This window comes from Xyrauchen texanus, chromosome 29 (genome assembly GCF_025860055.1).
Source record: "Xyrauchen texanus isolate HMW12.3.18 chromosome 29, RBS_HiC_50CHRs, whole genome shotgun sequence".
NCBI classification, from domain to species: Eukaryota; Metazoa; Chordata; class Actinopteri; order Cypriniformes; family Catostomidae; genus Xyrauchen; species Xyrauchen texanus.
The window spans coordinates 37,711,831-37,773,577 of record NC_068304.1 but is presented as its reverse complement, the minus strand read 5'-3'; the positions used below and the strand labels follow the sequence as shown (position 1 = coordinate 37,773,577).

Here is a 61,747-nt window from a genome sequence, read left to right as displayed (position 1 = left end):
GATTTAATATTGGAAAACTGTAGTTTTGGCAAGTGGTTTAGGACATCTACTTTGTGCATGACACGAGTCATTTTCCAACAATTGTTTACAGGCAGATTGCTTCACTTTTAATTGACTATGTCACAATTCCAGAGGGTCAGACGTTTACATATACTATGTTATCTGTGCCTTTAAGCAGTTTGTAAAATTTCACAAAATGATGTCAAGCCTTTAGACAATTAGACAATTAGCTTCTGATAGGAGGTGTACTGAACTGGAGGTGTACCTGTGGATGTATTTTAAGGCTAAATTCAAACCTGGTGCCTCTTTGCTTGACATCATGGGAAAATAAAAAGAAATCAGCCAAGACTTCAGAAAATAATTGTGGACCTCCACAATTCTGGTTCATCCTTCGGAGCAATTTCCAAAAGCCTGAAGGTACCACATTCATCTGTACACAAGTATAAACACTATGGGACCACACAGCCATCATACAGCTCAGGAAGGAGACACATTCTGTCTCCTAGAGATGAACGTAGTTTGGTGCAAATAGTGCAAATCAATCCCAGAACAACAGCAAAGGACCTTGTGAAGATGCTGGAGGAAACAGGTAGACAAGTATCTATATCCACAGTAAAACGAGTCCTATATCGACATAACCTGAAAGGCTGCTCAGCAAGAAAGAAGCCACTGCTCTAAAACTGCCATGAAAAAGCCAGACTACAAGGGATCATGTGGACAAAGATTTTACTTTTTGGAACAATTTCCTCTGGTCTGATGAAACAAATATTGAACTTTTTGTTCATAATGACCATTGTTGTGTTTGGAAGAAAAAGGGTGATTCTTGCAAGCCTAAGAACACCATCCCAACTCTGAAGCATGGGGTGGCTTATGTGCTAAATTAAGTATTAAATTAAGTATTGCTTATGTGCTAAATTAAGTATTAAATTAAGTATTGCTTATGTGCTAAATTAAGTATTAAATTAAGTATTGCTTATGTGCTAAATATCAAGTAGAAGTGTTTATTTTCTCTCTCAGAAGTTTAGAAAGATAGTTCTCTCAGCATTTACTCACCCTCATGACATCCCGGATGTGTATGACTTTCTTCACAAATTAAGATTTTACAAGAATATCTCAGCTCTGTAGGTCCATACAATGCAAGTAAACGGTGGCCAAAACTTTGAAAGTCCCAAAAAAAAAAAAAAAAACAGAATAAAAGTAATTCATAAGCAAAATGATAGGTGTGGGTGAGAAACAGATCAACAGTTATGTACTTTTTTTTACCCTAAATCTCCACTTTCACTTTCACATTTTTCTTTTTTATTGCAATTTATATTCTGTGTGTAAATCACCACCTACTGGGTAAGCATAGGTAAAGAGTTATAGTAAAAAGGACTTCAATATAAACTATCTGTTTCTCACCCACACACCTATCATATTGCATATGAATGTAATCACTGGAGTCATATAAATTACTTTTATGCTGCCTTCATGTTCTTTTTTGAGCTTCAAAGTTCTGACTTCCATTTACGTACATTGTATGGAACAACAGAGCGGAAATATTCTTCTACAAAAAATGTGTTTGTATTTAGTAGAAGAAAGAAAGTCATACACATCTGGGATGGCATGATGGTCAGTAAATGATGACAGATTTGTAATTTTTGGCAAAAACTATACATTTAATATTGCATAGGTTAAGATATATGCAGTGTGTTTCAGAGCTCCTGCTTCAATAAAGCAGGTCATGGCAGTGGTTATAAATCACACAGAAAGTAGATGGTGTGCTGGGACTGCTCAAATAATGATGGTCTTCATCAAGGCTTATCTTCCATTTCAGCTCTTTTAGATTTATTTAGTTTAACTTTAAACCATCGTTGCTTATAATTTCTTGTTTACAGGGTAACCTGTACTTTTTTTCTTCTTCTCTAAAACGTGATTGTTTTTTTGCAGGTGACAGACAGCCTATCAATAATCACTCTTGTAGGTTCACGTGTCGTGAGGTTCAATGATTCAAATGTAACCAAGCTTAAGATTTAAATAAGTTAATATCTTGTAACTTTTATATATTTGGTTTATTTTTTGTTACCTTGCTTAGTTACTATAGTTATGTGTAGCTGCATGATTAAATTAAAAGATTGTGATCTCGATTCAAACACCCACACAATCTCTTTCCTAAATGATACCGATTTTCCTGTCTATTAAACCTTTGACAAAAATCATCCTGGAGCTTTCAAATCTGTGTTGGTGCTGCCGCTGAGCCAGAGAGAGCAGTTATCATGTATCGGTATGAAACAGCTTCATTACAGTCACAGTGCATGGTCATGTCTGTATTTACAGCAATTTCACCGTCCGCTTGATTCAAATGTGGACGAATGTATACACATAGATGTGTGCACACCGCCAGAGCTGTGTGAGAACACTACCATGCTGCTTTTGTAGGGTAGGGTAGGAGTGTTAAATAAAAAAATGAAGATGATTATGGTTGTCTTTTTTGTCAATTCAGTTGTTTCATATCTAAAGGATTTGTAACATTCTAAAAGCTCTTTATTCCACAGATACAACAAGCTAGTCAGTGTATTCAGTAGGTTGCTTCAGAGGCATCAGGTATTGTATGTACGTATTACATACAATAATGCAACAATAATAAAACAATGCATTATATATAAAAGGAAATGCACTTTTTATACTGAAGTACCTTTAAAACCAAGTACTTCTGTACTTTTACTTAAATAAAAATCTGTCTTTACAACTTTCACTTGTAACGTAGTACTTTTTGACCAGTAGTATCGTACTTTCACTAAAGTAATGGAGTTGTAATACAACTATTTACTGTCTTTGAGGGTTTATTGTTAGAGTATTCAATAAAGCTCTGATGGAATCCAGTTTAAGGTAGCAGCTGTGTTTTGGAACATTAACAATTTTAGCTGATCCAAGCATGTTTAGGTGACATCTGCCATCCGTTGTGCTGGTAGACACACACACACACACACACACACACACACACACACACACACACACACACACACACACATGTTTGTTTTCTTATCCTTATGAGGACTTTCCATAGACATAATGATTTTTATACCGTGCAAACTATAGATTCTATCCCCTAAACCTAACCCTACCCCTAAACCTAATCATCACAGGAAACTTTCTGCATTTTTACATTTTCAATAAAACATTGTTTAGTATGATTTTTAAGCGATTTGAAATATGGGGACACTAGTCTATGTCCTCATAAAGCACATTTATAGCATAATAACCTTGTGATTACCAGTTTATAACTTACAAAATTGTCCTGGTATATCACAAAAACGCGCACACAAACACAAACACACACACAAACATATACACACACACATACACACAAAAACACACACACAAACACACACATACACACAAACACACACAAACATACACACACAAACACACACAAAAATACACACATACACACACACACACAAACACACACACAAACATACACACACACACACAAACACAACAGGTCATGTCAGCTTAATTTGGTCAAGCTTTTGGAACATGGTAGCTGGATTGTTGCTTGCGATGTTCCCATTCCCAAAACACATCTACCGCTTTAAAATGGTTTTAGATGGATTGTCCAGTAGGAAGGTTATTTGGTAGATACTTTGAAGGATTTGGTAAAAGTGTGCACAGACAGTGCATGTACAGTATTCTGTTTTTATTTGTGTCTAGGACTGTATCTTGTAATTTCAACATTTCGGTCAATGAAATAGCAAAAAACGAAAGGTTGAAGACATTCATCTTTATTTCTGAAATAGAGAATACAGCTGGTATTTTTTATCACTATACCAAATGCACTCTCTCCCAGTCTGCCTGAGTCTCCATGGCAACAGCGCTGCACTACCTGTACATTCACAACCTTTCATTAAATAAAAAACTCATATTTATATAATAAGGCATATTAGTATGTCAGCAGTACTTCAGCCATGTACTAAACCAAAAGTCATTCAGGGGGAAAAGGAATGAAATGATCATAAATGAGTCTACATTTAAAGAACTGCACACATTCTTGCAATAAATATCAACGTTTTTCTACGGAAAACACAATAGCAAATACACAAGAATACAGGAGCCAATGATGCTTGTGCCGAATAAGAGGTGTGATAACACGTGTACATGGGGTGGAGTGAGAATACGTTTAAATGGCAGCAAAATACCTCAAATATTTACAGCTCTGTATTTCCTGGTGTGGTTAAAGCTTACAAGTATCAAAACACAATCACTTTTATAATATAAATATTCTGTTAATATAATATTTTCTCATGTGTTTAGAAAACCATGGCAACAACATGAGTTACAACTGAGTTAACAAAAGTGACTTGTGGTTCGTTGAAGATAAGAATTAACTTGGTTAAGTGTCACATTGCGATTGGTGGGATTTCACATGTCAAAGTTGTTGTCAAAGGGCTCGATGACTTCCGGGGTCATGACTCGGCCCATGAAAAGGATGGATCCTATGAGAAAACAAAGAAAATAATATAAAAAAATACTCATACATTTAAAATTTGTGAACGATCATATTTGACATAGCGGCTCAGCTTATAGTATATACATATATACTGTGTGTGTGTGTGTGTGCACACACACACACACACACACACACACAAAAATAAACACACACACAAACATACACAAACATACACACATACACACACAAATATACACACACACAAACATATACACACAAAAACACACACACACACACACACAAACACAAACACACAAACATACACACACACACATAAACATACACAAACACACACACACAAACATACACACAAACACACAGACACACACACACACACACACACACACAAACATACACACACACACATACACACACATAAACACACACACAAATATACACAAACACACACACACAAACATACACACACACAAACATATACACACAAACGTATACACACAAAAACACACACACACACACAAACACAAACACACACACACAAACATACACACACATAAACATACACAAACACACACACACAAACATACACACACAAACATACACACATACACACAAACATACACATACACACACACACACACACACACACACACACACACACACACACACACTTTAAAATGAATGTCACTTGGTTTCATATTACATTGTCTTATGCAATGACACTTTAGACACTTAAGCATTACAATATTTTTTGGGGTCACTGCGTTTCCTATCCTACATATTTCCATCGTAGGCTTTTGAAGTTGGCATGTACCTGTTTTTCTGTTTCTAATGATGAAGAAGAAGGGATGGTCTGCCATCACCTGAGGGTACAACACCAGCGTCCTCGTCAATGCGATCATACCTGCAGCAAAGAAAAAAACTAATTAGAATAAAGAAATGACACTAAAAGGTTTTAACTAACACCATATGATGACTCAGTCAACCTTATATGCTGTCAAACACCCTGATAAAAAACAGATATTGAACGGAAGGGGGTGCTTTTAGCATTTGCCAATGTACACGATTCTCCAAACTATCTGCTGCAGATAAATACATAAAAAGTGTTTAGAAATCAGACAAGAAAGAGCAAGACAGTACAGGCAAAGCAAAAGTTAAAAATGAGAAACCTTGATAAAGAGGCTTGAAAAGGAGAAAAATGAATCAGAAATGGCAAGAGATGAATGAAGCATGAAGGAAAAGAGAGAGAGTGAAAATATTCAAATGGATCATGTAAATAGAGTAGAACATCACCTGATCCGGCTGCCCCTTCGGACCCTTCCTCTGTTACTTCCAAGTAAGCTTTCTGCACTGCCTTACCGATAAACAGATCCTGTCCTTCTGCAGATAAACAGAGAAGACTAAACATTTGAAAAATATGAATATTCTAAGTATCTCCACACACTTTGAATTATTCATTTATTTATTGTCTGGTGTCATTTGGGATGCAGAGCAGAGTGGCTTTGCGTATAATGAACATACAGTACAGTTCATTTACAGACATAAAAGATTCAAGGGATGTACATGTAATACTAAATGAAAAATTGGAATAATAATAAGTTTTTGAGCGTAAGCAGCACAGACCAAAAATATGCATATATACCAACCCTTTACAATAATAAAATTATACAAAATGTATACAATTCATATTCATATCATTGTACATTTTCTCTGTTTATTTTTTTATTTTTGCTACACCAATGTATAATTGTAACTCTAAATTCTAATTGGATGAGCTGCATTCAAAGCCGGTGTAAAAAGCTGATCAACACATTCTATGCCCATTCTATATTCATGTGCTAATTAATAATTAATTCTTTCTATATTGCTCGGCAACCCTAAACAGTTTATAGTTACTTTAATTACTTTGCAGAGTAATCGTTTATTTGCATTATTATTCTCACTATTAATAAATTGAACTACAGTGTTTATTGAACATTGGGGCCTAAGAACACCTCTTAAAAGCACTGCAAGTATTTTTGCTTTAATGACAACATCCTGTCCTTTAGCTGTCAATCATGTTTTGGAGGGCATCTTTATACGTGTGTAGAATTCCGGAATGTTCTGATAGGTCAGTAGCTCTGAGGGGGGCGTGCTTTATCGAGTACCTGCCATCTCAGCTGTCATGGCCGACAGATCGGCGTCTTTGCTGAAGATGTTCTTGATGCCGAGCTGCTGCAGAGTGTCTCTCAGATCGATTTTCTGCTCCACCTTAAACCTACAAGTGAGAATACACATGAACAGGCCTAATGAGGATCAGCAAAGCTAACGCAGCAATTGCCAGACTAGACAGACTGTGGAGAAACAACTCCATCGGCGTTGCGACAACTTATTAGTACAAGCTATTCAAGTAATTTGTTGTTTCCATTCTCCTTTACGGGTGCGAAGCATGGACCCTCCTGGCAGACACTGAGAAGAGAATCCAGGCTCACGAGACCAAGTGCCTGAGGAAGCCGCTCCTCATCTCTTATTTAGAACACAAGACAAATTAATTTGTGTCAAGCAGAATGAACACCCTGGATGGCCCTCAACTGTGGATCCAATTCAGCTGTGCAGCCCTAAACTTCAGGCAACTGTGGAAAGACACAAGCTGGCCTGGTTTGGGCATGTCACCCACTACAGCAGCCTTTCAAAGACAATCCTCCAAGGAAAAGTGGAAGGTGGGCGAAAGCGTAGACAACAAAGTGTCTTGATTCGATAACATCAAGGACTGGACATCCCTCTCCATGTAAGAGCTTCTGTCAACCGCCTCTGTCAACAGACACGACTGGAGGGCAATCTCAACTGCATCGTCCCTCATGTCTCCCTGATGGCCTGACGGGCCGAGGGACTGACATGACATGATATGTATCAACATTATGCTACAAATGCTGTCGATTGAGCTTATCTTGTTTAAGCCACACTTAAAATGAATGAATGTAAATTCATTAGATAACAAAATATCAACATTTTTAAATGACACATTTCAAATCTAACCTGGGCAGGTAGACCTCCACCTTCTGTCTCTTGACATTGTTGGCCCATTCTTCCAGCAGCTGAGCTTTGATGATGGGCTCCAGAGAGGCCAGAGGAACCTCTTGACGGGGCAACACAATCATCATGCTCATGTCTTCACCTTCATAGAGCATCTCCAGAACCTGATACACTCCGCCAGCCTCTGTGGTGCCATCACTGAACTCTCCTGAGGATGAAGAATGTGGTGAGGTTAGTATATTAAATGATAATGAAATCTACTGTATATCTGAGGTGATGCAAGGACTTTAATATGACTTAGATGGACAACTGAATACTGAATGCTATGTGAAGAGACTATGACTTCAGCTCTACTCAGTTGAAATTTAGTCATTCATAATGTCCGTTCGTCCGTCCAACATTCAAACTTCAAGCTTTTAAAACTGTTTTAAGTTGTTTACAAGCAAACCTTGTTTTCTTAAACCTGAAGTGCCTTCACACATGCTCTTACCATAGTAAAAGTCTCCCTGTTGGTACATCATTAGGGTCTGAACTTCACTGCCATCATCCTTGGTGAAGGAGAAAGTTCTTGTGTTTTCTGGTCTAAACAGGTTCTTCCAGCTGCCTCTGAAGTAAACAGCATTCACCAGCATGATCGTTGTAACACTGCTGAAGTCGTCTGCCGACACCAGGTTGTGGATCTTGCCTGGAATCCAAAAACAAACCCAAATACTGAAATAAACGTTGCACGCCTCCATTACTTCTCAGATCAGCAAAGATGGTATGATCTCTTCAGTATCATAAAATTATCCCATATCAAAGCTCTGGGATTAGTGCTACTCTCTGGGCTAAACACCCCTGGAGAATATAAAACCAAAAGTGCACTCGTCAGGCCAATTCATGGGGTCATTTAGAGGTATCAACAGTTGTTAGTAACAGTCACATAACAAGGACAATATTTCAACAATTCTGCTTAAAGCTACAGCACAACAGGGCCATCTAGATCTAGTCTTCATTCAGCAGTGTAAACAGACTTACTCTCAGTGCGGTTTTGGACCCAAGAGTTGATGTGTTCGGCCACGGCTGCTGACTCACTGAAGTCCACCGTCTCCACCTCGGCTTTAAAGTACTTATTCATGAGATGAAGGAAGTCTTCGCTGAAGTGAACCCCCGTTTGTAGAAAGAGGGAATTGGCAAGCCGTACCACATACTGCTCTTCGTCTGTGGACAGGGCCTGAGTTACGTTGCTCAACAGAGAGAATTCCTCATCTGGAACAGTGGGAGAGAATAAATCCCAATGGTAAATATGTAAGAAAATGCTTTTGTAGATTAGACCGCAAAAGTAGGATTCTAAAATCTCCATAGGAAAGTGTATTTTAAAATTATTAAAGTGTATCACATATAATATTTGGGACAAATTCACAAAACCTGTCAAGAACATGTCCGGGTCTTATTTCACTCCAAATCAAAAGAAAGAATTAAGAAATTTCTCATTACTGTAATGCCAAATATATATTATAAAAGAAGTATTCATATATGATGGTATACTTTGTGTTGCCTTTAATCATGATGATTTAAATTCACTTAATGAGCACTTATCAGGAACACTGAGGTCCTAATAATGTTGTAGCCCATCTGCCTCGAGGTTCAACATATTGTGCCTTCTGAGATGTTATTCTGCTCACTACAATTGTACAGAGTGGTAAATTGAGTTTTTGTTTTTGCCACCATTCTGAGAAAACTCTAGTGACTGTTGTGCATGAAAATCCCAGAAGATCAGCAGTTACAGAAATACTCAAACTAGCCTGTCTGGCACCACAATCAAAATCACTGAGATCACATTTTTCCCCATTCTGATGGTGGATGTGAACATTAACTGAAGCTCCTGACCCGTATCTGCATGATTTAATGCATTGCACTGCTGCCACACAATTGGCTGATTAGATAATCACATGAATATGTAGGTGTACAGGTGTTCCTAATAAAGTGGTCACTGAGTGTAAATAAGAATTAGCTGCAAGCGGCAATCATTGGGTCTGAGCAGTTTGGACCAAAATTGGCAAATTTGAAAGAACAGATACTGTTGTTGGTAAATGAGCACACGATTCCAAAGCTTAGAGCCACCTAGCATTGGATATTAACAAAATGTGGCATGTTTCTTCAGAGTGTCCTACTGTCTATGTGTATGAAGCAACTGAGAACGCAAAATTTATATTTGCTGCGTTCTTCCATTCACACTATAGAAGTTAAATTCCACGTTCCAAACCCGTAAATGTGAAAACGGTCAGTTGGACTCAAAAGTAAAGGGTTAAAACATCTCAGGTGACCCTCATGTACAGTACAATGCATGTAGATGCTCGTACCTTCTCTGAAATGGCTATAGCCCACAGCCTGTCTGATCTCCTCTAAAGAAGAGCCCCGAGCGCCCAGCTCCACCATGCCTAGAGCCAGAGCCACACTCAGCGGGGAGAAAATTATGTTCTCCTCCCCTCCTGTGATTTGAAGCTGGTGGTACAGTCTAACCGAGAACTCCGCTGTCACGTCCTCAGGAACATCTGCCGCTTGACAACCACTTCCCCGTAGCAACATCAGCAGCAAAAGTCTGAGCAGCAGCATGGTAAACGAGGGACAAGCTAATGAGAGAACGGAGAGAAGGATACAGTCAGATTGAGAGGACACTAGTAAATGCAACTCTATGCGAATGGTAGGCATCACACTCTCCTGAGCATTAAATAGCATAACAATGGAAAAAAGCGTACGCCACTGTTCTTTTTAAATGAAAGTGTTAAATATAGACAAATTCTGATTCAAAATGCAAAACTCCCTCCGCCGCCCACCCAGACCATTTATGGAAACTAAGCTGTAAAAAATGTATGATTAAGAGTAGGCCTATACATATTTCACTTGTTAAGAGGTTACAATTATATGTACAGTTGACAGGAAATCAAAATAGAACCTATATAGTTAAAGTTTGTCAAGACAAGCTTTGATGTTGGCTTGATAAAGCCTTGTTGGAAAGTTTAAACTGGTTTTAAAAATGAGAAGATTGATTGTTATGCTGACTTTACAGTAAGACAAACCACTAGATAGTCATGGATAGTCAGATAAACTGTCAGATAGATAGATAGAGGAAGGGACATAAAGAGAGAGAGAGAGAGAGAGAGAGAGAGAGAGAGAGAGAGAGTATAGAGAGAGAGAGAGCGCAATTTAAAGCAGATCAAAGGCCTTCTGTGGGTTTGTTTACATTTGAATTTTTTGACAAGTCAGGTCACTCAGCGGCCATCTTTGGAATGCTCCTGGGCAGCTACTGTTTATGTAAACAAGTGGCATAACAGTGCATCTCCTATCTACTTGAATGGTGGAAGACTGAAATCTTCAAAATGGCTGGTCAAGATAATGATCACAGAACATATTTCCTCAGATCACACTCAAAAACGCAATTTCCCTGGATTGTCTAGCTAATGCGCATGTGTGTTCTTGAGTTTCTTGACAGACAATGTTTGTATCTAAGAAGTGATTGGCTCTTTTGTATGGCAGGACTTCCCTTTCTACATCCAATAACCGTTGGGAGTTTCAATTTATCCTATTCATTTTAGAAGTGGCCCATCTCTACGAAATAGTCTCTGGTTGGAGTTTGAATTAACAAGCATTAATAACAAATGAGCACGTTGGCCCATTTGAACATTCCGCTAATGTAAATAAATTTTTTAATAGTCTGTTGTGCTACAACCGTGAGTCTGATACAGTAAGTTGGAAAAGATATAGCAAACTATTCCAGAACCTTCTGAAATGTTTCCCAAATGACGCATTACACTATGCATTAACAATTTACACTATACGCAGACATGTAGAGCATGAATTTTCAAAGTGTAGTACTGTTCAAAATGGAACACTTAACTGGAACACAACAAGGACACCTTTGGCGTTCAACAGCTGACGGAAGTTACGGTCTGCTAGCTTTAGCACATTAGCCATCCTCAGTTCAACACTTGTATCTCAAATAACATCCATTTTCAAACAGTGTGGGGTGATTGTAAATCATTAAAATTACATTTGTAAGGTGCTGTATTCAAAGATGTTTTACTAGTTGCCCCATTCTCTATTATTTACCATTGATTTGTATGAACAGCATAGCAGGAAGGTAAATCCGCCCTTTCTGCTACATACGGCAAAACGCGTTTCCAACATTCCACGCTCTGTTTTGACAGTTAAAAACGTTAATCATCTGTGTATTCAAAGTACACTTCTTTTTGTTGCATTTTCAGTGTTAATATACTACTAGTCGCACTACTTACACTACAACATGACTTAGAATAACGCAAAAGTGTGTGGTTTGGGACACACCTAAGGTCTGTACAAGATTTGGTGGATTTGTCAAGCCAACATAACTAGATAGGTAAAGTTTGTCTTGACAAAATTTGATGTTAGCTTAAGCCACATCCACACAAATCCATTTTCGTTTGAAAACTCTGTTTTCAGTTTCCGAACTTCATTGTTTTACATATGCGTTATGGAGAAATGTCTTAAAATCCTCCGTTTTTGGCAGAGAAACATCAATCTAGGATGGCAAACCTAGCAAAATGAATGCGTTTTCAAATAAAAACGTATTTGTCTGGACGTAGCCATAAAGGAATATTCTGGGGTTAATACAAGTTGATGTGGCTATCCTTATGAGGACTCTCCTTAGACATAATGCTTTGTATACTGTACAAACTATAGATTCTATCCCCTAACCCTACCCCTAAACTTACCCTCACAAAAAACTTTATGCATTTTTAAATGAAAAAAAAAAACAAAAAAAACATAGTTTAGTATGATTACCCTTGACCAACATATGTGTGTGTGTGTGTGTGTGTGTGTGTGTGTGTGTGTGTGTGTGTGTGTGTGTGTGTGTGTGTGTGTGTTTTAGAACAGCATTCTTCCACCTAAGAAATAATGCTAAATTACAACACATGCTCTCTGATGCTGATGCCGAAAAACTAATTCATGCATTCATGACCTTAAGACTAGATTATTGTAATGCATTACTGGGAGGATGTCCAGCAAGATCAATAAATAAACTTCAATTGATTCAAAATTCAGCAGTCAGAGTGCTGACTAGAACAGAGAAATATGATCATATTAGCAACATTTTATCATCATTACATTGGCTACCTGTTAAATTTTGTATTCATTTTAAAATTGTTTTAACTACATACAAAGCTTTGAATGGTCTATCAGAGGATGAACTGATGCCAACTCCAACTCTAAGACATGGGATACTTCATATGCCACTGCCTGAATCTTGGATTTAGGATGGACCCCACCAAACCTGACCAAAATGACCTGCAGGTTGACCTGCGAATCACCTCATTAATCTCTGCCTGCATCACCTATGTCTATTGATGGACTACACTCTTGAAATGGTACATAGACTATCATTTAATTGCCAACAAAAGCCTTCATCAGCCAACTAACAAGGACAATTGCAGTTAATCCAGGATGGACTTCAAAGACATTAGTCATTAATCTTACATTTCATACAAAATCTTTTTATTTTTACATCATTAACGCATACTTATTTCACAAATTTAAAACCATGACTTGCACAGCACAGAAATAACGAATTATTGACATTATATGTTGTTTAGCCAGGGGAAACTGATTTCTTCATTAATCAACATCTTATGGAGTTTTGTGTTCCTTGCCACAGTCGCCTTCAGCTTGCTCACTGGGGGTCTAAATACAATTATTACTTAATTATTTAATTTCGATACACATTTTACAGGCCCTGCGATGGATTGGCGACCTGTCCAGGGTGTCCCCCGCCTTTCGCCCAATGTTAGTTGGGATAGGCTCCAGCCCCCCGCGACCCTGTACACAGGATAAGCGGTTGACGATGGATGGATGGATGGATGGACACATTTTACAATCATATTGAATCAAACTACACAATGATCACTGTGAGACATTATATATATTACGGTTTGATTTTTTTGTTTTTGTTAATGCATGATTTCCTGTAAAGCTGCTTTGAAACGATGTGTGTTGTGAAAAGCGCTATACAAATAAAAATGACTTGACTTTATACCTCTGTTTCTCCCACACATACTATACACACACATTTCCCCTTACATAGTGTTAAAGTACCTTCATCCTAGCATGGCACAGTCTCCCTGCTTTTCCCGTTGCCTGGCAACGGTGTTTTCCATTCAAACAAAGAATACAGGGAGCATGTGGCCTTGTGACATCGTGTGATGGAGAGATAGAGAGGTGGCACAGGTTGTGATGTAGGCTGAAGTGTGTATATGTGTGTGTGGGGGGCGTGGGGTGGGGAACAAACATGTTTTGCATGAGAGCTATTGTATGTTAAAGAATGTGATGTGTGCTCTATCCTTTGTGGTCTGTTTTTGTTCTAGAATGGTTTTCAGCAGATACAGTAACTATGGCTCACAACAATGACAGCGGTGACACTGCGCCTGAGATTTAAAGAACTCAAAACAGTTTTACACAAGAAAAATAATTTTTGGGAATTATCTGTATTTCTACATAGACGGCTCCTAAACTGTTATCTAATCTTTATCATCACCATATTCTAGTTTGAGCAATAAAATAGATTTGAAAAATATATTTTTATATCCAGACGGATATACCATTTACACATTTTTTACTTTAGCCCCTAGAAAAAATATCAAAATGACTTTGAACTTAGAAATTGAAAATATTTTCATCATAGCAGAGGGTTATTCGAGTAATTGTTTTTGTGAACCATCTAGCAACCAACCACAACAAAAGTAATGTCCTTGTGACAACCTACAAAACCCAAGCATCATGGAGTGACTTTTGCACAGGTAAGCACCACTCACTCACATTTTCTTCATAAAATGTAAAAATCTACTTTTGTTACTCTATTGTTACATTATCTAGTGTTATGAAACACTAATTTCGGCACATATCTACTAATAAATACAAAGATGGATAAAAAAAATGGGAACTATTTTGGAGTCAATCTTCTAATGTCCTTCCTTACACAAAGGCAAAGACAAATTCTATTGTTTCAGCAGCCTCTACAACGTCACCAGCGAATTAACCGGACACAAGAGCCAGAAACAGAGCTGAATTGGGGTTTATTGTTGCCGATTTCTTTCTGGTTGGGGCCATTCGACTGGTCTCGTTGCGCTCTCCCAGGTGGCCTTCAGACCATTGTGTAGAATCCAGCCTGGGTGAGTGAAAGGTCAGGCATGTCTGTTGGTTTTCAGGTGTACCCTCTCTTATTCCTCCACTCTCCTTTCTCTCTTATTCACAACCGGCCATCTGGGTCAGGTCCAGTTACACAAACAGGGCGTGTCTGTGCACGTGAGTCTGAACGAAAGAGCCACTGAGATGAGGAGCTCAAGTCAGGAATGATCAGATCTGTAGAAGAACAGAACTTGTATGGATTGCAGGTCAGTAATGTCCCATAAAATCCATCATGATTAGTGGATTAGTTCCATAATAATACATTTTTGTTATTTTAATGAAATATTGGCATACTACCAAACTACCGAACTATGTCCGCTGCATACTGGCCACTTTATTAGGTACACCTGTACATCTACTTTTTTATGTGATTATCTAATCATCCAATCGTGTGGCAGCAGTGTAATGTGCAAAATCATCCATATACGGGTCAGGAGCTTCAGATCTTAGTGTTTTGACCGTGGCATGATTGTTGGTGCCAGGCGGGCTGATTTGAGAATTTCTATGACTGATGATCTTCTGTGGTATTCACACACAACAGCCTCTAGAGCAGGGGTCGGCAACCTTTTTTGTGTGGGCGCAGAGGGGTAATCAATAGCACGCAAGCAACAGCGAGAGAGGAGCAGGCTATTTTACATGAAGTTTTTCGCACCTGCATTCCAATCTACATCTTGAAGTAATCCTTCTGCATGATCACGCAGCATGTTTACATCAACATGTGGATTAGAATGCAGGTGCGGAATTTATATAAATAAAATACTCGACTTCATTCTCACCATTGCTGGCCATAGGTTGCCGACCCCTGCTGTTGAGTGTAAAGAGAATGGTACGAAAAACAAAAAATATCCAGTGAGCGGCAGTTCTGTGCACAAAATGTCTTGTTAATGACAGAGGTCAGAGGAAAATGATTACACTAGTTCGAGCTGACAGGAAGGCTACAGTAACTCAGATAACCCCTCTGTACGATTTTAGTGTGCAGAATAGCGTCTCAAAATGCACAACATGTCGAACCTTTAGGCAATTGGGCTACAACAGCAGAAGACCACGTTGGTTTCCACTTCTGTCAGCCAAGAACACAAAACTGAGGCTGCAGTGGGCCAACCATCTGTGTACCTCAGCAGAAGTCCAAATTTGTCAGACCAGGCGATGTTTTTCCAATCGTCTACTGTCCAGTTTTGGTGAGCCTGTGCCCAATGCAACCTCGGTTTCCTGTTCTAAGCTGACAGTAGTGGTACCCGGAGTGGTCTTCTGCTGCTGTAGCTCATCCGCCTCACCGTTCGATGTGTTGTATTTTCAGAAATGCCTTTCTGCATAGCACTGTTGAAACGAGTGTTTATTTGGGCTACTGTCACCTTCCTGTCAGCTTTGACCAGTCTTGCCACTCTCCTCTGACCACTCTCATTAACAAGCCATTTTCACCAACAGATCTGGTGCTTGCTGAATGTTTTTTGTTTTTCGCACCATTCTGAGTAAATTCTAGAGATGAAAATCCCAGGAGATCAGCAGTTACAGAAATATTCAAACCAGCCCGCCTGACACCAACAATCATGCCAAGGTCTAAAACAGTGAGATCACATTTTTTCCCCATTCTGATGGTTGATGTGAAAAGTAACTGAAGCTCCTGATCCATATCTGCATGATCTGCTGTCACACAATTGGCTGATTAAATAATCGCATGAAAAAGTAGAAGTACAGGTGTACCTAATAAAGTGGCCAGTGAGTGTATATGCTGCCTTTATGGCACCAGGAGGATGCCAGGTTAATTCTTGCATGTTTCTTGGGGAACTCTTATTTTGAAACCGTATTTAGTCAGCTTCCAGACAATAATGCCATTTTCTCTGTGTTAAAATATAAAATGTGCATCAAATAGTTACTGATATATGTAAATGTTTCTGATCAAAAACAGCAAGTGATAAGGTAGCTGCATTTAGAAATATGAATAAAACTTTCCACCACAGAAACCGTACTGTCCTCTACCATTTTTGAAAATTTAATTTGCAAACTCCGGTATCAAATTATCTCTAAATTTCCCAGTTGTAATTTCAACTTGAGGGGGCATTCATGTGCAATTTCCAATTAGGAAACTCATATTTAAGATAAGTCAGATATAAATTTGTAGTAAAACCATAGTAATAATACAGAAAACCCAAAACTATGGTAAAACATTCATAATCATTTTGCCAAAAAACATGGTTAGTTTTATTATTAACAACATGTTTAATCTGTGGTACATGATTTTTAAAGCATTGGTTCTTACAACAAAAATGGTTACAACAGTCATGCTACTGCATTTTACTATAGTTAAACCATGGTTTTTGTAAGGTCATGTTTTTTGGGGTGAAAACCATGGTTTTAAAAAACATAGTATATTAACCATGGTATTACTATAGTAAAACTGTAGTAACAATGTTTTTTTTGGTAGAATTTTTATAAATTTTATTGCCATAGTTTTGGTATTCCTGTATTATTACTATGGTTTTACTACAAAGATCATGGTTAAAATATAGTTACAGTAATAAAACTCTGGAAAATTGTGTGGTTATGGTTTTAAAACAAATACAAATACTCTACATAGTTACTGTAGAGTAGCCAAGGTAAACCTTGTATTTACCATTGTTTTACTACAATTTGATTACTTTTTTTATAAAGGATCGATAAAACTATTATGAGAAAACTCAAAATAATTCTGAGGCAACACAAAACGTAATGCAAGGGAATACAAAACATTTTGTGAGACTATTGTGAGAGAAAGCAAAAATATTGCGACGGAACACAAAAACTATTGCGAAGAAATGCAAATATTTCTGAGGGAACACAAAACTTTTTGCATGGGAATGCAAACCTTATTGTAAAGAAACAAACTTTTGTGAGAGAGCCCAAAACTATTGTGAGGAAATTGTAAACTTATTGAGAGGGAATGCTAAACGTATTGCTTGGGAACCCAAACAATTGCGAAGGAACGCAAAAATTATTGTGAGGAATCAAACTTTTGCGAGAGCGCAAAATTATTTTGAGGGAACTCAAAACTATTGTGAGGAAACACAAAACATTTTTCAAGGGAACGCAAAGCTACTGCGAGGGAACAAATCATATTGCGAGAGAGTCCAAAACTATTGGAAGATAGCAAAACCTATTGCGAAGGAGCGCTAACCTTATTGTGAGGGAACACAAAACTGTAGTTAGGGCATGCTCTTTTTTTTGTTTTTGTTACAAAACAAAATTATATCACACAAAAAATTCCCTCCCAGTCATCTAAGGGGATGCATAGTTATGCACCGAAACCACATGTGGAAAAGTTAATATTTTTAGTAGGGATGCTCCAATACCACTTTTTCTCTTCCGAACTGATCCAGATCCAATACCAGATATCAGTTGAGAATATCTTTATATTATTGTGTGGAACTTATTGGGAGTACTCTTTAATATGTAAAGAAACACAAACCTCCAACTACACATTATTTCAATATAAATGTATAGCTTATTGAGAAAAACTTTTTTGTTAACTAGTATACTGGATAATGCAGCAAATTAACAGTAATTCCAGTATAAGTCATCAGTAGAAAAGAAGAAAAGGAGCAACATTTTTCAACTTGTATCGGGACTTTAAAGGATTTAGATCTCTTTTTTGTTCAATTTAGATTGAATTTAGATTGAATTTAGATAGAATTAGATTGAATTTAGCTCACTTTTCATTCACACAGTTATTTTTTGTAATCCATTCAACTTAAATATTACTGTCATTTGTAAACAAATAATAATATATTATAATAGTAATACATAGTAATAAATCTCATTCGTGCAGCTTTAACTTTTAAACCCCTCACGCTTTTATTTTGACATTCTGAACTCTCCAGGCAGTCCTGTATGTTTATATTTGTAGGCTAGTTCACAGTAGTTTAATTAACTTCTTATTCCAATTCTGGTAAAAATGCACCTCCGGTGCCGTTCTAAATGCATATTATAAGTGAACCGAGCTATTGAGCATCTACATCTGAGATGTTGTTCGTGAGTAGCGCTGAAATATTGCGCACCGCGTGAAGACTAAAAATAGTGTGTGTGTAAACAGATCAGCGCCATTCACTGACGCGCTGGAGCTACTCATGCATTAAAATATATTTACTTATTAAACACAGCCTTTTGTGATTCACAGAGCTTTCGCACATCTTCAAGTAACTTTGAATAAAATGCACAAGTCATATGAACAACTTTAATTGTGTTTTTATGGTTCTTTTATGTAATTTTTTGAGCTTGACAGTAACGAACATGACTAACACACAGTATCGGATTTGGATCGGGCTCGTCGATCCATCTAAAAGCTTCAGTATCGGAGGGGTACCGATCCATGTATCAGATTGGTGCATCCCTAATTTTTAGCCTAAATAAAAAACCTAGTCATGTTTTAATCTAAAGGTTTTATATTTTTTAAAGGCTAAACTCGACCCAAAATGTTTGTGCTGTTTTAATAATACGTCGTTCATTGAGGCTTTATTTATATTTCTAATGTGAATATGATGATTATTAAATCAAATTTAAGAACTGCCTACATAAAAATCCCCTAAACCTAAAGCATGAGCAATAGTATTAGTGATTCTTGCAATAGCAGTCACAACTAATGAGACCTTGAGAAACTGCCAGTGTTTTTAATCACCTCAAAGCACAATCCAGAGGTTAACTCGGTCCAATGTCAAGCTGCGTGCAAACATCTGATTCCAGACTTTCCTGAGTAAGTCTGATATATGGCATGCAAACCACAAAGCCAAGACAAAACTGCAAGTTTTTCCTCAAGCTAAATTTAGCTTTTAAGTAAATGCCTGTGTTTCACACAACTCTCACATACACAAAAAGAGCAACTGCTCTAAATATGTCCTACCCTCCCAATTGCTCAATCTGTACTCAACTAACAGGCACTGCTTATTTTATCTGTTTGATAAACTCTTCCCAAGCATATTGAGCAGGAGCGAGTATCTTTAACAAGGAAGGCATACCAAAGTAAACAGCTTGACATTTCCCAAATACGATCGCTCATTCACGCAGACTTCTGAATTAGAAACACAGCTGGTGGCACCCAAACTCTCCCTCCACATCCATCAGCCCCCATTTTCCTGTCAGTATGGCCCAGATAAAGTAGAGCATACTGGGTATGCCTCCATCTCTCTCCTTTTGCCTCCAGAAGTCTACAGAGCGATAGACCCAGTGGTGTAGTGCTGTCAAGAAGGGACACGGAGGACGACACTGGGAACAGGAGCACAATTTGACAGCAGGAGAAATGTCAAGCGAGTTGCGGATAAGCCAGAATAAGATAAAATAAGATAAAAGTCAGAATAAGATAAAGCATTCAGAGGTATAGTCCTCTAGAAGGCAGTCATGAGCAAACCCCACTGGAGACCAGAGAAGACAGAGCGAGACCAGGGTCCGCTTAAATGAACTCTAATAAAGAGACTGTCACCTGTAGGAACCAGTTGATCACTGCCGAATAGGGCCGTCGTGTCCACTGCTAGCTCTTATCTTTAACATCAGACATAAAAAACATAGAAAAAAAGCTAATCAGACGTATGAGGACTCATAATGTTTATGCCGTTTTAGGGGCCAATCACACTAAATGCTTTTTACAATTGGTTTTCTATGTAAACATGCATTAAATGGACATCATTGACCATTGTGATGCATCTAGATGTTTTTTAGCATCTCATGCAGGAGTGGTGCATTTAATAGACACTGTCACACCTGGTCTGCTGTCACCGGATACGTCCACTGACACGATGCACTGCAACGGCTTGAGGTTGTCTCCATGAAGCTTTGAAGTGAACTTTCTAAATGATGTGCCAATAATAGGGACCAATCAGCTGTTGGCTCGAATAGACCTGAGCAATGGTTAAATGGGTGAATAACCTGTATCATCATACTTTAGTTCAACGCAAATCCACTGGTATAAATATTTCTATCAGGAGGACCCGCAGACTGAGTGAAATAAGATGAAATTTATTTGATGAACATAAAACAGAAATGTAATGTCTCTCTTTGGCGTAAGCTCCGTCTGGCGGTCCGAAGTTGTAGTACTTGGAACCATCATATCCTGCCAGAGATATGAGGCAGGGGTGATGAGCCTACCCCCGTGCAGGACGGGACTCAACTGGTGGTGGTGGGGTGGAGGAGGTTGCCGTGTTAGCGCACTGGAACAGCAATGTGATAGATTGTAAGCAGACTTATAAAGCAATGGCTTACATGTGATTGGCTAGGGGTGTAATGACCTACACCTACCAGTTTTCCCACTAGAAATACGCTGTGCTTACATTGACTATAATTCTTATATAATTATCATTGAGTCTCAAACCGCTCACTTCTGCAATATTTTACGTCTTTTTCCCTTACAAAAACTCTGAAGTTCTGACAAACTTGCAGCAAATGGCACTCATTATTTTTACATGCAAATGAGCTTGAGATTCACCGCAAAAGTTGGCCAGAAGTTTGCTCTTCACTGGTCATGGTGAACCTGCAGCAAACCTTTGGCGACAAAAGGTAGAGTTTGCGGCAAAGCTCATTTACATGTGAAAAAAACGGGTGGCAAATTTGCAGCAAGTTTGCTGCAAGTATGCAGAACGTTTACCAAAAATGCAAAAAAAAGAAGTGTACTATGAGTATATGTGCACTTCTTCAACCGTCAAAATGGAGTGTGTTATGTATGACACTTCATGCACGCGCGGCTTGGTGTACATAGCGGAAGGGGCGGAGTTACCTAGCTGTATTGCTAGTCTGACAAAACAATGGTAAATAATGGAGAATGTAGCAACTAGGGAAACCTCAGTGAAGACAGCACCTTAAAAATCTGAGTTGAATGCTTTACCATCACCCCACTCTGTCCAAATATATACATTGTTTGAGATATAAATGTTGAAATTATGTTGGCTAATGCGATAAAGCTAGTGGCAACACATTACGTTTGAAACTTCCCTTACAAAAAATCGAAACTTGCCGCAAATTTAGTTTCACATGCAAATGAGCTTGTGATTCGCCACAAATGTTTGCCATAAGTTTGCAGCTCTTCACCAGTAGTGGTGAACCTCTGGCAAACAATTTGCAGCAAGTTTGCCACAAAGCTCATTTGCATGTAACACAGATTATAGCTCTTTTAGTTTAAGGAGGTGAAAGTCAAAATACATTTTTGTGGTAATAAATATTATACCACAAATGCTACTGATTGGGCTTAGCATTGTTTTGAACTCAAATATTCCTTTAAATTGTATTGAACTCGGAACATTCCTTTAAAAAGTGATAGTGAAGTGAAAGGAGATGTTAGGCAGAATATTAGCTTAAATTACCATTCACTGCCATTTTCTGGAAAAAACATGCAATGCAAGTGAATGGTGACTGACACTTTCACCATGTCACCTTTGTGTTTCACTGAAGAAAGAAAGTAAAATGGGTTGGAACATGAAGGTGAGTGAATTACAACAGAATTTTCATTTTTTTTAGTGAACTATCCCTTTAACGTCAAATAAAAAAAAAGATGGAGGTTTTACATGTCAATTAGACATCTCTTCCTGTCTAAGTGGGTGGTTCTTGGCCAGAATAAGCTGCAGTATATGGACCAGACTTTATACTAATAGTAAAAGTCTGACAACACGAGACTAATCCTGCATCTGAAATCTCACATGTACTGTATGCAGGGGGGGCTGTGGCTCAGGTGGTGGAGCGGGTAGGCCACTAATCGCAGGGTTGGTGGTTCAATTCCCGGCCCACATGACTCCACATGTCGAAGTGTCCTTGAGCAAGACACTGAACCCCAAGTTGCTCCCAATGGCAGGCTAGCGCCTTGCATGGCAGCTCTGCCATCATTGGTGTGTGAATGTGTGTATGAATGGGTGAATGTGTCACAGTGTAAAGCGCTTTGAATGCCGTTAAGCCTAAAAAAGTGCTATATAAGTGCAGACCATTTACCATTTACTGTATTCGATTAAGGATGCACTCCTCGGCCGGAAAATTGACATTATTTAGGTATGTATGCGAGTAGTATGAATAGATTCTGGACTTCATCCGGGGACATGGGTATTGACCTTTGACATGAATATATGATGTAAGAACAACAACCGTGAAAATAATCTACTCTGGCATTGTTAAGCAAGCACCATTTAAGCACAAGGAACAACTTTCTTGGTATATACAGTATATCACTTTCAGTTGAAAAGAGTCCGACTTTAAAACAATGCAATGTATGAATGTAATGTCTCCTCAGCTCCTGAGGGATTATGGGACAGTAAAGTGTCCAGTTGATCCGCATTTTTGAATGCTGAGGATTTAGACATACTACTCCATTGGCATACTGTTTTTGACATACTGAATAGAAGGGACGAATGGATATTCGGATGCATCATAAGGTTTTCATTGTTCTAGAGGTAGCAATACTGAGGTTCACTTTAAGAAATGTAACCTAGAAAAAAATTCACACACTTAAACCAAAGAAATACAGAAGGGTGTACAGTACCCAGGCTCCAATCCACCCAGCAGTGCCTGTACCACCCAGGTCAAAACATTGCATCATCCAACTATCATTAGAGGGTTAGCATCTGGCTCTTACTGAGAGTGCCAATGCAGAGATTCAGAGTAAAGAGGCTTTAACTACAGTGTGTGTTTGTGTGTGTGTGTCTCCATCTGCACTGGAGCAACTGTCCAACAGTATTGCCTGCCGCTGGAAAATAAACACAAAACAGTGCCATAAATCGCTGCCACCATAGAGACCACCAGGCTAATGCATGTGGCTATATTATAAATGATATGAGGCAGCTTATCTTCTGCAATCATGGGATAAGTCTGTGTTTCCATTGAAAGTCACTTGAAAGTCGTTCCTCTGCCAACTCAATCAGATCTTCCTCATTCATTTCCTTGGGTCACCTTAACACAGACAATCATCCGACTTTGCCTCTCTCACAGCATGCCATGCTGATGGAGCTGAAATCCTTCTTAGGTGCTTTTATCCTTGCTAAGTTCGAAGGCACTTCCTCCCTCCATGTGCTGACGAAAGCAGACGTGGCTCAAGATTGCAGGCATCCTTCAAAAACAACCCCCCAATCGCTCGTGGGCTGCCAATGCACACATGCTTCAAATCACCTCATTTATTCACCTGTCCTACAACACGTCAATTCAGCGATTTTAGCAAGGTTTATCAAAGGCAGAGAAAGTATCTGCAATGTAAGATCAACAATGTTTCTATTTTGACTAATAAAAACAATCTGTAATTGGCCAATTAATTCTGAATGCTTGAACTTTTTGTAAAATGAGTAAAATTAAGCAAAAATAGTGTTGATAGTAATGCACTTATAAAAGACACTGCGCCACCATAAACTTTAAAATAGACACTATTTAGAAGATTTAGCTACAATACTTTCCCACGTTATATGTGTTAACTAGTGTGATGGAATTGCTTACTAACCTTGTCTGCGCAAAGTGATACCCAATGTTAACTGTAATGACCATTTAAAGCCAATAAAAACTGGCAAGGATAGCAGAAACTCACTGTTTACATAGAGAAACATTTACTCACTGGAATTACGCCTGTAATGATTACCAGAACTTCATCACCTTAGAAAAGTAACCCACAGCTAGGGTGTCTAGGATGAAGTGGCCAAGTATACAGCTGAAATAATGCACAATTTTGTACTGAAGAATTAATAATATGTGTTTAAAAAAATATGAGCTGTGCATTTCTGCTTTTATATCCTCTGGTAAACTTGCCCCAAAGGCATCCATTGTGAAGGCATTAAACCGAGGGACAATTTTCATAGCCAATATTTTCTATGGTAATCGACAGCACGCACAGATGTTATCCATAGAACTTATAACTTCTTTTAAACCTGGAAAGTTTAACATTTATCCCAGAGTTATATCTTGCCCCATAGACTTCCATTGTAATTGAGAGTGGTGGTGGCGTAGTGGACTAAAGCACATAACTGGTAATCAGAAGGTTGCTGGTTCGATCCCCACAACCACCACCATTGTGTCCTTGAGCAAGACACTTAATCCAAGTTGATCCGGGGGGATTGTCCCTGTAATAAGTGCACTGTAAGTCGCTTTGGATAAAAGTGTCTGCCAAATGTAAATGTAATTGCATTACAGTAAATATGATTTTTTTATTTCTTATTTTTTAATGGGAGACAATTCAAAATGATTTTCTTTGGTAATCGACAGTATGCAGAACTTGTGTTGATGGAACTTTAGAACATTCCTTATGTGTCAATTCATGCACATTACTTATACTGGTAACACTTTACAACACTTTCCATACCTTAATATTAGCTAATGCATTTGGCTATCATGAAGAAACAATTAATTAATGTATTAATCTTTGTTAATGTTAGCTAATAAAAATACAATTGTTCATTATTAGTTCATTGATAGTTCATAGTGCATTAACTAATGTTAACAAGTAAAAAGTTTTTTCAAACTTTGAATTTAAAACATGTATTTGTATTAAAATTAACATGAACTAAGATTATTGAATGCTGTCAAAGTATTTGTAAAAGCAGTTCAATTGAAAGGAGGAGGCGAGAACCGGCTTGACATCATAAATCATATTTTAATGAAAAACGTAAACAAAAGACACAAACATCAGCACACGACGGTCAGCTGCCCGTAAACAATCTCTCTCTCTATCGTGTGTAAAATCACGACCCGGCCTCGCCCTCCGCCCAGTCACATTCTTCCCTCGTTCTCTCAGGCTGGGGACCCCGGCATGACGTACACCCCCTTTCCCTGGGGGAGGGCGTGCCCGAAGCCTCATCTGCCGGTAGATCATCCCCGCCTTCCTTAATTTGGGAGGGGACAGGGGGAGGGAAACAAAAATAATGAAAATATGGGGGCTTCCTGTAACAGTGTAGTACCCCCTCCCCCCAAAAAAAAAAACACTGTAAAATTTAAAAGAGAGGGAATAGGCCAACACGGAGTGGTAGTGGGAGATAGAGAGGAAAGAGAGAGGAAAAAAAAAACGTACTCGCTGGTTCTCCGATACACCGTAGCTCGGTCCTCGGCCACTCCTCCACCCTCTAGTGGACAACAGCCGCGCATCCCCAGGCGGATCGGAGGCAGTCCTCCAGCCCCTGGTGGACGGAATGCCCCTCCGCGTTCTCGGGGAACAGAATTTGCTTCCCCTGCCCCTGGCAGCGGTTCTCACGCTCCAGGCGGTCGGCAGTGAGCCCCTCCTTGCTCGCGGTTGGTGGTCTCAGACCCTGCCGCATTTCAGCGGCTGGTAGGGGTCTCCTCCGCCCCTGGCAGTGGCCCTAACCACTCCAAGCAGTCAGCTAGAAGCCCCTTCTCCCTTCGCGGTCGGCGACCAATTCCTCCGCTTCCAGGCGGCTGAGCTCCTCCGTCCCCCGGAAGGCGGCCACGGCTGCTCCGTTGGGGTGGATGGTAGTGGCGAGAACTCCACTACGGCATATCCCTCCTCCTTCCCGGGTCTTCGGCACCAGTGTAAAGGGGTTCAATGGAAAGGAGGAGGCGAGAACCGGCTTGACAATCCTTTATCCCTCTCAGAGGCTTAATTAGCCTGATAAGGGACCAGGTGGGTAAAATCACGACCCGGCCCCGCCCTCCGCCCTGTCACAGTATTGTTCATTCTTTGCTCATGTTAACTAATGTTGCCAATTAATGTTAACAAGTGGAACCTTATTGTGAAGTGTTACTCTTATACTCATAGAGCAAGTATGTGTGAATTTCTCTGCTACAAGTCATCCACACAGAATATCCACTGCGATTAAGCTTCACCATCTTGCTGTGAATCTCCTCATTATTGCTCAAACTGAATGACTTTTACTGATAGAATTGGATCACACAAACCCATCCGAGAGAAGACCCGCACAGAATGTACTCAATGCAGAGCACAAGAAAAATTAGAAAGATATAGACTAAATTAACTTGCTTTCCAGTAGAGAAAATCAGGCCTAAATAACTAGGAGAAAAAAAGATTGTTGTTGCTCCTCTATGTTGTCCAGAACGTCAACATGTTCTCAGAAGCAGATTAATAATTGCTCTGGACAGTTAGGGCACAATGAACAGTTCTGCCTATGTCATAATGTTGAAGCCCATTGATGTGACATAATAATAAATTAAAAAATCAATCAATAACAAGCAGCTTTGCATTTGCTTAGAAAGACCATCACAAGGCGCAATGAATGTGTATTCAAAGGGCAGAGAAGTTCAATCTATTATGCACATTTAGAGACATTGCCTTTGAGAGAGCACAGATGTTGTCTGGATACTTTTTCAGCCATCTGTGCTTTCCTAAGGGCAAGCAATGAGTGACAGTACTGGCACAGTCCCCAAAAACCAGATATGCCATCATCTAAAAATCAATATTTCAAGCCGTGGCTCAAAATCAGGTTTTACATGGATGTGACTGATTCTGTAAGCTATCTCATTTAACGGAACATTGAAGGTTGTCCTCTGTAAACTGAAAGACGCAAGCATATACTGTATGTGTGTTTTGAGCACAAAAAAGCAAAGGGTAAATTGTAAATCTGTAAAATTAAACAGTAAATAAATCAGCCCAACCTCAAGAAAATTATGTGACTCTGGCCACATTTTTGCAAAATTATATTACGTGGTTCATTGCAGGTATTGAGGAAATTCCGAGGTCAAATGTCCACTGAGTGGCAGTAAAAGCAAGTTGCATGTTCTCCCAAACAGATGAGTAACAGATCATTTACATAACAATGTTCCAGTGTGCTCCAAAAAGGAAAATAAAGTAAACTATCTAGGCTTCAACTGAAATTTTCTGGACACAAAAACGACCTAGCCTCACTCCAACCATCATTAGTGTATGCGCAACTACTTAAAGGGTAATTCCGCCATTTAATTAACTTCAAACACACGCCCTCCAGAGATATACCAGCAAACCCGATGTCAGCAAACTCATCAGTTCATAGGCAGAGCATTAGCATCTGATTAGCTTGATTTTAAAAGACAGAGCTCTTTTTCGTTCACAGAGTCTAATAGAAATCTAAAATTTAAATGCAAGTCTCTGATATTCTGCTCTCTAGATATAGCAATGTAATTGCAAGTCTGAGGGATATTTTTTATGTTTTATCATCCACCAAGCAGAAATGTGTTATTTATTTATATACAGCAGTTAGGTCTGGTACTCAAATCTGATTGGACGAGAGATGTTCCATGAGCACTGTTGGTCTGACACTATCAGCACTCGGACACTTCACTGTGTGTGAATCACTCGCTTGTGTTTGTCATCCTATACTAAAGAGTAAGAGCAGTGCATATGTGTTAAAAGCTCATGTAGGCTATGTGTCTCTTTTTACATCAATTGTTTTTACATTAAATATGTTAGCCAGCAGGTGGTGGCAAAAGATTTTTGTGTGTAATATGAGCAGTTGGTGACGCGAAGAAAATACGTTAGTCATTGTTTATATAGAACAGTACTCCGTGATTGCTTGTATTACTACTACATTACTAAAGCTAGGAAATAGCTTTAAATGGCTTTAAATGAACAACTTCAGCATTAAGGCTAATCACAGCTGAGAAACACAACAGACTGATTTATTACAGAACTTGAGGCACTTAGTGGAGTTTCCACATTGGATACACACTGTTTAAAATGGCGGAGGACATCGCTGTTTCTATAGTGATTGACTCTTGCGCACCAGCTACGGCAAAATAGGAAGATATACCCCCGCTTGGACGATATTTTTCCACTGAGAAAACTGACCTTCAGAATTCTGACAGCATCTCTGATTGGGTGTGGCAACAGGTGATCACACACACTCTCTCTCTCTCTCTCTCTCACACACACACACACACACACACACACACACACACACACACATCCATCCATCCTTGTTTAACCAATAACTTGTTTGAAACAGCACAAGCTTTGATACTATTTCTGAAGTGACATTTTTTAATTACTAATGAAAGTTTGGACGCATAATTTGGTTTGAAGCAGCAACAGCAGATTCTGATCTGTCGCGTAATAAAGTAGTTTCATGCACAAATGCGTTTTTATGACCGTACTCAGTTTTTCCTAATTTTTTAAAATGTACTTGTTCATTGAACTGTTGTATATAAGCAATATCACACTCGCAATCGTGCAATATGACCCTATATCAGCACTGCTGTGATTACCTACGGCACTCGAATCACAGCAGTGCTGATGTAGGGCCATATCGCACGATTGTGAGTGTGATATTGCTTAAATGTATAGTTTATTTATATCGAGAATTGAGTGAGAATGTTTTATGGTCATGTTTTGGATTATTTCTGCAGAATGTAACACATATACAGTAAATACATGTACACCTGCAAACACACATATCATTTCAAAACACAGATTCATAGTTTTAAAAACATGTTCTATTTCAAATGTAAAATTATACTATATTATATTTATTTTTCATAAATATATATATATATATGCACACATGAAAGGCAAATAAAATGGAATATGCTTAGACAGATGTGTAAGTGTAAATCTGGGATTGTTTTAACCTGTTTTATCATCCACTAACAGAAATGTGTCAGTCTGATAGCATAGAAAAATACTAACACACCTCTCCTTAACCAGCCACATGATTTGAAGCATCATTCATGTCTTTAGCACAATAGTGCTAAATTAGTTTCAAGCTAAAATTCAATCACAAGTGTTAGGGATTAGACACAACTAATTACAGGGGTGTAAATATATAATTACTAATTACTGCTTTTGGAACAAATACGTGAAGCAAATTTTTATTTTTTTGTCTGGATCTATTAAGCTTTTAAAAAATAAATTAAAGATACAATTCATACAAACCAATTACTTCAATACACCTCTACTATGATGAACATGTTTTTAATTTCTGCGTTCAATGTCATTTTGAAGGTTTTATTCTGGGGCTAAAAGTAAAAAATATCTGAGTAGTGTAAACCGTCCAGAGACAGTAAATAATAATAAAAATACAATAATAATAATACTAATCAATGTCTCATTAATAGCTGAACTTCTTTAAAAAATTTATGTTGGCATAAGTACTTTGGAATAATTGTTTATTATTATAATAATATATATATATTTTTAAATAAGTAGTTAAACAAAAGTTTACAAGTTTTACCTTTTCCACCAAATCAAAGTGAAGTGTCACCAACATGCAGCATGACAAGAACATCAAAGAGGACCCCTTTAGACCCTCATGACTGTGAAGTTTTTAAAACATATATCAGATATTTCAATATTTATATGAAAAGACCATTTTTGACCTATGTGCTGATTGTGTAAATACATTAGAAAAAGCACTTGAGCAGCCACTGTTACTTATGCTTTTAAATAAGACGCTCATCCACACCTGCAAAACAGCAATCGATCGATTAATCAATATCAACTGATTGGAGGTGTCCACCAGTGAGCCCACATATACATATATACAGTATGTGTGTGATTGAGACCACAGCAGAGGGCTTGGAACGATGGGCTGCAATTTATTACAACTCCTTTGCACCTTCATGCAGCTTGTCATCCATTCTGTTCTATTTTTCTCTCTTCCCTCATCCCTCTCCTATCGATCTGTCACTTTCATTGCCTCCCATTTTGTACCAATTGCACTTTAACACCTAATTTACCCTCCCTCTCTTTTAGTGGATATACAAGCACACCTTATCTCCACGTGAGAGCATCCCACCAGCTTTACACACAACAAACCAGCTATTTTACAGCAGCCCAGCAAGGAGAGCTTGGAAGGGAGGCACAATCTCCCTCTCCCTACGCGTCTCATTTACAGAAACATGAAATAGGATTTTCTTGCAGGAGAAGATTTACGCATACCCAGACATGCTCCCCCCCCACGCCCAAATGTGAGAGGATGCAGTGCTGCCTTCATTATGCACATATCCTCCGCTGCCCTTTTCTGATTCAACAAAAACTATTTAATTATTGAATCTAGACCACAAGGAGTGTTTAAAAATAGAAAGTGTATAAAAAGCCAAGAATATCACTGAAAAAAATAAAAATAAATCTCAAATGCAGGGGAATGAGATTTGAGTGAGAATAAATGGTTATATGATCATAAATAAAAAGTAAAAATGTTCTATTTCACATGTAAAATTATATATATATATATATATATATCTCAGAATGAGCTTTAATGCCAAGTGTGCTCACATACAAGGAATCTGTTTTGGTGATACGAGAAACAAGCAAGTGCACACAGAACCTTACAGTGAGACACAGACTATAAAACAAGTTAAGAGTATAAATAGACATACAAACAAATAGGATATATAACATATAATGGTGTATGTACATGTACAAGTTGTGATATATGTGCTGGGTAGGGGTATGTACTGTTATTGAATTAAATATGAGTGAATTTACATATGTACATGACATATTTATACATTATTGCACTATGTGAGTCCTGAAGGCTGTTTAATTGTTCATGTGGTAAATGGCCTGAGGGTATACAAAATAATAATAATACATTATATATATATATATATATATATATATATAATATATATATATATATATATATATATATATAATACAAATGGAAGGCAGATAAAATGGAACATGCTTTGACAGATGCGAAAAAAAACATTCAGTTGTTGTTTTAGGAAATCACATCTGCACACCCCCTCTTGTAGAAAATAAAACCAACATATCGTAAATAGCTTAATGAAAATGAATTATAAAACTTGCAGAATACATTTTTGTGTGTTAGCCTGAGAAGAAAGTGCGTGGAAATGTCTTACCGTGAGATGTCAGAGAAATGCTGATGCTATGTGATGCTGATGTTGAATTCTGCTTTCCTCCGCACACTCACACTTTTATTATGAAAGGCGGTCCCGCCCTTTCTCTCTCTCTCGCTCTCTCTCTCTCTCTCTCTCTCTCTCTCGCTCTCCTGATTGGTCATATTTAACATTTGCTTTAAATTGCCCTTATTGATCTTGTTTTCCCTATTTTACGTTTTCATGCTAAATGAATGTTATTGCATTAAATGTTAAATTAAAAATAAATAAATATGAACTAGTCAGAGTTAAATTAAAAAATAAATAAATACGTGACTCGTTCTAAGAAAACAGTGAATGGACGAAACGGACGACAATCTTTTGACTGTGCGTCGTAGGGTTTAACAAAGTGTATTAAGGGCGTTGTAGTTTTTTATCCAGCCGCTTCGCACAGGACCGCAGTTTTGAAAGTCTCTCAGAGGACTACAAAACGTCACACCTCACATCGCCCTATTCCAACACTATCCTCTGATTGGTGCTTACCGCCACAATGCCCCGCCCCTCATTCTTAATATTGGTCATGCAGAAACTTCCGTCTTTCGCAAGCGATTCCAGACAGACAGAAAGGAAAATATTCAAAAGAGTAAACGAGTCTAATCAGCAGTCGGATTGAGACTCACAGAGGTAGGAACGGCTAAAATACGGTTTATAACTTTAATATATCACAAACGGTGTTTATTTATCTTTGTCTTTATTTAAAAGAAACATACAGTTGTTTTGGGACCAGCAATTACTAGCTAAGAGTCTTTAGCAAACCAGCTAACCACAAAAAATCAGATACTTGGAAACATTCAAATAATGATGTTTGAATATGATTGAAGTTATGTTTTCTACAAACGCATGAAGTCCGACTCGAATCAATATTTATCAGTAATCGGGTTCTATTGAAGCTTTTCTGTTTAATCAGTTTTTAAGATAGCAAAATCAGGCCTGCTAGAGACTAATAGAGAACATTTCACAGGACGTTTAGAAAATCACGTTTTTAAAACGGCACAGTTTGATACCATTTTTTATACAAATCTAATTTAGGAGATTATTGATTGATGTAAATAAGCCATTAATATCAGCCTGATGTTACTAGGTTTCAGTGTGTTGGTTTTGATGAATGACGTTATATTTTTGCGTAAACGTGACGTAACTGATCTTTTAGGAATCTGTCAATAGAATCTGACGTGACAATGTTGCAACGTTCGATTTGATGCATGACAGGCGAATATTAATAGTAGTTTTCTTATTAACCTATGGTACCTACCATAATTGTGGAAGAAATTTATATAAATCATCTTGCAATAAAATAGTACATGTATTTGTTATTGTCTTATCTGAAAAACTGGGCTGGACTAAATTATTAATGTTGACTGGTTATTGATTTATAAATGTACAAATATAAAAATTACATATTCAGGGCTGAAATGAGCCAGATGTTTATGTGCTGACAACCTCTTCTTGCATTTTTATGGAAGATAATCCAGGAATAATTGGATAATTTATTTAAAAGTAATACAATAAATTTAATCTTTTATTACCATTTAATGCTGTATTATAAACCGGGTGCAGCCGATGTGTGTTTTTAATGGCTGATACAATAAAGTAGGCTCATATACAGTATATATATAAAATATAATGATAACAAATAAGTTAATTTTGACTCATTTAAAAGAGCACTTAATCTATACCAATTAAAATAAAAAATAAAAAATAGTGAGTATGGATTATCCATTGACAAGTCTGTATGTACATTTTTAAACTGACACTGGGCACAGGTATCGGCCAATGCCGATAATATCAAAATCTGGTTAATTAAGATGATTAATCGCCTGTTTGATATCATTCTGTCACTGGTAATAAACAACTGAATTATGGCAATGTAATGCAGACTCTTGGGGTGAAACTAAATGCCTAGGAAAATTGAATGTCCTATTGACATATGAATCCACTGCGTCAGTTCATAAAGTGATGTGAATAATTTGTAGAATCAGTTTTTCCAGTAATGTTGTTAATTGGATGGCTCACTCAAAAATGAAAATCCTGTAATTTACTTATCCAATGTTTTTTTTTCTCCCCAATCTGGAATGCCCAATTCCCAATGTCCTCTAAATCCTCATGGTGGTGTAGTGACTCGCCTCAATCCAGGTAGCGTAGGACGAATCTCAGTTGCGTCTGAGATGTCAATCCACACATATTATCACGTGGCTGGTTGAGTGCTTTACCGTGGAGACCTAGCATTATTCTCTACGGCTCCACGCACAACTTGCCACACTCCACCGAGAGCGAGAACCATATTATAGCAACCACAAGGAGGTTGCCCCATGTTGCTTAACCCTACCTGGCAACTGAGCCAATTTGGTTGCTTAGGAGATCTGGCTGGAGTCACTCAGCACACCCTGGATTCGAACTCGCGACCCCAGGTGTGGTAGTCAGCATCTTTACTCTCTGAGCTACACAGGCCCCCTACTTATCTAATGTTGATCTGAACCCGTATGACTTCTTTACAGTTAGACAGACTGGCTTTCTTCCCTCTGTGGAACTCAAAAGGAGAAGTTAGGCAGAAAGTTAACCTCTGTCACCATTCTTTTTCTTTGTATTGCTAGAAGGTGCTGTGAAAGTGAATGGTGACTGAGGCTAACATTCTGCGTAAAGGCCTCTGCCCACTTCCTATGAACAAATTCCTACAAACGTATGTCATTTAGAACAAAATCTGGCCCAAAAGGAGGTGTTTGAGTTAGTTTCGGTGATTCATAACTGCTTGCCAGTTGAACTTTCAGGAAAATTGAGTGTGCTAGGCCTTAGCTTAGGAGGCTAAATGATGACAGAACTTTAATGTCTGGGTGAACTGTACCTTTAAACTAAATTGAGTTAAAAATATAATATCTGATACAGGATTCACCTCTGTTAGGGTGTTACCCATTTGAGACTCTGACTAGAGATGGTACAGGAATCAGGAGTTGGTTTGCCTTTGTCAAGAGTAAAAAGGTGAGTTATTATAATGCATATGTAACCTGGCAACCATGCTTTATAAGGGGAGTGCTGGTATTTACAGACATTGACTGAAGCAATGGCCTGCTCTGTTACGTCACATTGCTCTATGTGAATGTCACCCAGATAAGGCCGCCTCCCACAGCGAGGCCAAAGGCCTTCCGATCAGGTGGGAATAAAAAAGTGTGACTCACTGTCTCCTGTCCATTAGCCTGAATCGGTGGCATTGAGATAAGCGTGCCACTTTCAATGGTTTGTAAGGTTCCTTGTAGTTTGAGAGGAGCCGTGACCTTCTGCAGATAACAACAAGCGCTATTGTTTAACACCTGCCGGATGAAGAAAAAAATACTGTGGCATGTTCTTGTGGATTTTGAACAGGGAAAGTGTTCAAAAAGGAAAAAGTCTGGGATTATGCAGTTATTTTTTCTGTGAAACTTGGAAGTACAAATGGCTAGTTCTTAATAGCCACGTTTCCTCTATCGGGCTGAAAGAGTGTGTGCTAGTGCATGCCAGGGCTAGTTGCGTTCCCACTGTCACTTCTGGGGCTTCATCTTGCCTCCTCGGCGCTTCCTTGGGGCCAATGGCCTTTGGCCCGCCAAACAAGGCCAACTGGGGATTGAGGCACAGTCAATGTAAAAGGCAGAATTTCGCTGACTTAGGTCAGTGGTTTCCGCACCAAGATTGCCAAAGTTGCTGATTGTGAATACAGCAAGCAATTGTTCATGCTCGGGGAATAATAAAAAAAATTGCTGGCACAGTACAAATCCGTTAATACGCACAATGGACAAAGCCGTGCCCAAAGGAAGAACTTTCCACGGTTCAAGATCACGAACGGTGTGCTGAGACATCGTCCGCTGTTAGTGGAGAGACCACTCAGGACTAGGGCTGCACGATTTGGGGAAAATGTCATATTGCGATTTATTGAGTTTAATATTGCGATTGCGATATAATAAATAAATGTTAACATGAGTCAACTTGCTTGGTTATCAAGAAAAATGCACAAATAGATTACTGATAATGCTGAAATGTGTATTTTTCAACTCAAACATACTAACTAGCAACAACAACAATTGTAAATGCACAGTGTTTTCAAATTAAAATATTTAAAAAAATTTAATAATATCTTTGCATTACTGCAAACTTGTTATTTTCTCAATATTACACCTAAATAAAATAGAACAATAAATAAGAACATACATATTTTCACGAAAATAAGATTGTCCAAACAAATAGGGACATTTAAGCAGGATGTAACATTTCTTTGAATAAACTCTTTTGAAAAGGAAACTGGATATAAAATTGTGGTTCACTCAGTCAAACCACTAAAACTGTTGTTGTTGTTGTGTGTATATATTTCTGTGTTATTTTTTCTGACCACCAGTTCAGTGCCACGCTGAACACCGGAAACTCGTATGACCACACGTGCCACTCCCTAAACTAAGACTGACTGGTCATCTTTTTATTAGCGGTGTAGAAAATGGGCAAACAGCTCTCAGAGAGAATGGGCTGTCACGTCTACACATGCACTTATTATTTAATAAAATCGCAGCATTTGCCGTCATATAATCGCACAGGCTGACGTCGCGATTGCGATATGATTAATCGTGCAGCACTACTCGGGACTCTATGGCAGTTACAGTCGGTGAGTTGTCAGCGCTAACTTATCTTGCTAGCTAGCTAATTATTGCATACAATATAAACTCTATATTCTAGATTACGTGATATCATGATACCTCAGCCTGAGCTTCCCTTTTGCTGTGAAATGGGCGGGGAGTGTGACATTGGCACAAGATCGACGTCTTAAGAGTGGGTTTTAGGTCAACGCTGCAGGGCTTTTGGCCCGATGGTGGGAATACAGATTGATTTTGGGCTCGCGGCTCGTGGTCCGTGGATATTGGTCTCGGCTGGCAAATTGAGCCCTAGCTCGCACTAGCCCGATAGTGGAAAAGCGGCTTTTGACATTGTCTGTGAATCTCCATAAACGATGGGGAAAAAAAAACACTATATGACAACATTATAACATTATAGCACACAAGTCTTATGGGCTACTTTTTATGATACTTTGGTGGTCATGTTATGGAAAGAGATGCATATAGATACTATCAAAACTCTTTTTTTGAAACATTTTATTAAAAGAGCTATAAATAAATATTCATGAATTCAATTACAGCTGCCACAATTAACTAATTGCGAAGTGTCAATTACTGCATTCCATTTAGATCTACACCCATTTTTATCAAAAATAACCATTTATTAATTATTTTAATGTTATTATTTGAATATCATTTTAGTGTTTCACGCTGCTTGTTAATTTAGACACTGTCTTGACTTATTAATATGTAAACCAGTAATAAAGTAAATTAGAAACAGTTCTCTGCTTGATTTGGATGTATCCTACACAAAGCTAGTACACGTAGTTTAACTATAGTGCAGAATAATGTAATTATTCTGCACTATAGTTAATAATTCCGATTAATGTAATTCCATTAATCGGAATTAACTGCAGTTATGATATCAAGGGATATAATCCACAATTATCCACAGCTTCAGAAGGCTATTTCATAACATTGTAATCATAAAGGCATTGGTGTGATGACCAGCTTATTAACAAAAAACAACTAACTTATTTTTGTTACACCCAGCACATGACTAATACTTGAATCTTGAGGGGCCTAAATTGGCCAAAACTCACAGGTTCCATGGAAAACTTGGCGCTTTCCCATGGCTATCATGTCTACCATTTGAACGCAGGTTGAAAATGTCATTTCCTTACTTGTGAAATGCAATACCGCTACCCTTTTATAATCTCTTCCTCATGGTGCCCTTGTGTATTAGGGATCGTCTGGGCCCCCCTCATCGCGAGCCCCCCAGGAGTGAATGACACTCCACCCCGTCCCTTCCACACCCTGCTGAGGATGACAATGGAAGAGATGAAGAATGAAGCCAACGCGACCTCGATGGTTTCCATGACGCTCTACGCTGTGATGTACCCTGTCTTCAATGAGGTACGGTGGTAACAGTATTTGAGTGGCTTATACGCTGGTTGGCTCCGTTCAGACATGGTTGTGTTGAGACACACAAACAGAAAGACGTTTTAGGAATGGAGGATTTGCAGATGCAAATGAAGCACACCCACATGCTCAGGAAGGCCTGTAGTTTTAAATTTGCTTTGCTTCAAGTGTAGTCACACAAATCTCACAGCAGTCTTCTGTATATTTATGCTGAGAAGGGCTGATCTGGTTGTCCCAGTATTTAATCAACAAACAAATTAAGATTCGTTGTCAATCCAGCCAGTGAACGGAGTTGAGCCATCTAATAAATATTGTTTAAAGATAAAGGCTATAGTTATCATGATAGAGCACAACAGTCTGGTTCCTGGAGTAAAAGGCTCATTCATTTTCTACATAAGGGAATCGATTATTAATACAAATTTATAAGCCTATAAAGTCAGACCTACCCTGAGCAATGAGGTTGTTAATCAATGTATATTTCACGGCTCTCTGGAATAACCTATTCTGAATGGCGCCATCTAGGGGTCTGATATTTCTCAGTAACAACCGCGCATGCAGGTATCAAACTGCTCATCCGGGCTTAGCGAGCCATCTTTCCTGATCCCTGGATCACTCTGTGATCTCTACAAGTAATCTTATGAAATAATTAAACCCAAATCAGTGTTTCATGCGCATTTATTTGGCAAGTAGTCTTGTGATAAGATGCATAATGAGCAGTCAGACAGTCATTAATTACAAAATAAACGTTTATTTAGCGATATATTTCTTCTCTCATAATTTTAACTCAAATCAATGTTTCATATCCATTTAGTTGTTTATTTGGCAAGTATTCTTGTAATAGGTTGAATCTTTAACATGTTTTTTATTTATTTGGTTAGTAGATGTGTAATAAGCAGGATAATGTACAGTAAGCCTGTTGCTATCCTGATCATCATCATGGTTATACCTTACTGGCGTATACTTGATACTTGTATTTAACTTTAGATCATACGTTTTATCATTTTCCATAATTTTTAACCATTACATCATTTGCAATTCTTCATGAGATTTGTAGTTCATTCCCCTTATTCAAAATGTTAAGCACAGAGTCTTGTACCCAGTTGCGGGCCTTTTCTGCATATTGCCGTTTTGTGGTCCGTTCTGCATAACGTGGCAGCTCATTTTTGCTTGTATAGGCCCATTTCGCAGCCAACCCACTGGCCTGCTCGGTTCTCCAGATGGCCGGTCCGCCCCTTATCAGCCTCAAAGTGCGTCGGCCCACCGGGAAAATGCCCGGTATGCGAGATTACCAGTCCAGCCCTGCTTGTACCTTTTACTTTTTGCATTTTTTTTTCATCAAATGTTTTGCTTCAAATCAAAGCTTGCAATCTTGTGTTTCACCTTGGAGCTGGTTGGTTTGGTGCATGGCTTACATCTCTGTATTAAAGGATTTTATAAAAACCCAATTGAAAAAAAATGAATGAGAAATATACTTCTGGAACCAAGACTGCTGAAAAAGTGGGCGGTCAGTGCACTGTTGCACATTATTGCAATTCTGTTTGGTGCCTCTAGTTGCACAATTTATCCCACTTATCGAACGACTACTTGCTAAATTAATAAATAAATGGACAGGAAATATCCTAATATCCATATAAAATATTGAGCTGAAATTATTTTATCCTGTGAAAAGAAAGAGACATAAAACTAGCATAGCAGTGTAGGAAATCGGTTGCTTGGAACAATGGTCAATTAAAGAGTTAAGTGGTCATTATACAAAATTCTTATACCAAAAATGCTTGATCGTTCAATTAGAATGTGGAATAACACATGTTAAAATAGACTTTGAAATCACATTTGTATGATTTTGCTAATCAAGTCAAGAAATCAAATTCTGGTACTCGCCTACATTGATGGATACACACAGCACATCTTACTAACAAGACCTACATGTACTTGTGTGGATTTATTCAGATGTCTAATTAAAGCAAAACCCACACCCACCACAGTCTATTTCCATTTGTAATGTGGCACTGGTGATAATGACGGTGTATAATGGATGCAACACTAAAACTAAATGGCCTACTCTATCTTGCTATAAATGTGTGTTCAGGTATATATGGTTTACAAGGACTATTCACTAGCACTATTCTAGATTGTACACATGTAATTATGCTATTAACTGGGTTTATGAGGACACATCAAGGATTCTCATGAACCAAAAGGCTTAAACATACAAAATGTTTGTTTTTTTGAAAATGTAAAAATGTCTGTGAGGGTTAGGTTTAGGGGATAGACTATACAGTATGTACAGTATAAAATACACTATGGCTATGGAGAGTCCTCGTAATCCAGTGTGTGTGTTTGTTACAGCTGGAGAGAGTGAACATGTCTGCAGCACAGACTCTGAGAGCGGCTTTCATAAAGGTGAGAAGACGTGATGTGCTGGTCATTACGAGAGCAGGAGAGATCTTGAGTTGAGATTTGTATACTTGATAATTTTATAGAGGGATTGTTCACCCAACACTAAAAATTCTATCATTGTTTGTTCACCCTCATGTTGTTCCATAGCCATAGGACTTTTTGTCTTCTATGGAACCCACAAGGAGATGTTAGGCAGCCTCAGTCACCATTCACTTTCTTGTCATCTTTTTTTTTTTTTCTCCATACAATGAAAGTGAATGGTGACTGAGGCTGTCAGTCCTAAATGGAAGAAATGAAGTCATATGGGTTTGGAACAACATGAGGATGACAGAATTTTCATTTTTGGGTGAAGTATCCCTTATATTGTGTCAAATCAACATTTTACTCTATTTAATTCATAAACATTCCTGGTCGTATTGAGCATGATTCATCTGTGCGTGTTATATATTTGTCTTAGTATTTCTATATTTGTCTTCATGATTTTTCATAAAAATGAATTGACTTGCTACACCTCTGAAATGACTTTCCTTTTCGGCTGATGTCACCCAGTTTCAAAACTCGATGAATTTGATAAGTTAGGCAAATTATGAAACCAAATACTGGTATGCTATGCATGACTTCAGAGTTGTCATCAGTTATATTGTTCTTTTTAAAAAATGGTGGTTGTTAGGGATGCTCGATTATGGCAAAAATCATAATCACTATTATTTTGGTCAATTTTGAGATCACAATTATTTAACACGATTACTCCTTGACTTTGGAAACATCATGCATTTATTGAACTTTAAAACAAAACATGTCTTTTTAAACAAAGGATTTCCTTGAACTTGAAATGTAAACTGCACTTGGTAGGGGAGAATACTAGGGCTGAAATGATTAGTCGACGTTATCGATAACGTGATGACTCTGGACTTATTGAGTCATAATATGTCACTGTGCAATACGCAGCTTTATTTTTTTTTGTGAGTTAAAGATGGATTGAATTGAACAGAAAGGTGAGAGAGGTGTAGTTTTATATTATACATGGCAACAAAATACGTTTATACGTTTCTTCAAAAACAAAATACGTTTGTTTTTTTTTTTTGGATTGTTTTCCAATATAAATATCTAAAACTCTTAAAACAACGTAATTTTTTTTTTTTAGCAGCTAGACTGCAGAAGGAAATTTTGTTATCTGAGAATGTTAAATATAATATTAAAAATACAAATATTTTTAGATATCTAAAAATTCTTAAAAAAAAGATGCATTGACCTGAGATAAGATATTTAGACTTGCTTTTAGAGAAAAGATCTTGATTATATTTTGTCTTTGCTGCACTCGCACAAATATAACAATTGAAAAATACACTTACTGTATATTTCAGATACATTCTCTTAAAGCAAGTCTAAATATCTTATGTTTCTTCTCATTTAAATGCATCTTGTTTTAAGGATTTTTAGACATTTTTAAATGGAAAACAAGACAAAAACACTTGATAACAATAGGATTTTTTTTGCAGTAAATTTCTTTACTGAATTAAACTTATAAAAACAATTTTTCCCCCTTTAATTCAGTGAATGTCATTTAGAGGTATTTTTAAAAGCTATTTTTTTCCCCTTTATTGTTAGTAAGCACGTTTAATACAACCTTTTAAGTTGGGACACAAGCAGTGGTGGTGTAGTGGGCTAAAGCACATAACTGGTAATCAGAAGGTCACTGGTTTGATCCCCACAGCCACCACCATTGTGTCCTTGAGCAAGGCACTTAACTCCAGGTTGCTCCGGGGGAATTGTCCCTGTAATAAGTGCACTGTAAGTCTCTTTGGATAAAAGCGTCTGCCAAATGAATAAATGTAAATGTAAATCATTCTAATAATCGTTAGATTAATCAATTATCAAAATAATCATTAGTTGCAGCCCTAGAGGAGGCTGTTGTCATATGCTCATTATTTTATGTCACATATGGTAGTCAAATAAATTTCATTATCAGCAGGGATGCTCACACATCTATGGAATGAGATCTACTTTTTCATCATGTTATTGCAGCAAGATCTACATATAAATACAAATCATGAAAATTCAGTGCTTTTTTAACAGCAGTAGGCTATTAAGTATTCAAGTAAACATTCAGAATTAAATGCAACATTAAACTACTACTGGTCTTCACTCTATGATTATAATTCATTAATACATTTTAAAGCTACTAAAGTTACCCAGTCAAGTGAGTGTTTTGATTGTTATAATGACACACTAGATGGCAAACGGTCTAATAGCTTATATTTATACTTACAAGTTTGACATTTGAATACAAAACGTCATTAAAAATACACTGTTTGTGTTCACTTTAAACATCACTCTCTGTGTTTACATGAACAACTCCCCAAGATGGACATTTTTGCAGAATTTTGAAATGTATTTGACCGTTCAAGTGCACATTAGTGCAAGCATTTTCAGAACACATGTGCATGTTCAGCACACACACATACGCCACCTGTCAATCAAACAGGGCACAGCTGTTACTAGATTGCTAGCGAATTATAAAATGACATGCTCTGGATTATTTTCAACAGCAGAATAAGAATGAGCTTTCTAATAAGTGACACAGGCCTAGGCTGCAAATATAGCCGCTTTAATATTTTTTTCGTTATTGCCGTTTTAATCAGTCTGCTTGTCCGGTCGTGCAAGAAAAATTAGCGTTCACTTCCTCCTTTAAAAATCCACTTGTCCTGGACAAGCGCTGACTAGCGTTAATGTCGAGCACTGATTAAATATTGTATTCAAAATTCTCCAATAACACATTTTTCTAATGCAGTATAGCTCCTAAAGTAAATGTATGTTGTTTTAAGAGTTTTAGATATTAGTTTGGGCAAAATACAAGCCAAAAAAGACTGATCAGATACGTATTTTGTTCCAGTGTATAATGGGCGAAGACTACGCTCTCACCTTTATGTTCACTTCTTTGAACCATCTTTAACTCACAAAAACAAAACTTCTTCATAGAGCTGTGTATCACCGATTTCTTCTTGATAAGATACACACAGTGAATGTGACATATATTTTGATTCAACATGTCGCGAGCAATCACGTTATAATCTAGCTGCAACAAACGCACACGGGCGACAAGTGTCCCCGCGCCAGAGTGTTCATCTGCCGGGAGAAGATTCAATCTCTTCCCCGGTCACTTCACGTAACTCAAAGATGCGACGCAGACCGCACAGAGTTTATTTTCATAACCCGCTTCGTTATTATGAACTTAAATAAAGGATGCTTTAAAGATATAACGCCGGGGTGTTTCATTGCGAAACGGAATGCGACACCATCCTTTTATTTTGATTAGCTTGTTTTTATAATCGTTATAAGCCAAAATCGTAATTGAAAATAAATTGTGATTTTTTTTTTTTTATCACCCAGCCCTAGTGGTTGTTTTAGATGGGGTTCTTTTGGACTGAGCAAAATGTATTGATTTTATTTGATTGATTTTTCAAATTCATTTGCATATATTTATTGGGCTGTGGTATGTCTAGTGATCTGAGAATTTGTTTTATTTTGTATTTTACTGACACCTTTAAAAGGGTTTTTAACAAAGTCCAGAATCAGGGTTCGAATTTGTATTAAAAAAATGCAATTTAAACTCTGGTATTTATTAGTTTTTTCCCTATTCTTATTATTATAATGTAACCTGATTACAGTTTATGAATAGCCATAAAAGCTGGCATGGTGTTAAAAAACAAACGTACAAAACTTTTGGACTGACCTGTGCTCTGTGTTTCGGTCTGTGTTAGGCAGAGAAGGAGAATCCCGGACTGACTCAGGACATCATCATGAAGATTCTGGAGAAGAAGAACGTGGAGATCAACTTCACTGAGTCTTTATTACGCATGGCTGCTGATGATGTTGAAGGTGCGTTGGGTTGTTCAATTTTTGGAGAATGAGAGAGACATGCTGTATCCTAGAGGAGAAGTTTGTTGTTTTGAGATTTATGTATATATTATTTTTTTAACTCGAATATTTTACAAAGATTTTTCGAATTATGAGACCTGCAAAAGAGAGGTCTCCATTGAATCGTATTGCAGTCTAGGGGAAACTAATTTGATATTAAGTAATTTTTTCCTTCCTATTGTATTGTTTGCAATTAAAAGTCTTTTTAAAAGTGCCACCTCTTGTATCTGGGGGGAGCTGTTTCCTCATGAATTAAAAAAACAATTGGGACGGTAATGTGCTTTCCCTCGTAATTTAATTTCTTCCTTTTCGCAAGTGTTTATTGACACATTTGGATTTATACTGCTAATGAATGCACAGACACGCCGGGTGTTTCCGGGTACTGCTCACTTGTGTTGATTTAAACTGTGAAGAATTCTGAATTTACCTTGAAATTCGATCAAAACCAATTGTCATTCTGTAATCCTAGCTTTGCTGTTTCAACAGTAATTCATCCATGTACACTTCTGACTGCGTTAGTTAGACTGACTGAATTGCAGGATTCTACCGGATGTTATAGAGTTTTAGGGTTGGAATAGAGATCTCTTCAGTCTATTTTACATTTCAGCATTTGTAATGTAGACGTTATCAGTCATGATTACCTCTTAAAAATAGTAAAAAAGAAATTCAGCCAAAAAAAAAGAAGATTTTAGTCATCTTCATGTGGTTCCAAACCCATATGAATTTCTTTGTGTGTTTTTACCATGTACAGTAATAATAAATAAATGGTGACTTATGCTTATATTCTGCCAAACATTTCCTTTTGTGTTCCACAGGAGATAGTCGTACAGGTGTGGAACAGCGTGAAGTTATGATGTGTGAATGAGTGAATGATGACAGAATTTTCCGTTTTGTGTGAACTACCCCTAAAATGTTCTGCTTTGGTATTTGAATGACCGGTCATTAGATGAAAGTCAACATTTGTTACCATGGTTACTGATTGTTTCCTGTGGGTGTGTTCTTTGTGTGTAGAGTACATGGTTGACAGGCCTGAGCGGGAGTTCCAGGACCTGAATGAAAGAGCTCGTGCACTAAAACAGATCCTCAGCAAAATCCCAGATGAAATCAACGACCGAGTCCGTTTCCTGCAGACAATCAAGTGAGAGTTTTGTTTTTTAATGTGACTTGAGTTTTGTTTCCTTACATTTAAGTCAGCCTTTAAAAACATAAGACGTTTGCAACACATTTAAATCCTGCAATTTTGAGTAAAACAGAATAGGCCTTCAGTGGGAAATTATGTATACTGGATGTAGATTAATTTATTAAGTTGTTATGTTGTTAGCAACAGTGCATTAAAGGAGGTTTATTTAGGGTGCGTTCACACTATCACTTTTGGTGCGCACCCGAGTTCGGCAAACAGCGTTCACACCACCCAAAGAAACCGAACTTTGACGTCATTCAAACTCTGGTGTGCACTAGGGATGAAACGATTAGTCGACGTTCTCGACAACATCGACAGTAAAAAATTGACAGTTTTTTGTTGAATAGTGGTTTGATCTCATTTAACGTAACTTGAGATGATATGAAACTAATGAGGACGTGTGAGAGCAGCACTGCAGCTCACACCTGACAGGAGTGGAAGAATTACACAGATCACAGTCCAGATGCACTCTAAACTTTCACAGCTTCAGGTGATGTAGATCGCAAAGTATGAGGAAATTATAATGCAAAAATACAGAGTAAGTAAATACAGAAGCACTCTCATTGTGGAATAAGTGAAGCTGGAACTGCCGCTCCACTGAAGCAAAACTTGCATGTCGAGCGTCTTTACAGGAAACACCCCGGCGTTACATCTTTTAATTCAGTTATATTTAATGCGTTATAGCTTTATTAAAGTTCAAATAATACGGAAGCAGATCATGTAAATAACTACAAACTCCGAAACTTTTCTTTGTGCGGTCAGCGCTTCTTCTATGAGTTGAGTGAATGTCCCGATCTAAGGGGGAGACACTGAAACTGCACCCAGCTGATGAACACTGTCACAGGACACTCATCCTCATGCTTAATGCAGCTAGATTATAACGTGATTGCTCGAGACTTATTGAATCATAATGTATGTCACTGTGCATTTCTTATCGTGAAGAAAATTGGCAATACGCAGCTTTATTAATACGAGAGTTTTTGTGAGTTAAAGATGGATTGAAGGCGCCCAGGGCGCCAAACAACCTAGAACTGCTACTGGGACTGGGGTATGGTTCATGTGAACTCCGTTGTGGTTCACTGCAGATTTGAATGCAATCATATGAAATCGCGGAAGTGAACCGGTACTGATGATGTATAATTTGCATCTTTGCAGGCTCACGATCGCAATTAATATAGTTTAATGCATTTCTCATACCTGCTTGTGTGCAGATAAATCCCTTTCAGAGAGAAGCCCACATTCTTCACATCTCTTGCAAAGAGACCTTGGGCTTGCGGCAGACAAATGCTAATATTCTTCATATCATTGCGCATTCAATGCATCCGGGGCAGACAAACATAATTGTAATTTTGTGCATGTAACGTTTTTGTGGTGAAGCTGATGTCTTCTGAGTTGTTGCCTAGTTACAGTGTTAAACAGCTGCCAGGTGTACTTGCGTTGATGACATAATCGGGCTGCAGTTCATACCCAAAAAATATGAAGTGAACATCTGTAGTTTTGCACATCCCTAGTTACATTGGCAGAAAAAATTAAGATTTTGTGAATGGTTCACAATAAGACCAGGGGCATTTATTAAAAGAATAGTTCACCCCAAAATTAACATTATCTCATTATTTACGCCGGGTTCACACATCCTCCGTGAGCGAGGCGTGAGCGGCGCATTTTCGTTTCTGTGCCCATATTAACAGATGACTCTGTTTACACTGCAAGTGTGAGTCGTGAGGTGATGCGGCAGTGAGCAGATAGTTTCGGCATTCAGGCTATTTTTGCCGCACTGCTCACACTGAGCTCAGTGGCTCCCAGAGATTATAGAAAACACTCAAAAGAAAATCTAAATTATACAAACAGTACGGTAGATTTTTAGAAGAATGTTTCAGCGCTGTAGGTCCATACAATGCAAGTGTATGGTGACCAGACCTTTTGAAGCACCAAAATGCACATTAAGGCAGATTAAAAGTAATCCATAAGACGCCAGTGGTTTAATGAATTTCTTCTGAAGTGATGCAATTGGTTTTGGGTGAGAACAGACCAGAATGTAACACTTTTAATGGTACATCGTGCCACTGAAGTCTCTAGGCACCATCTTGATTTAAAGATCGATTAGACGCAGAGCACTAGATTGCATTAGGAAGCGTAATCGAGCTTGGAAATCATAATCGCCAAGGAGTCTGCTGATGTCAAGATTTATAGTGAAAAAGGAGTTATATTTTGGTCTGTTCTCACCCAAAAATGATCCTATCACTTCAGAAGACTTGATTTAAACCACTGGATTACTTTTATGTGGTCTTTGTATGCTTTTTGCAGCTTAAAATCCTAAAATTCTGCTAGAAGTCAGTCAGTCATGCATATCTGGGATGGCATGAGGGCGAGTAAATTATAAGAGAGTTTTCATTTTTGGGTGAACTGTTACTTTAAAAAAAAAAAGTAATTTCTATTAAGCACATGAAAAGCACTGACAAACTCCGACTGAATGTATACAGGTGTTTATAAGAAGGATAAGAGAGTGAAATCTGAAATAACAGTGCTGCATATCTAAACATACAATTATTTGGTGTTCACAGAGACATTGCCAGTGCCATAAAAGAACTGCTGGACACAGTCAACAATGTCTTCAGAAAATACCAGTACCAAAACAGAAGGGTGAGTCACTCTTTTACACACACTATAATATGCATTTTATGAGATGATTTATTCGGGATACTGAATACAAAATAATCTTTCACCTACTGAAGGAAACAAACGGTTTTGTTTTATCCAGGCACTTGAGCATCAGAAGAAAGAGTTTGTGAAACACTCAAAAAGCTTCAGCGACACTCTGAAAACATATTTCAAAGACGGAAAGTATGGAAGTGTTTATTTCATTGCAAGACCTAGGGCTGGGCGATTAAAACAATATCAATATTAATCAGGAAAAGAAAATTTTATATCGATAATAAACTTTTAGCCTATGTTCTATACCTAGATGATCGGATCAGGTATGCGTCACTAAAAATGCAAGCAGTTCGGCAAAGTAATACACACAGCAAGGTAACTCAGGGGTTCTCAACGGGGGCGTTCAAAGGAGTGTAAGGTAATGAAGTAGACGTAGAAGTAGAAATGCAAGACGTTCATCAAAAAACCACTGAGCTAACTGAATCACAGACATTAAATCAGCCTGTTAGGAAGGATTAGCAGGTAGCTCTGCGATAATGGGAACCAATTAGTGCTGCGTTTCCCAAAAGCATCGTAAGCCTAAGTAGAGTTGGCGTCTGTGGTCTCTATGATCAACTTAAGCTTGCGATGCTTTTAGGAAACGCAGCCCATGCTCGGTAGCAGCTAGCAATCCGGCTATTTTAATATTGTTGTGTTAATGAACAAGATAGCGCTGACAATGCAGTACAACAGCTGTCCACTGAACACAACAACAGCTCTGACACAAACACCATTGCTGTTTATTTATGTACAATTTACAGTGCTGTGAAAGTTTTTGCCCCCATCTTGATTTCTTCTGTTTTTGTGTATATCTCATACTAAAGTGTTTAAAAAATTCAAACAAAATCTGACATAACTCAAAGGCAATCTGAATAAAAACAAAATTCAATTTTTAAATGATATTTGTATTTATTGAAGCCAAAAAGTTATCCAATACCAACAGTGCCTGTGTGGAAATTATTTGCCCCGTTATTTACTAAATCCCCAAATCTATGAAACTGCATTCATAATAGGGTTCAGCTGGACTAGACTCACCCAGACCTGATTACTGACAGCCCTGTTCAATCAAATCAACACCTAAATAGAACTTTTTCAGCAGCATGATGTTGGCTAAAAGGTTTCACCCAGTAGCACACTATGCCAAGGTCGAAAGAAATTCCAGAAATGATGAGGAAAAAGGTGATTGAAATACAGAAAGGCTCTGAGACTCCAAAGAACCACAGTGAGAGCCATTAACTCCAAATGGAGAAAACTTGGCACAGTATTGAACCTTCCCAGAAGTGGCTGACCTTCCAAGATTCCTCCAAGAGCACAGAAACGACTCATCTAGAAAGTCGTCGTCATCCACAAACAAAGCCAAGGACAACATCCAAGGAACTGCAGTCCTCTCTTGCATCGATAAAGGTCACTGTTCATGACTCCACTATCAGAAAGACACTGGCCAAAAATGCCATCCATGGAAGAGAGGCGAGACGAAAACCACTGCTAACACAGAAGAACAAAAAGACTTGTCTGAATTTGCCAAAACACAACTTGATGATCCTCAAACCTTTTGGGAGAATGTTCTGTGGACGGATTAGTCGAAAGTGGAACTGTTTGGAAGACAGGGGTCCCGTTACATCTGGTGTAAATCAAACGCTGAATTCCACAAAAAGATCAACATGGCTACGGTCAAGCATGATGGTGGTAGTGTGATGGGCCAGGTTGACTTGCAATAATTGAAGGAAACATGAATTCTGCTCTCTACCAGTAAATCCTAAAGGAGAATGTCCGGTCATCAGTCTAAGAGTTACAGTTCAAGCGCAACTGGATTAACCAGTAAGACAATGATCCAAAGCATAGGAGTAAGTCCACCTCTGAATGTCTCAAAAGAAGCTAAATTAAAGTTTTGGGGTGTCCAAGTCAAAGTTCTGACCTGAACCTTGATTGAGATGCTGTGGCAGGACCTTAAATGGGCAATTCATGCTTGAAAACCCTCCAATGTGTCTGAACTAAAGCAGTTCTGTAATGAAGAATGGTCCAAAATTCCCCCACAGTGTTGTGAAAGACTGATCTCCAGTTATCAGAAGCATTTGGTTGCAGTTGTTGCTGCTAAAGTTGACACAACCAGCTATTAAGTTTAAGGGGGCAGTTAGTTTTTCACATGAGTGATATAGGTGTTGGATAACCTTTTTGCTTCAGTTAAAAATATATATTTGAGGAACTCTCAACTTCTCGTATGCATGGATCCAATGTTAAGACTGTGAATTTATGGCATGCTGCTTTTGATAGTGTATCAACCTTTTTAACATCCATGTAATTTATTTATTTTATTAATATTATTATTTATTTATTATTTTTTATTTTTATGGAGTCTACATTCTATGTTTTGATTTTATTGTTATTTTCTTGAAGTCTACCAGGGGTGGGGTGGGATCTAGATTTGTATAGTTGCTTTTTGCTTTGTATTTTCTTGATTTTAAAAAAGAAAAACTCATTAAACAGTTGTTAACAAAAAAAAATATATACATATTTGAAAACTGTATTTTGTGTTTACTCGGGTTGTTGCATCTCATTTATAGATCTAGAACAATTTAGTATGGAAAATACACAAACATTGAAGAAATCAGGAAGGGGCAAATACTTTTTCAAGCACCGTAGTTAACTTTTAAACTTTTTTCATGATGCATAGCGCTGCCACAGGAAAGAACGTTTTTTTTTTTCTGGGGATGTTTATTGCCAATTGGCTATCCTGTTTATGGTGCATTACCACCACCGACTGTGCTGGACAATGAAACTTCACAAGAAAGTCAGTGGAGTCGAACATCAGCTGAAGATAATGAAATTGGCTAAATTTCATCACCAAGAGGTCACACACTTTATTTAGGATTAAATTCTAAACTGGGTGAACTTTAAAGGTAGTTTACCCTATGGGGTTTATTTGAAAGCAAACAAGTAAACATGTAAAATGCAGTTCTGCTCCCATTAATGATATGAAATGTATATCGTGATAAATATTGATCTCGAACGACATCAAAAAAATATTGTGATCATTTTGTTTGGCCATATCGCCCAGCCCTAGCAAGAACCCCTTTTTTATATCTTGTGGTCTTCCTTGCGTTAAATTGTTTAATAGTTCATAATGGAAATGACATTGTATAGTGTTTGTGATCTTTTATGCCGATATCAAAGCATGCCATGGTAATCATGGGAAATAATATATCTATAACACTGTAGATGTAAATCAAATATTAAGTTTCAGAAGTAACTTTTTTTTTTTTTTTTTCTTCTCTCCACCTTTCTCTCAGGGCAATAAACGTGTTTGCCAGTGCCAACAGGCTTATTCACCAAACCAACTTGATACTGCAGACCTTCAAAACTGTTGCATAGGAGTTATAGAAGTGTATTTTATTTTTTAAATATTCTTTATATGAACAATGTAAAAAAACAACCTTTGGACTGTAATTTATGATTCTCGTCTAGTGGAAGTAACACGTAAGGCAAGATGGCTTCTAAAATCATTTCTAACCCCACATATAATGTTCTTCATAAACTGGATTGACAGCCCAGTGTTCCTCATATGCTGAGCTTTACAGTCATGCTATCGCTATGGAGATGCTCTCGCTTGTTTTCTCCCTCTGTCTCGCTTCCGATGTTTTTCTTTTTTTTCTTCCCACCTCCCATTTTGTCCAGTCAGTCCATGAGAGCCAAAAGCATGGGGGCCTTTTAAAGGGGCAAGACGTGGGGCAATTCAAAGGCGCTTGTAAAAGCTGGAGTTTATCTGTCTACTCTGATGCTTGGAACTTGAATGAGAGATGTATATTTAATAGACATTTGTTAACGGAATTGTTCAAATAAACATCGCACATGTTGGAAAGATTTCAATTGGATTTGTTTGGATTCTTTTTCTTTCGTCATAGTTTAGCACATATGTAGTGGTGCTTGCTACAGCTTTTGTTTTTTTGTTATATCTCATACTTTGGGTTAGGGGTTTCAATTTGACCCTTAACCCTAAATATTAAAGTTCAACACTGAACTCGGTCATTGTTGATCATTGACCTCATTTCAAATCCTGTCGCTATTTGTGGAGGTTAGAGTCGGCTAATTCAGATTATTTATAGCTGTTGAAGGAACTGTCCACCCCGACTATTCCAAACCCGCATGCCTTTTTCATGCGGAACACAAAAGGAGATGTTTTAATGAATATCACAGACGCAGACCGTCTTTTCGATTCAATGACCGTTGAAAGTGCCTCACTTTAAAGCTTAACAAATGGTTCATGCAATTTGTGACTCATATTCCTCCATAAGTCTCTTCTTTGGTGAAAATAACCAACAATTTAAGCCATTTTTCAGTGACTGTCTTAACGCCCGTTGCCCTTTCATGAGCGCTATGAAGAAAGCATGTTCATCTTTTCTAACGACTGTTATTGTTATGAAAAGATGGAGCCTATTTCATTCAAATTAAATGAGAGTGAGAAAATTATGACAGAAATTATATTTTTGGGTGTACACCTCACTGTATGAGCTGCTTTATCAAAAAGAAGTCAAATTTAGCTGAATTCACACTTTATGTATTACGATTTAATGCTAGCAAATAATATACAATGGTTTTTATTTATTTATTTATTACATTTCCCTTTTATTTTGGAAAATGTGCATTATCTTTGTGCAAGGCTGTACACAGACTTTGACAGGTGGCCAGGGCTGAACTGGTAATCTGCCATACCGGGCATTTTCCCGGTGGGACGATCATGGGCAGAATGACCATCGGTAGAACCGAGCGGGCCAATGGGTCAACCTGTGAATTCAGGTAAATGACCATCGGTAGAACCGAGCGGGCCAATGGGTCAGCCGCCGAATGGGCCGCGATAAGCAAAAATTAGCCGCCGTGTTATGCAGAACGGACCACAAAACGGTGCCGCGATGTGCAGAAAAGGACAGCGAACACCCATCTGTCATGGAAATACCCTCCTTATTCTAGGAGTTTAAAGACATTCTTGGATTGGGCTTGAATTCGAGATCTTGCTTTATTCCACATCACCATGGAAGGCCCTAAAGATTGGGGCAGTTTTGAAACCACTTTATGCATAGGGTTATGTGTATTGGTCCTGTTTTAAACCAGGTTTATTTGTGTCTTTAAAATTTTGAAACTAGGCTATGGGTGATGTGAAGTCTTTGCACAACACATTTGGGCAATTCAAATACTTTAAACAGTTTTCCCACTTCAGGTAGATGGTTGCTTTGAAAAAAATTTCTTGCAACCTATAAGTACTAAAGTGCTGGCCTTCCCTGTATGAATTAAAACATAATTGAGGCACAATTTAGGCTTCCTTTGTTTGCCACACTGGTGGAACCCTTTGAGACTAAGGGAGAACATTTAGACAGACACCCTTTTCAAAGTGCCTTAAATATCCTGATGTGTACTAAGAACTTCAAAATACTTTATTTCAACTGCCTCAACTTTTATTTTATAATGGGATTACAGGAGGAACTAGTGACAGTGTTTACAATTATTGTAGGAACTAAAAGAGTTCCATTTTCTATGTTCGTCAGAGAGCTGCCCTTTTGCAAGGGTACATTACAGGTTTTCCAAGGGGTTCTGCCAGTGTGGCTACAGGTACTTTTCTACCATCGGGCCGAATGGTACTGAACAAGATCTGTAATGTTTCCAGTAGCATTTCCACCTGGAAATGCTATTCAGAACAATTACAAATATTTACTGACTGATTTCTCAGCAAGGTTAGCTTACTACTCAGGACAGAGAACCGTGCTGGTTAAATGGCTTTAGTGAAGAAAAAACAAAAATATATATATATTTACATTTCTTGTTGCACTTAAATCTGTTTTGTGTACTATTATGATGATAGTGAAACTTTGTAATATGGCACTTTTTGTACCACTGTCTCCCTAAGATGATTCGCTGATGTTCTTCCTCTTTTGTAAGTCGCTTTGGATAAAAGCGTCTGCCAAATGAATAAATGTAAATGTAAATGAAGATGCATTTGCTCGGTCAGTTCTAACCCTGATTTTGCAACACCACAATGGAAAAAGTAACCGTAACGCTGTCAACGAGCCTGGATTGGTACAGGAAGAACAGCCTGATCCAGCAGCGTAAACCCTTTGACCCAATGATGGAAAAGCACCTAATGAGTATCTTTTGATTTTTATTATATTGCTTCCTTCCCTTTGTGACCCTCATACCTTGATGATAAATTTTGAATTGGTCAATAAAATATGATGGCTTTGTTTTGTAACTCCATACAATTGACTTGAAAGTCCTTCGCTCAACCAAGTACTACAGAACAAGGGGTTCTTCATAAACTAGCACTTTCAGTGACAAAACTTGAGGAGGAACATTGTTTTAGAGACAACTGACCATTCATCTAACAGCATTAATCATACACTGAAAAAGATCTAAACACTACACATCTGTAAGAAAACACTATAGATGTACCTATCATATTTGTGCAGTGTTCTGCATCAGAAGTGCTTTGTCGTCGCTCTGGAGATTCTTCTTTCCATGACTGTCATACTGCAGTGCGTCTATCATCCCTTATTCACAGCATGCCTTCCCCGTTTCTGCTCAGGTGTTCTCCTTGTTGCCATTATGCATAATGCATCTTCTCCCAGCATGAACTCTTGGACTTGTGTCCCAAAGAAACGTCCTTCTTTTCCACTAGACTTTGATTGACATCTGCTGTGAGTTGAAACCACTGAGACCATGAGGGAAGTGTAGTGTTTGTAGCATCAGCTGACCGCAAAGGGACTTTGTAAAGATGCAATTACTCTTTGTGAGAGAGTGAATATTTCAACGTGAGCAGCTGTGATTTTTAAGTCCAGTTTGATAAAGCGTGTTTGAATCAGCTGGTTCAAAGTTCTACACCAGAATGGCTTCATAGGAGAGATTGGTTGAATATATTCAAAACATATTGCAAGTGCCTCAAAGCCTTTTTTTTTTCTCATGATTGGGTAAGTGAAGGAACTTTTGAAAGTCCATAGGGTTCTTGCTGGAACTTGAGTTCCTCAGAGAACTAATAGAGGGTGTCTGGAGGATCTCCAGAGGGATCAGCCGGTATGGCAGATGAGGAACCCCAAATGGTGCCTCAAGTATCTTATTTTTACAGTGTAGGTATGCTTGTCCTCCTTTGTCATCCATGTATTGTCAAAGAAGCAAGAGCATGCTAAGGCCACACTTTTGCTTTGCTGGAAGTTTTTCCATCAATTGCAATCCACTCACAGAAAGACAATCCTCACTTCATACCTACGCACCTCAAACCATCACCCTAAGTATCTGTTCAAGGGTATGTTGGCTGTGTGGAAAGATGACCTCACCTTAATCTGGTGAAACCCTCTGGAGATCCTCCAGACACCCTTTTAGTTCTCTGAGAAATGCACTCTTCATTTCTTGCATGAACTCAAAAGAATTTCAAGGACTGTCAATGGTTCCTTCAGTAACCCCATCATAAGAAAAAGGCTTTGAGGCACTTACATACCCTTATAATATACTGTTTCTTGTTGCTTGAAGACTTTGGACTTGAAGAAATATTTGAGGCTCCTTTAAAGTACCTGCAGGATCAATCCACAAATGGTGCCTAGAGTATCTTTTGATTTTTACAGTAAGGTTGACCGTCCACAAAATCCATCAATTTTGCTTTTGATATTTGGTCCAGAGTCTGGATCTGCTGAGGTAAACTCCAACATTGTCATATTTCTACTTCATATTTTGTCATTTTGACAAGTTCCTGTTGTCTTGTGGGTATGATTAAACTTGCATACATTTGCAGAGTAGGCCAGAGCAGCTGGTGAACACATCACTGTCAACGTGTCTAAATATCATTTGATGTGTCCTGCGACTCCGTGAGGGTCGACATTAGACAGAGTTTGAATTTGAAGGACTCAGCCACATCCAGACAGCTTGCATCCCTGGTCACTCTCTGCTACCCGCATATCAATTAATATGCAAATCAGAGCCATTTTATTAAGCCCTTAATCAAGGAGATGCCTCACTGGCTTTTTTCCCCTTTTATGTCTTTTTGATGTCACACGCAATGAGTTTCAATAGGGCAATTAAGAGTTTTAACGTCTCGCTTATATGGAAGATCATATTCAACTCTCTCTCTTTCCCCCTTCTAAACACATAGAAGCACTCCTGTTGAATTATATAAGAAAAGCTCATTTCTTCTGCGGGTTTTAACCTTGTCACTCATGACGCAACTTTTTAGAATGAACACTCTCAAGCGCTTACTTTAGCGTGCAAGTGTTTCAGAAGCTGTCAGCACTTCACTGCCTGTCAAGGCGCCTCTCAGTTGCCTTGTCATCAAATCTTTTCCGGGGGCAAACCCTGCTCCATCGTGGAATAACGCCCCCTTCTTTGTTTGTCCACATGTTGATTATTTGTTAACTTATTAAATCATTTTATTTTCGATTTCATTTAATGGTGGACATCTAGCTGCCTTAGGCTTTTCACACCAAACAGGTTTTTGTATCCATCTGTGCTGTTTTTCAATTGTTTTCTATTTAAACATATGCTGGACAGACGTCTTTGACCTTTGTTTTTTTCAGTCTCTTGTGGAGCGTTACGTTTTATAGTTGCCGTGCCAAGTTAAAGGTACTTGAACTTATTTAAAAAAGCGTCCTGAGACACCTGCATTCTGTTTTATTTGTTACGTTGCAAAGCATTTACAGCAGGAACGTCTTTGGTGTGAACAGCCATTTAAAAGGGAATGTACATCACTTGTGTCAGCATGCCGAATACATTGAAGTCTGTGGAGTCATGCTTCAGAATTACCCAGTGTTGTAGTGCTTGAGACCGAACTCTGACTCTGTCTCGAGACCACGTTTTTATGGTCTTTGTCTTGTGGACTCTGGAGCCTTTGGACTCGGATTTGACCTATCTGGCCTCGGCCTGGACACAGACTTGGATGAGATGGTCTCGACTACAACACTGGCGTTACCCCCAGCACTACGTTTTACTTCCATCAAGTGTTGTAACAGTGCTCAAAGTTCAAACAATTTGAAATTTGCCACTGTTGCTGCTGACCTTTCGAAGCATTAGCCAATGATTACTGGACAATAGACCTTATTCACACTAGCGCAATTTTAGGTTTTTAATGGGAATGGCAATGAGGCTGTGAGGGATAGATTTACTGTCTCTTCAGTGGGCTGTACAGTAGTTTAAAATGTATTTAGATTGTTCCATGGACAAGACATTGATAATATATCTGTCCAAGAACATTCAGTATACAAAGAACACCAGATAACACAAGTTGTGGAAAATCAGATGTGATCTAAGAGATTTTTATAGGTTTATACCATGCATGCCATTGAAGAGATGGTAAGTCTGTCTCTCACAGCCTTGTTGTCATTCACATTAAAAAACAAAGATGGCACTATCATGATAAGGTCTATATTCACACATGATAAATCTGTCTTTGCAATGACTGGTCCAACTTAACGAAGTAGTGATTTTTGTAGAGTACAAAGCGACAGTATGATATTGAATGTTTAATAATTTTTCATTTAAGCAGTATGCAGTTCCCATGCTGGTCTAAACTGGTTAGTGCTGGTTTGGTGCTGGTCTAGCTGGTGGACCAGCACAGCCATGTTTTTCACCAGCAAAGGAAAGTTCCCAGTTGGTGAAGTTGGTTGACCTGCATGGTCTTTCAGGTGAAGCCTGGTAGGGTCACCAGCACACCAGCATGCTATGCTGGGACACCAGCATACAAAACACAACTTAAGCTGGTGACCAGCAATGTTGGATTTTTTTAGCAGGGAGTGAAAGTTTCAAAGTAATTGCCAAGGCTTTTTTTCTCTTGTCTAAATACACTGTTTCAATGCTTCCTGTGTATATCTCCTGCTTTCTTGCCTGGTAAACTTGTAAATTGCTCTTCCATGATGCAATCTGCAATGCTTGTCATGTAGAGATCAAAACAACACTTTGACACTAGCGTTGAGCGATGTGAGTAATGTGAAAGTCATTTTAGGGGAACATTTACACCAAACACGTTTTATGCGTCTATCTGTCTTGTTTTTGATGCGTCTATCTCTTTGACCGTTGTGCCACATCTCACTGTTTTTTTTCTGCATCTTGCGTAGTAGTGCCATGTTTTTAGATGGCGTATCACATTAAAAGAACTTCAGCTTCTAAAAACGTGTCTTGAGATGTCAGTGTTCTGTTCTATTTGTTGTTCTGCGTCTAGCTTTTCTTGGCGCAAAAATGTGTCTATCGATATCTTTAGCCTGCAGATGGCCTGAGGGCGTATACTTGTGTAATTTACCAGGGAGAAACATTCTACAGACATTATGGCTCTAAATATTATTGCCAGAAACTCACAATCACATACGTTTATTAGGTTGGCGCTGAGTATCTTTAGCTCCTGTTGGTCATACAGCCCAAGGCCACAATCCAAATGTTGTGATACTGGGCGTTATCATTATTTGTCATCTTTACACTTAGGGAGCCATAACTCTGCACTTGATATGCTTCTCACAGCATGAAAAAGACTGTGTGTGAGTTTGACTCTGTGTGTGGGTACCTTTGCCCCGAAAGATAAAGAGAGACATGAGTGAAAATAGAATTTGAAGAAAACAAGAAAAACAAACAGCGAGAACACAACGGAACATGAAAAAGACTAGTTAATTGAAAATTGTGGGGTGCTTTATCTTTGTAGCTGTGGGCGGAATCCTTTTGAAGTCTCACCTCCTTGGGGAATCGTCTAGTGTTCAGGATTAGACACGCAGCTCGTCTCATTGGGTCTGTGTATGTGTGGAGTCCCAATCCTGTTGTGTGCATAGATGCTACTTGCCATAATCCCTCAGTTTCTCTAGAGTATAACCATCAGTGTTCGATTTTCTGCAGTGAGGATTGTTTTGTATGTTATGGTTGCCTGAAGTCACATCCCAACTTCAATATTACAGCATTAGTCACAAGCTCACTGAGGGGCTAGTGTGTTCCTCAGCTCAAGGAGATGAGTATTTGGGGTCCCTCTTGAAAACCAGTCTTAACTGGGCCTATATGGTGTCCTGAACTTGTCAGGCTAGTCTGTTTTGCGGGATTAAGAGGGGTTTTCGACCAGCGGCGTTGCAAGTGTGGGGTCTTGGTGTGCCCTAAGCCCCATAACTATTCTGGATCTTTCATAGGTACTGTTGCAAGAGTATATGTGCCGCATCTTTCATAGGTACCTCCCTACGATGACACTTCCTTCATCCAATGCAAGGAACGCCCCCGTTTTTGACACTCTACAGCTGTGAGACCAGCTGACGGACGAGCTAAACCATCTGAAAACTGCTTGGCTGGCTGGAGGCCAGCTAGACCAGCTTAAACCAGCAAACCATCTTAGGCTGGTTTTAAATTTTTTCAGCATGTCATCTCAGTTTGAAGTTGAGTTGAAAATGCTCCATCACCTACAGTAGGTCGACATTCACTTTCATTGGGTCTCTTTGTTTTTCATACAATTAAATTAAATGGTTAAACTGAGACTTAACATTCTGCCTGTCAGCTCCTTTAATGTTTCACAGAGGAAAGAAAGTCTCGCAGGTTTGAAACGATGAGGTTGATTAAACGCTGACCGGTTCACTATCCCTTTATAACTTTTTGGAGTCTGCGTGTACCTTAGTTTCAAAACTGTGGGCACATTAGAGGTCACATGACCGGCATTGTTGCAGTGCACTTTATGCAGGTGTGGAAACGTGCTTTGTTTTACCCCCCCAAAAAAGATGACAGAACAGAGAGATGCTGATTGAGGAGACGACTACAAAGGTGACTGAGTTGAGGGAAGAACTGAAGAGGTGATGAGGAGGGGGCAACAAACGAAATTGTCAAGATATGATGAGAGAGGAAAAGTTTTGAGCGGAAAGAACAATGAAAGGTTTGAATAGGAGTAGTTTGGGATCTGCTCAAGAGGATTGCGCTCCATTCTGTCTATTTTTGACACAATCAACACTTGATCTGACGGTTTTAAGGCATGATGGTGTTAAGAGTGTAGTTCTATGTTCAGATCTTGAGAAAAATCCCAGGGATTCTTCTCTCGCTTTCTGTTTTTCACACTTTCTCTGTATTTTGTTCTCCCAGGTTCTGAGAGTATTAGATGTACTGTATGTAGTCTGCTGTGAATTTTTCCAAAGTGTCAGGATATCAACGGCACTCTATTCCTCTCTGAAGCCTTGAGGAACGAGAGAAAGAGCCCTGACAATACAATTCTCTCTTGAGACAGGTGGGGGCAGTGTGGAACTGTGTTGAATGAGCAGTTTGACGTTTATGTGCAGAAATCTTTGTGGCATTTGGGTAGATTGTCTGCATTGCATTAGATGAAAGGTTGAGAATATTGTATTTAATAATCAAGATGCTTTTGCTTTTTAAATATCATTATGGTATTTAGTAATCAAGTTGCTTTTATGTTTGAAATATCATGCTTTGTTTTCATTTTCTCTGTCCTGTTCTCTTACAAGTTGAAAAGATCAGAAAAAATACCAAGGACATCTCTTGAATATATTGTTTGTTTGTCCTAGACACCAATGAGATTAATTGGAGAGCAAATTTACAGTAGACTCTTCAGTCTCCTCGGGATTGTTTTACTTGAGGAAAACACTAGTAGCCCGTGTTTCCTTTTGATTGCTGACGTCGAAACGTTATCTTGTCAAATCTAAGCACCGTTTGAGATATTAACAGGTCTGAAACTCTAAAGTCAACATAAACTTAGACATTTCTCATCAAATGATATGAGCTATGCTATACACATTATATAATAGCTCTAATATCTTACTCTACAGAAACTTTTTACAGTGGCGTACCACTTCCTTTCGTGTACCGCCTCTCTAACGCATAGATAAATTGAAAATATGTCTGTTTAACACAAATATCTTAAAACAACTCCCTTATATTAAACATGTTATATTTGTACATGTTTTGTACGTTATATTAATCATATACCTACACTCACCTAAAGGATTATTAGGAACACCTGTTCAATTTCTCATTAATGCAATTATCTAATCAACCAATCACATGGCAGTTGCTTCAATGCATTTAGGGGTGTGGTCCTGGTCAAGACAATCTCCTGAACTCCAAACTGAATGTCAGAATGGGAAAGAAAGGTGATTTAAGCAATTTTGAGCGTGGCATGGTTGTTGGTGCCAGACGGGCCGGTCTGAGTATTTCACAATCTGCTCAGTTACTGGGATTTTCACGCACAACCATTTCTAGGGTTTACAAAGAATGGTGTGAAAAGGGAAAAACATCCAGTATCGCGGCAGTCCTGTGGGTGAAAATGCCTTGTTGATGCTAGAGGTCAGAGGAGAATGGGCCGACTGATTCAAGCTGATAGAAGAGCAACTTTGCCTGAAATAACCACTCGTTACAGCCGAGGTATGCAGCAAAGCATTTGTGAAGCCACAACACGCACAACCTTGAGGCGGATGGGCTACAACAACAGAAGACCCCACCGGGTACCACTCATCTCCACTACAAATAGGAAAAAGAGGCTACAATTTGCAAGAGCTCACCAAAATTGGACAGTTGAAGACTGGAAAAATGTTTCCTGGTCTGATGAGTCTCGATTTCTGTTGAGACATTCAGATGGTAGAGTCAGAATTTGGCGTAAACAGAATGAGAACATGGATCCATCATGCCTTGTTACCACTGTGCAGGCTGGTGGTGGTGGTGTAATGGTGTGGGGGATGTTTTCTTGGCACACTTTAGGCCCCTTAGTGCCAATTGGGCATCGTTTAAATGCCACGGCCTACCTGAGCATTGTTTCTGACCATGTCCATCCCTTTATGGCCACCATGTACCCATCCTCTGATGGCTACTTCCAGCAGGATAATGCACCATATCACAAAGCTCGAATCATTTCAAATTGGTTTCTTGAACATGACAATGAGTTCACTGTACTAAAATGGCCCCCACAGTCACCAGATCTCAACCCAATAGAGCATCTTTGGGATGTGTCGGAACGGGAGCTTCGTGCCCTGGATGTGCATCCCACAAATCTCCATCAACTGCAAGATGCTATCCTATCAATGTGGGCCAACATTTCTAAAGAATGCTTTCAGCACCTTGTTGAATCAATGCCACGTAGAATTAAGGCAGTTCTGAAGGCGAAAGGGGGTCAAACACAGTATTAGTATGGTGTTCCTAATAATCCTTTAGGTGAGTGTATACTGAATAAATGGCTTACCG

General features: G+C 38.4%; 2 protein-coding genes across 4 annotated transcripts; one reads left to right on the top strand and one right to left on the bottom strand.

Annotated features, from left to right (window-relative positions):
* Positions 1 to 3,820: 3,820 nt before the first annotated feature.
* LOC127622691 (neuroserpin-like) lies at positions 3,821 to 31,435 on the bottom strand. Of its 3 annotated transcripts, none has more exons than XM_052096722.1 (9): positions 31,379 to 31,435; positions 9,802 to 10,071; positions 8,477 to 8,707; positions 7,950 to 8,144; positions 7,463 to 7,667; positions 6,595 to 6,704; positions 5,741 to 5,827; positions 5,262 to 5,351; positions 3,821 to 4,475 (listed from the first exon to the last, which is right to left on the bottom strand). In XM_052096722.1, the coding sequence occupies exons 2-9, from the start codon at positions 10,052 to 10,054 to the stop codon at positions 4,402 to 4,404; spliced, it is 1,245 nt and encodes a 414-aa protein (XP_051952682.1). In that variant the 5' UTR covers positions 10,055 to 10,071; positions 31,379 to 31,435; the 3' UTR covers positions 3,821 to 4,401. The 3 variants fall into 3 exon arrangements, with proteins under 3 accessions (XP_051952682.1, XP_051952684.1, XP_051952683.1); XM_052096724.1 differs by having other exon boundaries at positions 5,741 to 5,824; XM_052096723.1 differs by lacking the exon at positions 31,379 to 31,435 and adding an exon at positions 14,683 to 14,808.
* A 496-nt stretch (positions 31,436 to 31,931) lies between these two features.
* Positions 31,932 to 51,443, top strand: LOC127622692 (programmed cell death protein 10-A-like). The gene is made up of 8 exons (XM_052096725.1): positions 31,932 to 32,038; positions 37,226 to 37,395; positions 39,751 to 39,804; positions 43,563 to 43,680; positions 44,731 to 44,857; positions 47,461 to 47,539; positions 47,658 to 47,740; positions 50,878 to 51,443. Exons 2-8 carry the CDS (start codon positions 37,306 to 37,308, stop codon positions 50,957 to 50,959), a joined length of 633 nt encoding a protein of 210 aa, XP_051952685.1. The 5' UTR covers positions 31,932 to 32,038; positions 37,226 to 37,305; the 3' UTR covers positions 50,960 to 51,443.
* Positions 51,444 to 61,747: the final 10,304 nt, after the last annotated feature.

Bases quoted from the DNA above. Each gene is read 5' to 3' on its own strand.
- LOC127622692 (XM_052096725.1), top strand. From the start codon at position 37,306: ATGACAATGGAAGAGATGAAGAATGAAGCCAACGCGACCTCGATGGTT. The intron at 43,681-44,730 runs GTGCGTTGGGTT...CTTTGTGTGTAG, and splicing joins GGCTGCTGATGATGTTGAAG to AGTACATGGTTGACAGGCCT. The intron at 47,540-47,657 runs GTGAGTCACTCT...TGTTTTATCCAG, and splicing joins ACCAGTACCAAAACAGAAGG to GCACTTGAGCATCAGAAGAA.
- LOC127622691 (XM_052096722.1), bottom strand. From the start codon at position 10,054: ATGCTGCTGCTCAGACTTTTGCTGCTGATGTTGCTACGGGGAAGTGGT. The intron at 8,145-8,476 runs GTAAGTCTGTTT...TTTGGATTCCAG, and splicing joins GGTCCAAAACCGCACTGAGA to GCAAGATCCACAACCTGGTG. The intron at 7,668-7,949 runs GTAAGAGCATGT...CTTCATCCTCAG, and splicing joins ACAGGGAGACTTTTACTATG to GAGAGTTCAGTGATGGCACC.